The sequence below is a fragment of the Hemicordylus capensis genome, chromosome 2 (assembly GCF_027244095.1).
Source record: "Hemicordylus capensis ecotype Gifberg chromosome 2, rHemCap1.1.pri, whole genome shotgun sequence".
Lineage (NCBI taxonomy): Eukaryota > Metazoa > Chordata > Lepidosauria > Squamata > Cordylidae > Hemicordylus > Hemicordylus capensis.
This window is the reverse complement of record NC_069658.1, coordinates 348,637,007-348,709,095: the sequence shown is the minus strand read 5'-3', so window position 1 is coordinate 348,709,095 and position 72,089 is coordinate 348,637,007. Positions and strand designations below refer to the sequence as shown.

The 72,089-nt window shown below is 44.3% G+C and overlaps 1 protein-coding gene across 8 annotated transcripts; it reads left to right on the top strand.

Annotated features, from left to right (window-relative positions):
* The first annotated feature begins 52,406 nt into the window (after nt 1-52,406).
* Nucleotides 52,407-67,670, top strand: LOC128346190 (F-box/LRR-repeat protein 21-like). 8 transcript variants are annotated; one of them, XM_053299189.1, is made up of 6 exons: nt 52,407-52,686; nt 53,887-53,979; nt 55,912-56,323; nt 58,372-58,494; nt 60,771-60,942; nt 63,746-67,670. In XM_053299189.1, the coding sequence occupies exons 3-6, from the start codon at nt 55,952-55,954 to the stop codon at nt 64,387-64,389; spliced, it is 1,311 nt and encodes a 436-aa protein (XP_053155164.1). In that variant the 5' UTR covers nt 52,407-52,686; nt 53,887-53,979; nt 55,912-55,951; the 3' UTR covers nt 64,390-67,670. The 8 variants fall into 8 exon arrangements, with proteins under 8 accessions (XP_053155164.1, XP_053155165.1, XP_053155163.1 ...); XM_053299190.1 differs by having other exon boundaries at nt 53,887-53,995; XM_053299188.1 differs by having other exon boundaries at nt 52,408-52,686; nt 53,887-54,010.
* Nucleotides 67,671-72,089: the final 4,419 nt, after the last annotated feature.

Sequence of the window (72,089 nt, the reverse complement as noted above, 5' to 3'; positions counted from 1 at the left end):
CTGGCTTCTGCCCTGGACATGTGACTGAAGCTGCCTTGGGCCCTATATACAATAGCATGTCAGCCCTTGTTTTTCAATCTGCTGGATGTTGCTGGTATTGCCTTCCTTATTATTTGACGAAGTGGGTCTCAATTCTACTAAGAAACATAGATCTTCTCAAATAAAAGTGGCTCTGCCTCACTGAGTTTGGATAACAGCTGACTGATGGACAATTTAAAAGAATGATTGATGTCCATCATCTAAATCAGTCCCTCAAATCAGCAATGATCTCAATTAATTACAAATTTACACAACTCACTACAGCTGCAAGTGCTTCAAGTCAAATGTGTTGTGCTCTTTACCCATGAGCACGTGGCCAGAAAACTAGGAAACAGGTATGAAGACTGCCAAAGTTTCATCTGTGTATAGCATATTGCAACAATTGTGTTATGCAAAGAATGCCTTAGGTGAAAATGTTTGGATATGCTGGCAGGTTTCTCTGCCAAGGTTGGGGTAGTTGATCTTTGCTGAAGAAACTGAGAAACTATTACTTTATCAATGCTGAGGAAATATTTATTACAATGTTGTTTGAAATTTTGAATTGTATGGACATATTTTCATCTTTTAAAAAATGATGCAAAAAACTGATTTCAAGACATCATAAATACTCTTTCTAACAATAATGTTAATGTTTAATAGACGTTTCCATTCCCAATTAATATAATTTGTCACTGATTTCTGATTGTGCATATGGATGGGATATATATTATAGATTATAGCAACACTTATGGATGTGTGGGATACAAAAATACCCCACCATGACAAAAACAGATATATTTTCATGATACCTAATGAAGGTTAAAGAACAACCTACATTTTTTGTTAGTAGATCAGCAATTTCACATTTGTGTTCTTTAAAATCTCCTGGGTACTTGTCACCTAAACCTGGTACCTTGTCACCTGGTGACATTATTTTTGTTGATGAGGCTGAACACTCATCACTTCTATGAGACTCAGTTCTTCACACACACTCTCTTTCTTTTTTTAAAAACCAACTGATTCAGGTACAGACAACTAACCTACATCTCCTGAAATAAAGTGTTAATGATACTGCTCACAGAGGAAGTGACAAAAATCCCTGGCTAACTTTTGGGCTAGTGAGGGGAACCAGCAAGCTTAGAGGGAGCAGCGCATCCCAGAATAAATTGGAACAAAGCTTCGGTCTTATTTATTTATCATATTTTTATACCGCCTGATATGTACATCTCTAGGCAGTGACTTGGAAATGACTGACAGAAAGTTGAAGTTCAAAAAAAGAATCAGGTTTATGTTAGGGTTTGGGGAGTACAAAAAGGAAATCTTTATAAGCAAGCAGCACAATAATAACTAGCAAAACAAACCATGCTAATAATATCAATGATACTAAGTTGAAACTTGTGAAGAAGTATTTTGGCTTGAGATCCAAATTAAATCCACTCAAGGCTGACTGGAGAAATAGTCTTAGAAAACAGCTTTGGACTTTAGAGAGAGAGGGGAAGAAAGTATGGTGGGGTGTGTGGACCCTGTTGTTTGACCAATGCTGAGGGACCTCTTTACTCCGGGACAAGTGGGAAGGCAGAAAACAGGAGTGGGGAGCCAGATGCCACTCGAGGCTCAGGGTGCCAGGAAAAGTCCAAAGGAGGTTTGATCTCGGGAGATCAGTATCTCGCTACAGCCAAGTGGCTTGCTTAGTGGTCTTGGGGATTGAAATAGGCCACATCTTGCACTGGGGGCAAGTGCTGACCACTCCTTTCTCCTTAAAAGGGTGACATACATGATAGACAAAAGAGTACAGGTGAAACTCGGAAAATTAGAATATCGTGCAAAAGTCCATTAATTTCAGGAATGCAAATTAAAAGGTGAAACTGATATATGAGACAGACGCATTACATGCAAAGCGAGATAAGTCAAGCCTTAATTTGTTATAATTGTGATGATCATGGCGTACAGCTCATGAAAACCCCAAATCCACAATCTCAGAAAATTAGAATATTACATGGAACCAAGAAGACAAGGATTGAAGAATAGAACAATATCGGACCTCTGAAAAGTATAAGCATGCATATTTATTCAGTACTTGGTTTGGGCCCCTTTTGCAGCAATTACTGCCTCAATGCGGCGTGGCATGGATGCTATCAGCCTGTGGCACTGATGAGGTATTATGGAAGACCAGGATGCTTCATTAGCGGCCTTCAGCAATTCTGCATTGTTTGGTCTCATGTCTCTCATCCTTCTCTTGGCAATGACCCATAGATTCTCTATGGGGTCAGGTCAGGCGAGTTTGCTGGCCAATCAAGCACAGTACACTGTATACTTTTCAGAGGTCCGATATTGTTCTGTTCTTCAGTCCTTGTCTTATTGGTTCCATGTAATATTCTAATTTTCTGGGATTGTGGATTTGGGGTTTTCATGAGCTGTACGCCATGATCATCACAATTATAACAAATTAAGGCTTGACTTATCTCGCTTTGCATGTAATGCGTCTGTCTCATATATCAGTTTCACCTTTTAATTTGCATTCCTGAAATTAATGGACTTTTGCACGATATTCTAATTTTCCGAGTTTCACCTGTACATTGTGAACAGTTGAGGCTTTGCTGGGTGTGTTCTACCAGCACAATGTGGTGAATAGGCTGAGAAATCTGTGCAGGATGGGGCAAAATGGGCACAATATAGCTTATCTCATGTGGTCAAGAAAGACCTTGGGAGTGCCTTGGAATGTTTAAAAAAGAGTGCCACCAGTCATTAACGATTCTTGTTAGGGCCAGTCATTAACGATTCTTGTTAGAGAGAGATGAGCCTGTTACCTCTTATCTATTCCTTCCTGCAAAGGTGATAAGCTTGAGCTAATCCAATGTGTTAACGTGGAGAGGAGTATTTGGCTATTTCTTTAGAAGAATAGTGCTTAATTAACTTTTTTTTTTTGCTTTTAAATTTTTTATTGATTTTTACAATATCTTAACAATCGCGTTACATCCAATTAAACAAATGTTGACTTCCCTCTCACCAATCCGCGCGAATCACTAACTATACAATTCAACCATTGCTATAGTAATTCAAAACATATATCCTATACCTTACAAACTCGATTTTACTCTACTTAACCTGCTAATATTACTAAATTTCAAACCATGTTGAAAAATCAATATTAGAAAAATCGTTCTTTAGGTATAAGAATGGTTTCCAATCTTCTTTAAAACATTCCAAGTTTTGATCTCTTATCAGTACTGTAAGTTTTGCCATCTCAGCATATTCCACAATCTTTATCAACCAATCTTCTTTTGCTGTCAATTCATTATCCTTCCATTTCTGCGCATATACTATTCTGGCCGCCGTGGCTGCATACATAAATAATGTTACATTTCTTGTGGAAAACTCTCCTTGCGTTATTCCCAGCAGGAAGGATTCTGGTCTCTTAGGAAATGTCATTTTAAAAATTTTCTTTAACTCATTATATATCATGTCCCAAAAGCCCTTTGCCTTCCTACAGGACCACCACATATGGAAAAAAGTTCCTTCACAGTGTCCACATTTCCAACATTTGTTTGAAACATTTTTATACATTAGTGCTAATTTTTTAGGTGTCAATTACCACCTGTACATCATTTTATAATAATTTTCTTTTAAAGTATAACATGCAGTGAACTTTAAATCAGTGCTTAATTAACTTATGTCTACTTTGGCTACTTCACCTGTACTGAAATCAGAGAGGTGAGCAGAAGAATAGTCCTCTTTCAGTCATGAATCACACTTGACCTGGAGTTTCCTTTCCCCATGCTATAAGCCAAGTGACATACCCCCATGATTTAGTTTCATGCAAGCAAAGGGTAAGCCCATGAGTTCAGAAAGAGAAAATGGAAACTGCAAGCCTGTAGCTCCAAATCAGGTGTAGGGGAGCTGCAGGGAGCCTCCAAACAGGTCATCTTGGTAACAAAAGATAGATGGGGGGAAATGACAGACAAAAGCTGAGTAAGGGGAAGTGAGATTAGGGTTGTTGGGATTTACTACATGAGCTTTCCCTCTGCTCTTTTCTAGGGTCATGCTTGTCTGCATATGTTTGTTTCTATGTTTGGGTTTTGGGATGGAGACTAAGCTCCTCCCTCCTTCTAGCTTCTTACTTGCTGCCCTGAATTAAAACTGAGAGGCTCTCCCACTCATGGCATAAGATTCTGTTTATTGTTTTCTTAGCCTATTCTTTAGTTAGTAATAAATAACAAGCTCTTGTTTCTCAGTTGAAGTTGCTTCCTGAACAATTACTTATAGAGCACAAATAATTTCTCTGCAACATTGGGTTATGGGCCCAATTGTGAAGCTGTGAGATCATGGGCGTAACGATAGGGGGGGCAGGGGGGGCACGTGCCCCCGGCGCCACTCTGATTGATCACGTGGGGGGCGCCAAAAAGTACCCCCAAGATCCCCTGCCTTTTTCGGGGGAATTTTTTTTTTTTTAAAGAAAAAAACATTTTTTTTTAGTCAGCCCCCCTCCCCCTCCCCCTCCCCCGGTCCCAGCGCCAGCTCCGGCACTGGGCGCCGCGTTTGCCGTCCCGTTTGAAGTGCCTGCCTGCTTTGCAAACTGCAGCGTCGGCAAGGCAGCTCTCTTTGTCTCTCTTCACACTCAAAACTCCAAGAGTCCTCTGATGCCAGTCGCGCATGCGTGTTTGGCCTGGGAGAGCTCGTTGCCTGCACGTGCACACACTTGCCGTGCTGTGCATCAGGCTGGAAAGGAGCGGACCGGGGAGGACGGAGGAAGGAAGGATTCGGCAGCTAGCCAGCGTAGGAGCAGGAGGACAAGCTAGGACGGAGCATTGAGCAAGGAAACAATAGGTGTGTGTGTGTGAATGATATCAGATAATCTCTTTCTCTTTCGAGAAATCTCGTCCTCCCAGCCGCAGTGACTTAAAAGCCCAGCTTTAGGGAGCTCAATAGTCTATTGTGTGGGCTGGGGGAATCCAGCTGTGAGCCTGCCCCTGAGGGCTTAATTCAGTCAAACTGCAATAGTTAGTCCCAGCTTGATCTCTTATTCTGACTTAAAGAAATAGCTTCCTGAGTGAGTCCTTACTTGAGAATTGCATGAAGTGAATTATGCATTCAGCGCGCAGGGAAAGATACGTGGTTTGGTTCCACTGACCCTTCTGGCTCAGCGGGTTTGCTGGGTTGTTGCTGTTTTTGAATAAACTGAAAACCTGCTATGCCCGTCGCCTGTTAAGCCAGAGGGACCGAGTGAGGAGAAATGAGCCCGATGCAAAGCAGCAGCCGCCGCCTCTCTGCAAGAGCTCCAGCTGGCTTCAGGCTCCGCGTTTCCTACGGAGGCGGCTTCTTTGTGTCAAGCAGCTCAGGGTCGCACCTGACCCCCTTTCCCGGCACGTGGAAACAGTCCTCCCCCCCCCCCGCCGGGCGCGCGCGCTCTGCCACCCTCTGCAGCATCACCCCATCTGACTGGCTCTCCGCGCCTTTCTCCCTCCCTTCCTCCCTCTCTTTTTTCTTGTCTGACTTCCTTCCTTCCTCTCTTAGTTTCTCTCTCTCTCTCTCTCTTCCTTCCTTCATATCTCTTTCTTTCCTTCTTTCTTTCTCTATCTCTTCCTCCCTCCCTCTCTTTCTTCCCCCTCTCTTTTTTCTTGTCTGACTTCCTTCCTTTCTTTCTCTTCCTTCCTCTCTCAATTTCTTTCTCTCTCTCTATTCCTTCCTTCCTCTCTCTTTTTTCCTGTTTTTCTTTCTCTATCTCTCCCTCCCTCCCTCCCTCTCTCTCTCTCTGCCCCCTCTCTCTTTTCTTGTCTGACTTGCTTTCTCTCTCTCTCTCTCTCTCTCTCTCTCTCTCTCTCTCTCTCACTATTTTATGCTTTTATGGTTCTGCTGTTCTACTTGGTTGTGGGTTTTTTTCATTGGTTTTCCATGATTTGTCAGTCACCCTGAGAATAGCTATTCTGAAGGTCAGGGCATACATTTTTTAAATACCAGTAAATAAATGACAAATATGTCAATGCTCACTAGGACATTTCAAAGCAGTGTTTTATGTGTTCCGTTTCCTTGTGAGAAAAGTATACTGGAAATGTATTGTGTAGGGCTGCCAAGTGGGGAAAGGACAGCTTTTTCTTTCCCTTGCATGACAAGCTGCACCTGCTGAAATTCCCTCTTCTCTGCATCTCTACAGGAGACCTGCTCTCTTTTCCATTTGGCAGCCCTAGTATTGTGTGTCTGAAATGTCAAAGGAGGGAAAAGACAACTACTACTTTTATCACAACATTGGCTCCCCCAAAGCAACAGCACACCCTTGTTGCTTCTTGCAGGCAGCTTCAAAGGCTCAGTCTCCATTTGTCCTTCTTGTCCTCCTCTGCCCAACTCATTCCTGTAACTGGCACAGACAGATTTTCTCTTGCTAGTCGGGAAAGGGAATGGGGGGGAGGGGGAGGGACGGGCTGTTCTCCTCAGCCACAGTTAGCCTGCTGCTGCCCGGCACCTAAACCTCCACCAATTTAATTAACCAAGTCTAAACCTCCACCAAGTCTAAACCTTCACCAATTTAATTAACTAGACTGAAAATCAGATGAACAGTGAATAAAACTTTTATGGTTCAATTTTATGGAGCAATTAGTGATTATTTAATCATGGTGCTGCCAAACAGTTTGTAAATAAAACTAGTAGCCCTTGAAAAAAATAGCTGGAATTAATTGTAGGTTGGGGCCGGGGGAGAAAGTATATACTTCAACATTTAGAAGATCAAGTGAGTCTTTTTTTATGTTCACTAAAAAAAAATATTGCAAGTGCAAAAAGGGAAATTTGCTTACAATTATGACTTATGATTCCATGTGGTTTCTTCCATGTCACATGGAAGAAACCACATGGAATCATAATTCATAATTGTGAGCAAATTTACTTTGAGTTGCTTGCACAGAAATAGGAACAGCTTAGTAAAAGCTAATCATTCTGGACGAGAAAGCTGAGTTACATACTTGGATGGAGAGAGTGCGTGTCAGATGTTGGGGGGGGGGTGCAATTTCAGTGCTTGCCCCAGGCGCCATTTTCCCTAGTTACGCCTCTGCGTGAGATAACAAAGAGTTTGTAGGCAAGAAAGCTGGACCATATGAATATTTTTGCATCTGTGTGGAGGCATACCACTGCTTCAGTGAACTGCTCAATGAAACATACTGCTGCTCAGTGAACAACTACAGAAAATGGTCCTTCAGAGTGAAGATGTTGCTGAATACACTTGGACAATCTTATGTTCTGGAGGAACAAATACAAACAGAATGGAGAGTAACAATGAGAATGGGATTCTGCAAACAAGACAGTCATGGGACATACATCTCTAACTGTAAGTGATCAGTTAATCTATCATATAGAAGACAAAATACAGCAAGAGAGATGTAGGAAAGACTGAAGGAGGTCACATATGCTTATTTAGGGGAACACTGAGAGAGTTAGAACTGCAAGAAATAAATAAGCCAGAAGCAGCAAAAATTGGATTTTTGCTTAATACCTAAAGAATATGAGAAGACTGTCATTTTTATTTCTATTTTTGCAAATTAAAGAAAATGTGACTTTGAGTTTTGTGCAGGAACATTTGCAAGAGTTTAATTTGAAAAATGCAAACATAAAGGGAGGAAGTTAAAAATCAAGCCTACAAAGTTGCTGATGGCAGGCAATGTTTTATATATTATTATGCTATTTACACACAGTTTGCCAGATGTTATTGATCGGATTTGATACTTTAATTATCGGGCCCTTTCCAAGGGTCTAGGATAACTAAGGAAGAATTAAAGATATCATCATAGTGTTTGTGCTGTCCCGAGTAGTGTGGCCTTCTGTAGTTGATGTATTGTAATTTTATTGATGCCCAAGGTGTTGAGATGGTGTTCAAATTCTAATAGTCCCTCTAATTTTACTCATGAGGAGAGAGACTTAATTCACCAACTATCTAATGATCCAGACATAGTAATTAAATGTGTGGACAAGCGGGGAGTCCTGGTCATTTTAAACACGAATGATTATATTCAGGAAATTGAGAGGCAATTAGCAGATAGGGATATTTATTTATTTATTTATTTAGATTTATATGTAGCCCTACTCCCATAGGACTCAGGTAAATAAATTCTTATTTATGAATTATGCCCTTATTAACAGTGATCCTACTGAAAATGTTATGTGGTTGATTAAAATAGTAGTGGAAGAGGCTTTGACCATGGGGCTTATTTCCACCAAGGAGGCTACTTTCCTGGTTAATCAGTTTCCACGCATCCTGGTTATATATGTATTGCCTAAAATACATAAAGGAATCACTCCGCCCCCAGGTCACCCTATTATTAGTGGTTCTTGGTCTGCCTTAGCTCCCCTTGCCACCTATGTAGATTATCATCTTAAAACTTTTGTATTAAATACATCTACCTACATTAGGGATACCAGTGACTTTATTCAAAAAGTTGAAGGGAAGTTCATTCCTCCTAATTCAGTTCTTAGGACTATGGATGTTAAATCATTATATACCTGTATACCTCTTGAACAGGCTAGAATGGTTATTGAAGATATTCTGGATTCTCGGGTTGCTAAACATCCGCCCACATTTTTTTTCTGCTTAAATGGTTAGATCTCATTTCTGAGAAAAATTATTTTAAATTTTGGCAGCAATTCTATTTACAAATTAGAAGTGTTGCTATGGGCTCGTCAGTAGATCCAGATGTAGCCATTTTATTTATGAATTCTCTTGAAACTAAATTCTATTTGAATCACCAGTTCAACCCATTTTTCTCCCAGATCTATATGTTTTTGAGGTATATAGATGATATTTTTATTTATTTATACCAATCCTGATAACATACAGGAATTTATGCAATGGATGGACAATGTTCATCCTCAGATTCAGTTCACATGTCAATTCAACAGTCGTAATATTCCATTTTTGGACACTAGGGTGTGGGTTAATAATGATGGTCATCTTGTTTTTGGAGTATATACTAAACCTACTGATAGAAGGTCCTATTTACACTATCCTTCCTGGCATCCCAAACAAATGAAAGATAGCATTCCCTATAGTCAGTTATTAAGAATCAAACGTATTGCCACTGACTCCACAGAATTTGAGAGGGAAGCTAAAACCATGTTAGCCCAATTTAAGGACAGAGGTTATCCTCAGGCTGTTCTACACAGAGCTATTACTAGAGCTAGGTACATGGATAAATCTGCTCTACTTACGCCATCTAAAAAACCTACTACGCAGAAATTGATTTGGTCCCTAGAATTTTCAGCCTTAGGCTACCAAATTAAAATTTTAGTTAGACGACACTGGCATTTGTTCAGTGACATTTCGGGCTGTGATAAGTATTGTGGCTTTTCACAATGCTAGAAATTTAGGCAATACTCTGGTAAGAGCTGATATTGATAAAACATCACATCATACAGATGATGTAAAGGGAACGTATCCATGTGGTCATTGTAGGACCTGTAATGTGATTCTGAATGACAAACTAGTTTTCATTCTGACCATTAATAGAACCATGTGCCTGGATTGTTTGGAAATTGCAGTACTAGGAACATGGTTTATATGATTTTGTACCTGTTCTATGATATATATTGGAATGAGTACACGTCCTCTCCGCAGAAGAATTTCTGAGCATATCTCGAGAGTGAGAAATTGCAATATTACTCTGACAATTTTTAAAAAGCATTTGAAAACACACCTCTTCACCCAAGCTTTTTCAGTTCTTTAAAATTTTACGGTTTTAATTTGTAAGTGATTTTTAAATTGTTAAATTGTTTTAAGCTTTTGTATATATTTTACTGTTTTATGCTATTGTTAACCGCCCAGAGACAAACGTTTGGGGCGGTGTACGAATTTGAGAAATAAATAAATAAATATGGAGGCCCCTTTAACTTCTCATTTTATTGATAAACAACCTTCTGAGAATGATTTTAAGGTTTATATTTTATTCAAATACAAACCCAATAGTAGCAGGAGAGATGATGTAAGAAGAATTCTTATGCATAAAGAGCTGAGTTTATCCATAGATTGGTTGGGAAAGGAGGTCTGAATTCGCATTTAGATTTGGCATGTTTCCTTTAATATGGATTTCCCCCCCGATTTTTTTCAGAAATTAGTGATTCTTTGTAATGCTTTGTTCATCTTTCATTTGCTTTTATGAGTTAAGAGATCTTACAGATTGTTGACTGTTTTTGTTATCAACAACAACCTTGTCTCTGTTTCCTTTCTAGAGCTTATATGATGGTCTGGTCTTTGCTCTGATCCCTTGAATGAATAATGTTTATGTCTTATTCATGATCTCCTTATGAGCAAAATGACTTAGTTAATTAAGATTTATTCTATGTAGGAGCCTTATGATGCTTGGTTGCGCAATTGAAGCCTCATGGGTGTTTCATTACACATACATATATATAGCTCTCTTTCAAGCAATATGCTATAGGTAAAGTGTTACCACAAAGAATGATTAAAGAGCTTACAAGGTATGAGAATTGTTTTGTTACCTAAGTTTAAAACACTTATTATATTGTTTAATGTAGAATCTATGATGTTATATTTTTACCTTTTAGACCTTCGTGAAGAAGCTTAAGTGAAAATTACTGGAATCCAGACAGATTTTTAAGGACTAACTAGTTATGGACTAACCATATGATCTGAACTTGTGAATCATCTCCTTGAGCTCAAGGACTAACCAGCCATGGATTTATCACATGATCTGAACTAATGAATCACCTTCCTAAGCTTAATATGTATTTAAAGAAATTTATACCTCATTGTATATAGGAGGATGGACACTTTCGGTGTCATCTATCACAGCATAGTTTTTCATCATGATTTAGAATGATTAGAACACTGCCACGATCTCTATGAATTAATTTTTTGAGAGGTTTGGATCTCACAGGTTCAAGGAGACGAAATTCTTTTGAGGCAAACATTGCCAATTAGTCTATTTAGTGGACATTATTTATATGATTCCCTTTGGAAATATGCATGTTCATTATGAATTGGAATATCTTTCATGTGTAGCATTTATTCTCATACTTATATAAGGATTTTTGAATGGTTAATGACACACTCCTTGGTTTTAAGTACTTGGATATACAGGTGAAACTCGGAAAATTAGAATATCGTGCAAAAGAATGCACGAAGAATCGGACCTCTGAAAAGTATAAGCATGCATATGTATTCAGTATTTGGTTTGGGCCCCTTTTGCAGCAATTACTGCCTCAATGCAGCGTGGCATGGATGCTATCAGCCTGTGGCACTGATGAGGTGTTATGGAAGACCAGGATGCTTCATTAGCGGCCTTCAGCTCTTCTGCATTGTTTGGTCTCATGTCTCTCATCCTTCTCTTGGCAATGACCCATAGATTCTCTATGGGGTCAGGTCAGGCGAGTTTGCTGGCCAATCAAGCACAGTACACTGTATACTTTTCAGAGGTCCGATATTGTTCTATTCTACAATCCTTGTCTTCTTGGTTCCATGTAATATTCTAATTTTCTGGGATTGTGGATTTGGGGTTTTCATGAGCTGTACGCCATGATCATCACAATTATAACAAATCAAGGCTTGACTTATCTCGCTTTGCATGTAATGCGTCTGTCTCATATATCAGTTTCACCTTTTAATTTGCATTCCTGAAATTAATGGACTTTTGCACGATATTCTAATTTTCCGAGTTTCACCTGTATGTACCATAACTGATTATATGTATATTTATAATAATACATAATCTTATATATTTAGTTGATTCTTGTGTATTTACACAGTTTGTGGGTTGTCTGTGTAAAACTGAAAGCAATGGGAATAATGCTGAGAAAGGTTAACCAAACCAAACCAAAATTATAACCCAAATTATGTGCTGCAAAAGAAATAATCTGCAGGGTTGATGCAACCCAGAAACAAAAGAAACAAAATATACTGATTCTCAAGCAGCCAAGTTCTATCCCCCCTCCCCTGACAGAAAGGTTGGGGAAAGGGGGCCCAGCCCTTTCCCCTTGGGGGTATGTGCTGCCTAGGCTTGCTCATAAGCAGAGCCAGTCAGCAGTGCTCCAGTCGGAATGCTCAGAGGCGGCAGTGGAACTGAAGGAGCATGCCAACCCAGGTTCAAGAGAGTGCCAGGTCATGGGGACACACCCCCTTACATCTCATGAGAAGAACCAGAAGAGGGGAGAGAATTGCTGAGCAAAATCTCTAATGATGCCTGATGGCAAAACATCCCCTTCTCCCTTCTCTCTCTCTCATGAGAATGCTAGGCCATTAGGGAACTATATCGAGGCAGTGTTGCTCTATGCAGGAAAGCTGCAGGGACAGGTAACCTGCAACTGCTCTCCCTGTCTTGGCAACTGCTGCCAAGTAGCTTTCAAAGCATGCCCCCTGATGGCCCATCGGCCCATGTGCATCCTTGCTTGTGCCCCGAAAATAGCAGTAGTGCAATAACTGTCAGAAGAAATGGCCAGGGCCACTGGAAATCGGGGCTCCTCTCTCCCAAGATCCCCTGCGCTGGCAGATATGCATATGGCACAACACCAGACATAGTTCAGGGATTTTAAATCCACATTCACATAGCCGGTGTTCCCCCTGGCAGCACATGCAGCCTGGCTCTGACACATGCAGCATCCAAATCTCCTTTCAGTGTATGCAAGACTCCACAGGAAGGGGTGGGGATTGTAGCGATTCTGTTCTATTTTTTACTATGGAGAGTTAGGGGGCCCAAGCAAGTGGGGCCAACTTTGTTGGGTTAACTCAACTCATGAGCGTGCAGTCCGAAGGGAGACCTAGGGACCAGAGCCTCATGATCCTCCTCAGTAGGATAAGAGCGAGCCCATGAGAGGGCGAGTAGGAGTGTAGTTTGGTCTTCATGGACTGCTCTGACAGGATGATCCCTTGCAACATCATCCTAGGTCACAGTGGGACAGACCGCGCCCCCCCCCCAGCATCCTTTGCCCTCCCTCATATACATATTCCCTCCTAGGAAGTCTCCATGTTCCTTTCCCTTTCCAGAGTAACAGGGAGAAAGCGCCTCCACCCCCTGCCCCAATCGTGTTTGGGAGCAGTGAAGCTATTGCTGTCAGAAGTAGTGCTGGTATGGCATGGTATTTAAAGGGCTATAAATGTCCTTTCCCTACTGAGAGTGAGCGGTCCATGCTAAAAATGCACAATAGTGCTCAGCACGTCCCTTTCAAGATTGTGGGCAATCACAGCCACTCCACTGATGTGCTGAGGCTTTGCCCACAGTGTGTGACCTTAATTGCTGTGAACCCAGAGTTAATAACATAGGAAGCTGCCATATTCTGAGTCAGATCATTGTTCTATCTAGCTCAGCACTGTCTTCACAGACTGGCAACGGCTTCCCCAAGGTTGCTGGCAAGGATCTCTCTCAGCCCTGTCTTGGGGAAGCCAGGGAGAGAACTTGGAACCTTCTGCTCTTCACAAAGTGGCTTCATCCCCTGAGGGGAATATCTTACAGTGCTCACATTTCTAGTCTCCCATTCAGGGAGACAGGGTGGACCCTCTTTAGCTAAGGGGACAAGTCATGCTTGCTACCACAAGACCAGCTCTCCTCTAGTCTGGCTCCCCACAGTCTGGTCATGGAGCTAGCTGGGATCTGCCTTGGAGTCCAAGCAGCAGGGAGGGGCTCCTTTCTCCTGGGTTGGCAGGCCACAGTTTGACAAACGTCTGCGGTGAGATTTACTGTTAAAAACTGAAACCGCAGGTTCGCCAACCTCTGGTTTCATGTTACGTCTGAATCCAGCCTATATGTCTGTCTCTGTGTTTGGAGTTGGGGATGGAAACTAAGCTCCTCTCTCCTTCTAGCTTACTTGCAGTACTGAATTCAAACTGAGAGGTTCTCCCTCTCACTGCGTACTGTTAGTCTGTTAATTGTTTTCTTAGCCTATGTTTTAGTTAGTAAAAAATATCCAACTCTTGTTCCTTAGTTAAAGTTGCTTCCTGTACACAAACGTATAGAAGATTTCTCTGAAACAATGGCAAGGTCTTTTGGCTCTGGTACATGATGAAAAGCTCTTGCAGCTTTGCTACAGAGCTTGTTTATAAGGAAATAGACATGTTTGTATTCTCGCTCTCCCACCCCCATCTATCTATCTGAGAGAGAGAGAGAGAGAGAGAGAGAGAGAGATGCATATAGTATCCTGCCAGTATTGAAGCATAACTCATTTACACCAGTGTGGTAGTACCCTCTTGTGGCCTATCAGAACATTGCTGCTCTTTAAACAGTGAATGAAGTTATTTCCTTCAGCAATCTGGTATTTTTCTCAGAGCAAAACAAAAAATGATAGCTGTAGCCATCTTCTTTATATATATTCCGCTAATCCGATGCAGGGCAGCTCTCGTGAGAGTTCGCGAACAGCTGCCAAATAGCGACAGGGACCGGCAGGTGGGGGGAAAGCAACTGCTGACCAGGAGAATGGCTGAGCAGGCAACAGAGAAGGCAGTGCAGCCTCCCTCTCTGGCCCGCCTGCTCAGCCAAATGCACGCTCAGCCCAAACTGGGGCCGAATGTCAAGATCGGCCAAGCAGGCAAAAGAGAGGGTAGCACAGCCTTCCTCTCTGGCCCGCCTGCTTGACCAAAAGCAAGAATGGTACGCACTGGGGCTGAACGAAGTATGCTTACAATCTTGTGCTATATGTATGCTGTATTTTGATTTAACAGCTTATAAAACAACCATAAGTGCCACAAGCCTCCTTTCTCTTTGTTGCACTGTTTATATTTGCTTCTCTTTTTTAAAAAAATTGTTTAACGCAGAACAATTTTTTCAAAATATCCCCAAAAGATCATGGCTGCAGTTCTTTTATGGACTGCAGTCATGACAGGATTTTATAGGGAGGTGGTGGTTGATATCAACACTAGGAATGTGCAAGTCAACTTGATTCGAGCTGGACTGGCCTGCAAACAGGCCTGATTTGGGCATTCCAAGTTCGAACCAGACCAGCCCCCGGTACTAAGATCCAATTTGCAGACTGGTTCGGGTATACTTGTAAAGTGGAATCCAGTGAGGATTCCTCTTTACAAGTAAAGGGGGATTTCCTAACAAGAGGTGGGTGGGGAGCAAAAGTACCTTTAATTTAAAGGTACTTTTAAATGAAGTTAGAGAGAACAGCTTGGGCGGGACACTAACTCTTGTGTTTGCCTCTGCCCCACCTTGCTCCAGGTGTGTCATCTTTGAGGCTGCTACTGCTACAAAGAGCAGGCTGGGCCAAGGGTGTGAGCCAAAGGGCGAAGTACAAGGGCTCTTGTCCTTGTGGCTCTCAGCCGTGGGGTGCGCTGCCTGGGACCTCAGAAGACCTTCCTTTCGTTTTCCCATCAAGAAGCTAGCATGAGAGTTTGACTGCATGAGTCCTGGACCGGGTTTTTATCATTCATTCATTCAATTTCTATACCGCCCTTCCAAAAATGGCTCCGGGCGGTTTACACGGAGAAATAATAAATAAATAAGATGGATCCCTGTTCCCCAAAGGGCTCACAATCTAAAAAGAAACATAAGATAGACACCAGCAACAGTCACTGGAGGGTACTGTGCTGGGGGTGGATAGGGCCAGTTACTCTCCCCCTGCTAAATAAAGAGAATCACCACATTAAAGGTGCCCCTTTGCCAAGTTAGCAGGGGGACCTGTGGACAAACAGAGGACCTGTGGTTGGTCGGTCTGAGGAGATGTGTCTGGGAGAGCAGAAAAGAGGGGATGGTATGGGAGCAGCAATATCACAGGTAGTGGGCAGAGGGAGGTATGGCGGTGGGAGTTGGGCAGGCCGTTACAGGGGGAAATGGTCCAGGCAACTGAGGTCTGTTCCTTTTCCCAGCTCTTCTCCCAACCCTGTGGCCCCAGGGAGCTCTGAAAACATTTCCTCAAGGATTAGGGTGCTGCTGCTGAATGCCAGGTCAGTTAATGCTCTCATCCATGATTTGATTGTGGATGAGCATACTGACCTGGTATGTGTGATGGGGACCTGGTTGGTTGAGCTGGGTGGGGTTGGTCTCTCTCAGCTCTGTCCTCCAGGTTTCCTGATCATGCAGCAGCCCTATCCGGAGGGTCAGGGAAGGGGGTGTTTCAGTCATCTAACAAGAGATCTTTCCCATTTCCAGGTGCCCGGTCAGGCAATCTCAGAATTTTGAGTGTTTGTCCTTGAGGGTGGGCCTCTGAGATAGCCTGGGGATTCTGCTGGTATACTGACCACCCCGCTGCACTTCAGTCTCCCTACCTGAGCTGGTGGGGGTGGTCTTGGAGGTGGCCTTGGGTTCCCCAAAACCTATTGTTTTGGGGGAGTTCAGTGTCCATGCTGAGGCCCCCCAAGTAGGTGCAGCTTAGGATTTCATGGCCTCCATGAGCCTATCTCAGCTGGTATTGGGCCCTACCCTCATGGCAGAACATACTCTGGATCTGGTTTTTGCTCACCAGGGAATAAATTATCTGGAGGTAGGAGAGTTTGAGATAACTCCCTTGTCATGGACAGATCATCATCTGGTGGGGTTTAGTTTGACTGCTCCATCTGCCCTCTGCAGGGGTGGAGGACCGATTAGAATGGTTCACCCCCAGAGGCTTATGGATCCGCTTGGTTTTCAGACAGCCCTCGGGGAGTTTCCAGTGTCCAGAGCTGGTGACTCTGTTGAGGCCCTGGTGAATCACTGGAATGGAAAAACAGCCCGGGCTGTTGACAGTTGCTCCTAAATGTTTTTTCCAGCTTGGTGGAGCCCGTTCTGCTTCTTGGTTTTCCTTGGAGCTTAGGGTGATGAAACAATTTGGGCGACAGCTAGAATGACACTGGAGGAAGAGTCGTGACGAATCTGACCGAACACGTGCTAGAGCCCATTTTAGGAACTACTCCGTGGTGGCAGTGAAGAAATGCTTTTTGTCTACCTCAATTGCATCTACTTAGTGCAGACCAGAAGAGCTGTTTTGCGTATTAAAGACATTGCTCCACACATCCCCAGCCAGTGTGGTGGACCAGGGAGACCCGAGTTCAAATCCCCATTCAGCCATGAAACTAGCTGGGTGACTCTGGGCCAGTCTCTTCTCTCTCATCCTAACCTACTTCACAGGGTTGTTGTGAAAGAGTATGTAGTACACCACTCTGGGCTCCTTGGAGGAAGAGTGGGATATAAATGTCATAATAATAATAATAATAATAATCCCCCAAGGTAATGGGGAAGAATCATCTACAAGCCCGTTGTGATCAGTTTGTGTCACACTGCAGAAAAAGTCACTCGCATCCGTGCTGATTTGGACTCCAAAGTTTTTGGCAGTTCCAGCAGACATGCCTCTGGTACCATATGGTCCTATTGTGTTGGATTATTTTCCGTTGGTGCAGCCTGATGATGTGGACAAGATCCTGGGCAGTGTGCGGGCGACATCGTGCACTCTTGACCCTTGCCCTTCATGGCTAATAAAAGCTGCCAGGGAGGATACAGGCAGATGTTAAACGTGATTATGGTAGACGTGCCTCCAGGAGGCAATGGTAAGACCATTATTTTAAAAACCCGCCCTTGATCCCTCCAACCCCGACAACTATAGACCTGTCTCTAACCTTCTTTTTTGGGGCAAGGTGATAGAGCATGTGGTGGCATCCCAGCTGCAGAGGGTCTTGGATGATACCGATTATCTGGACACTTTTCAATCTGGCTTCCACCCTGGATATGGGACTGAAACTGCCTTGGTCGCTCTAGTGGATGACCTACGCCGGGAAGTGATGGGAGGAGTGCATCCCTGTTGGTTCTACTGGACCTCTCAGCAGTGTTTGATACCATCAACCAAGGTATCCTTCTGGACCGCCTTGAGTATGGGAATCAGAGGTACTGGAGTGGCTCCAGTCCTTTCTCGGGTTCAGCTCAGCTCCATGGCCATTGGCCTGTGGGGTCAATCAGTGTTCAATTTTGTCCTGCATGCTGTTTAACAACTAGATGAAACTGCTGGGAGAAGTCATCCAGGGACTGCCCTTCCAAGAATGGCTCAGGGTGATTTACAGAGAAATAATAAATAAATAAGATGGATCCCTGTCCTGAAAGGGCTCACAATCTAAAAAGAAACATAAGATAGACACCAGTCACAGTCACTGGAGGTACTGTGCTGGATAGGGCCAGTTACTCTCCCCCTGCTAAATAAAAGAGAATCACCATGTTAAAAGGTGCCTCTTTGCCAAGTTAGCAGGGGTTAACTTGGGCTGAACCAGCCCTAAAAAGACTGGAGGGAGTCCAGCAGGGGGAGCAGGCACTGTTGGAGGACACAACCCCCTGTGGCCACCAGACTGGGTGGTAATTTCCCCCCCAAATTTATTTGTTTCTGGATCAAATAAATCTGGATCCCCGCTACAAGCCGGGCCTGAACCAATTTGGCCTCAAGCTGAACAGGGGCCCAGCTTGACATGCACAGAACTGAACTGGGCCCGGTTCGGTTTCGGTCTGGTTTGATTCGAACTGGGCTTCCCAGTTCCATGCACACCCCTAGTAAACCCACCAGCACCCCATCCAGCACAGATAGTTCTCAAAGAATCTGACATTAGCCAAAGCATCCCACAGGGCATACCATCTATTATCATATATTTGAAACAAAAATGCCAATAATCCACCCTCTCCTGCTTTATAGAGAATCCAGCAAGAAAAAGATAGTGACTGAAACCATGAGGAACATTACTCAAAGTTATCCTACTGAAATTAAAACATGTTAAGGAATGCCTAGTGTCCTTTTAATTTCAATGAGACTACTTTGAGTAAGCCATTATCCTATCCGCTATTAACCATTAAGTGGAGGCCTGAAGTTTAAAGTGAAGGAACCTACTCTGTCTATACTCAAAGGCTACATCACTTGTTTACAACTTTTAAAATATACTACTTTCTAAGGAGAAGGAAAAGAAATAGACACTAATGTATCATTAGAACATGCCATGACTTTATTAAAAAAGAGGAAGAGCTAAGGCCAGAAGAGCTCATTTCAGCTTCTCGGAGCTCTACTTTAGCCAGAGAATTGGAATATTGTTTAATACAATTTTTTAATTAAAACAACAAACTGCCAAAGGATATGGTACATTGCCATTGTGCAACCAGACACAAGAAAAAAGTTTGTGCATTATAAAGATACAAATAATTATGTACTTTAACAAACAAGAGATACAAACCATACAAGGATACAAAAAATACAAATCATACATAAACAAAAGTAGAATACAATTTAAATAAGTCATGTAATTGGTGGAGTCACATCGAGTGTGTACTTCCAGAATTTCTCCCAGTTGAATTTTGAGGAGGTACTTTGATCCTTTTGTACATAACCAATTGTTTCCAGAAAAAGCGTACCAACATGTCAACATTTATTTCTTGATTACGTTTTATCTCGATTCTTACACTGAAGCATTGCATGGACTACTTGCAAATTCACCAACCAGATTACAGAAAAGGGTAAATTCCAATATTGCAAATTTATACTCCTAGTCCTATTCAGTTTCTTAGAAGCTTTTTTACGAGGACCTGGAAAAGATGTCCTACCATAAAACCCAGAAGCTAAATCTTCATAGGCTTGGTTTTCCAATTCAAGCCAATCAAAAAGTTGACTCACTCTATGGCACACCTTTCCGGCCAGTATGCAATTTAAAAAAAAAAAGTTGGTGAGTTTCTTTAGGCTCTGTACCCTTTATACAAGATTCTTGTTGGCTAACAATTCTAGGACATACCTGTTGATCAACTAGAAATCATTTTTAAGCTGCATTAATTGGCAATACTTGATATAATCACCACCTCAGTCCCCTTAAATGAAAAGAGACTTTTCTCTTTAAACAAAACAATGGAATCATCTGGTTGAAGCAAATACTGTGAAATATGGGGTTTCTGTTATGCTGTTCTAACGCTGGTGCAAAAATGGCTTCTTCTAAAGTACTAGTATAGATGATTTTCTGCATTTTTTAAATCGAGGAAGGTCTTTAAAGAGCAGGTACAACCTTCAATTTTTTTTCAATATGAAAAAAGCTCTCTCAAATAATCTGGAATACTTTCTTTCAAAGACCTAGTAACATTATGAGTAAAGGCTCCCTTATCCCACCACTCTACCCCATGCTGAGTTCATCCAACTCAAAACAAAGAAGGAAACCTAGATTTTACTTAAAACATTAGTCTGACAAAACACTGACAAAAACCCAACTTCCAAATAAATAAGATACAAGTTCAGTGATAAAATGAGGTTTCAGTGCCGGTAAAGCAAAACCTTCCTTCTCAATTTCTTTAAAAGTCACTACTCAAGCAAATGAAAAAGATGCAGTCCACTATACAAGCTGATGCAGTCCACCATACAAGCTGAAAAACTTGACACTCAGCTCTCTGCAGAAGGTTAAACAGCCTTTTGATACATGAAAATATTCCATTCCGCCCCCCCCCCAAAGGGAGGACTTAGTTGAAAATTCCTCTTCTGAGCTTGTCCAATTTTTATTCCAAATACCATCCTTAACACCAAATTCAATTCCTAAGATATTAGCAGTATCTACCCAGGATAATCCTAGTTGTATAGAGTGAGCATTTTCAAGATCTGAGATAGGTAAACAGAGAAGCTGCTGCTGTCCGTGATAAACTTTAACAAAAAAACTTTTACTCAACTTCATTCAGAGCCAGAAATCTTACAATATTCACGAAAAAGATCCAGTACAACAGAAACCTCTTGCTCATTTGACAAAAACCAAAGAAACTTCATCAGCGCGAACTACAAATTTGATTCTAAATTCAGACACTGCTTCCAAAGAAATATATGTTTGATCTGCATTCCTACCTCTATTCACATCATCCCAAAAGCTCTCATGAGAAGGAATAAGAGAATCTAATAGGTCTTGCAAACAAGTTTCTCATTAAATTATAATCAGAACAGGTTCTAAGGCTAAACATAAAGCAATGGACTTAATTGACATCCTTGATGAATGTATGAATTCAGAGAAATCCAATTGCCTTGCCAACCACTGATTTGTGGTGCCACCGTTGCATTTTTGTAAAGCATCTGAACCCAGCTGATAAAAGGAGATTGAATACTCCAACTTCAACAATGTCCATAAATATCCATTATCTACCTTATCAAAAGCTTTGATTTGATCTAACAAGAAATGGCCCTTCCAACACCCTCTTTGGATGGAAGAGAAAAGTTATCTCAATAAACATGAGTCGGTCATCTTCTGACCTGATATAGCACTCGTCTGTAAGCTATGTACCATTATTGGAGCTTCTCAAACCTCCTCTGCCTTCACACAGGCCAAATTAAAGATTGTTCCTCTTCATCAGTAAGAGTATAACTGAAACCAAGGTCATTCAAATTACAAAATCTATGTCAATAAGATCTAATTTCTACTTTAGAAGCCTTTTTTAAAATACAACTTTGTATAAAACTGAGATATGATAGTTAGCCTCTCCTGTGAATCAACATCCAATGAACTATCTACATCAGATCATAGCCCCATAAGGGGTTAGGACGTTTTACTCACTTTATCTTTTGCTCATTTACCTTTCTGAACTATAGAGCCTTTAAAACAATACATTCTATTTTCTAAATAATCATGTCTTAACTCATTTTGAAAAGCTCTAATCCTTTCTCTACACTGTTGCGTAATTCAACGTCAAAGGATTCACCCTTATTCATCTTATTTGAGATTCGTAAAAGTTGACCAATTGCTTTATGGTAATAGCCAAGAGCTTTTTTGTAAACAAAGCTAGTAAAGGTAGTACAGTGTCTAGCCACTGTCTTTTTCACTCTCTCCTAAACTCCTAAAAAATCTTCCTCACAGTCCAAAAAGAGGGATCTGTTATTTCTGATCTTATTAACATAAGAGTATCTAAATTTGTAACGTAGTTATAGAATGTAACTACCACAATTGTTTTCCCCTTGAGATGTCATCGGAGTGGTTACAAATAAACCCAGCCATGGTATGATCTGATCATGGAGTAAGTGACAAGTTACACCTATAAACATAAAAGTATTGGGGTGCCCTAAGTCTGTCAAGACGGCTAACAGACCTAGAATGGTAATATGTAAATCTAGCTCTGAATTCTAAGTTATATTTTTTGCACTAAACACTGCTCTATAACAAACCGCTGGGGGTGGGGGGGATAAAAATTATGCAGACCTAATGCTTTATCATGTAAGGTTTCCTTTTAAAAATGGAGAAGATCTTTCTTCAATTGATAGAGGTGGACACTGAGATTAGATCAGAAAGCCTCCTTAAAAAGTTCTCTGATCTTCAGGCTGAGCTCTGTTATTAAAGTCACCTACTATAAGAAGGTGTCCGATGTCACATATATCTTTATACTTTGCCCAAAGAGGTTTCCTTTGAAATAATTTGACATAAGCATAGACTGATTATATCTATTAGGAGTGAGTGAATCAGAATTCCCTAAAATAGTGAAATTAACATATATGTCTACGCTGATCAATTTCTAAAATCGGTTCAATTTTTAAAATCAGATCTATTTTAAAACCATATGGCTATATCAGCTTTACTGCTTCCATCTTAAGACCAAACAGACAGACCAAAAAAATTGTTGTGCTGAAAATTGATAGCTTTCATTCTCAAAATGGGTCTCCTGAAGAACATAAATCTGATATTTTAAAGTTGCTAAAAATGTAAGATTCTCTGCCAGTTTTTGCATCTCTCAAACTATTGACATTCCAGATAAGGTTAAATGAATTTGATGTACAACCCACAATAATTGTATATAATATATGATTAAAAACCATATATACAAGAAAAATTATAACCATACTATAAATCAAAATAATATAAAGTTAAATAGGTTAAAACAAAGAAATACACATATAATTAAGACAAGGAAACCTATCAGGACATGAAAGCATAAATTTAAACAGTATATCAGTACAATTAGTTCAGCCCATCAAATCTCAATACATATAATTAACACTCGAAGAAGGAATTAACCTTCCTCAACCAAAATCCCCAATCTCCTTTGAGATTATATTAATTCCTACCCACTCCACACGCTGATCATGTGGAGAGGTAGCCTTACCGTGAGGCTGATGGGTCTCAGGAGGACCCAGTAAAGGAGAAGGGAAAGTAGGGTCCAGATTAGGGTCTAAGGTGGGGAAGATGGAACAATGACAGGCCTATCAGTGCTATCAGTAGACCGAGCATTCTCTAATGGGTATTCATGATCAACCTGTTCATCCCAACTTTTCCCAAGAACATCCCCTTGACCCTCCTTTCCGGAAACAGTATCACCTACCAGAATAACTTCATCAATAATATTTTCTACAGAGACATTCACTTTGTGTTCTTGTTGTAAAGTAACCGAAGTATTCTTAACCACAATTTGGGCACATATACATCCAGTTTTTCCACATCTGGGTCCTTACCCCCTGAGATTTTAATGGATGGATCTTTATCTTGCATCAATTGAAATAGAGCTTTCTTTTCTTCTTCTAAATCTTTAAGAATGTTTTTGTTCTCTCAGAAAAGGTTCCATATTTCACCTCGCTTATCCTCCACTTTCAACTGATCTCCCAGTGCTTGCAATATATTAGGTACAACTGGAATATCTTTGTTTAAAATATTAGATTGACCTTGAAAGATCAGACTGATTTTTATCTTTTCCCAATCTTTTAGACTTCCTCTGCTCTTTAGGCAAATCCCTGTCATATTTTCCAAAAACTGACACAGACTGGGGATTTACATCGGTCTCACTACCATAAACCTCTATTGTATCTCCCAAAACAGTAGATCTGTTTGTCCGAGTCAAACCCACTTCAGTAGAATGCCCATTTTAATTGGATATACCCCCACCCCTCATTTTGTCCTCTGCTCTTAGCTTTCTTTGAAGGTGCTTGTATCCACGTAGATAAGCTCTGGTCTTGTGTCTCCATGGGCACCATTCTATATGAACAGCAACAATAGAGGATGAGGAAGAACCACGTTCCTCCGCAATGCCCCTCCCTGGGGCCTCGTGCTGCAGGGAGGGGAGTTTGTCCCCTGCCTCGCCTAGGCACGAGCCCGAGGCCCCCTGATTGGCTGGGGCCTTATTGGGGCAGGGCTAGGTCGCAGCTACTGCTGCTTCCCGCCCCAAACCTTCAGTCGGAGCCGAGATTTCCTAGGGAACGGAGCTCGCCAGTGCAACTCCATTCTTCTTGGCTCTGTGTGAGCAGGGGGTGCGGCTTTCGGGCTGAGGCAGCAGCGGCAAGGTTGTGGGTGCGGTGGTGTTCTCCCGCCACATTGGTGGCCCAGGCGGCAGCCCGGTCGAGGGCCTAGTCAGCCCAGGGTGTTCTGAGGTGCAGCTTGCGGGCCGAGAGCGGCAGCGCGTTCTCTGGCCGCATTGGTGGCTCGGGCGGTGTCCTGGCATCGAGGGCCCGGTCGGCCTTGTGGTGATCGGCTTTGGGCTAGTGGCGGCAGCCCAGCAGCAGTTCCCTCGGTCCTCGTCGAGGATTCAGGCGATGCCCACGGCGCGGCCTGCCTCTGGTTTGGGGGAGCATTGACCTTTGTTGGGGGCTTTTTGGTGTGGGCCATAGCCCTTGGGGAAATGTTGGGCCTACTCCGAGGGCCCTGGTTGGCATAGGGATCGTAGGCCTGGGCGGTTCCTGGCCTTCCAGTGGGCATAACCTGGTTGGGCCTTCACTTTCTGTAAAGGGTTTCGGGGGCTTTGGGGCTTTGCATTTTCCTATTTTAGCCAGTCCTATTAGTCATGCCCCCTAACAAGGCTCGTGGAAAATCTGGGGGGCACCCAGTTTCCCCCCCCCGCCGGCCTGCTCCCCAACCATCTTCCTCTGATGAAGAAGAAGTGGATATGGCACAGATTAGGGGCCTCATTCAACACATGGAGGCCCTGGAGCGGGCCTGTAAGGCCCCATCAGATAAGGGTGCTGGCCCATCTGGGGTCCCTACGCAGCCTAGGAAACATAGTAGGGGTGCTGCAAAAACTCAGTTATTAAAATCCCTGTCTGATAGGTTGTCATTGTTAGAGGATGCGTCAACGCCTGCTGTTCCTAATGCTACTGATCCCTCTATGCCTTTGGTAACAGGTGATCACACCACACCACTGCCTCCTGAAGGTACTGGCCTGTGGCCCGCTTATCCCTGGCCTATACCTTCTTTTGGGGGATGGGGCGCTGGTCCATTTTGGGCCCCGCCTGCACAGATATAGCCCGGTGGATCTCTTCTGGGCCCATTGGGAACATGGCTCGGCACACAGGGGATGGCGGGACAGGCTTGGGGGGGCTCTCTGATTCCTGGGCATTCCAGTCAGGTAGGTTCTTCTGCAGGTACAGGTTTTTACCCAATGGGGGATGTTCCTTTCCTGCAGCATTCCCCCTATGGGGCTGTTGGGCTTCCTCTGGGCGACCATTTGTTGCCGGCTACTAAGGAGAAGATCTTAAAAGGTGAATACGTAGACATGTTCAGCCTTTTATTTAGGGAGCCTGAGGTGAAGCATAAAGAGGGGGAGTCCTGTAAGGATCATGCTTTTACTAAGCGTAAGCCTGTTGAGAAGATATGGAACAACTGGCTATCTGGGTACACCACTTATATGGGGGATATTTTGTGGGCCCAGCCAGCTAGGGGACTAGCCTTGGTGAAGTATCTGGACATTATTCATCGAGCAGTGTCTGATTTTTTTGGCTCTGCTTGGCTGCGCTATGATGAAAATTTCCGCATGCGTGCAGCATTGGATCCGGCCCTTCCATGGGACCTCCCTCTTCAGGAGTCTTGGCTCCTTATAATGTCCCCTTCTAGGAATGTGGAGGGTGAGCGGTCCGACAGTGGGCACCTCTTGTCCAGGCCATATAGTTCATCTGCGCAGGCCGGCAGTGGCCAGCAGTGGGTTCAACCCCAACTGGTCTGTTGGGAATTTAATAACAGTGGCAGGTGTCCCAGGAACCTGTGCAGGTTCAGGCACGCATGCGGGCTCTGTGGGGCCCAGCACCCCAGTTCTACCTGCCCACGGACAAGGGGGTGGGGCACAAATGCAGGTAATCGGCAAGGGGGTAGAAAAAAGGGGAACCCCCTCCTCCACCTGTGGGAAAAGGGGCCTAGCCCAGTTAAGTTGCAAGTCTTAGTTTCTTGGTTGAGGGATTATCTGGATAAGGGGGCCGCTGTTTTTATAGCGAAGGGGTTCGTTGACGGTTTTAGGATACCTTCCGAATTTGAGCAGGTGGCCTTTTTGGCCCAGAACTTGAGTTCTGTGCTGGGTATGGAAGCGGTGGTTGAGTGCAAGATTGGTAAGGAGGTTGCAGGGCCCTTTTGATCAGCCCCCTTTCCCTAATCTGAGGGTGTCCCCTCTGGGGGTGGTCCCTAAGAAGGGCCCTGGCTCATTCACCACCTCTCTTACCCCAAGGGTGCCTCGGTTAACGATGGCATACCTAATACTCTCAGCTCTGTGCGTTATACCTCTTTTGATGAGGCAATGAGGGTAGTTCGTTCGTGTGGCACTGGAGCTTTATTAGCGAAATGCGACATTGTATCTGCATTTCGGCTCCTGCCAGTGCAGCCAGCTGATTTTTCCAGGGGGGGAAGTTTTATTTTGATAGGGCCCTCCCAATGGGTTGTTTGGTGTCCTGCGCAGCGTTTGAGGCATTTGGTACATTTTTTGAATGGGCTCTTAGGAGGCGGGCCGGCCTGCAGTCCACGGTGCATTTCTTGGATGATTTTCTTTTTATTGGCAGGGTGGGGTCTCTTGAATGTCACCATTTATTGGACTGTTTTACCCAGTTGACCCGGGAGTTGGGGGTTCCCTTGGCTAGGGAGAAGACGGAGGACCCTGCCACCCGCCTGTCCTTTCTGGGAATTGAGCTGGACACCGTGGCCGGCTGCTCCCGTTTACCTCGAGACAAGCTTCTGGCTCTCCGGGATTTACTTGGGGCTATGAGGCGGGCACATAAGGTCATGGTTCGGGAGTTACAAGTTGTTGTTGGGCACCTTAATTTTGCTTGTAGGGTGCTGGTGCCCAGCTGCGCCTTTCTGCGGTGCCTGTGTGATTTAATGTCAGAGCTCTGTTCCCCCCACCACAGGGTGAACATCACTTTAGGTATCCGTGCAGATTTGGTAATGTGGGAAGAATTTTTGAGGAATTTTAATGGGGTTTCCTTTTGGAGGTCAGAGCAGCTCTTGGAAGCTGACCTCCAGATACATTCTGACGCTGCAGGGGGAGTGGGTTTTGGAGTTTATTTCAGGGGTAGTTGGTGCACTGCACGTTGGCCTCAGGACTGGTCAGACAGGGATGTGACACGGGATTTGACTCCCATTGGCCCTGACGTGTCTCCAGGGCGGAGCTTCCAGCAGCGAGCCGGCAGCATGCATGCGCCGGCTCAGTCCTTCTCTCGAACGCGCAGAGAGAGGACGGCTTCTGGCGAGCTCCGAGGCCGGCACAGCATGTGGCCGGGCCGAGTCAGAGCGGCTGTGCTGGGGGCTGTAGCAGCGGCACAGGGCTCCTAGAGTGGCCCACTTCCTTCGGCTCCGTGGGCCTAGGAGCCTCTATCGGCGCTGCAAATCGGGAGCAGAGGGGCTGGGCGGCACGGGGTTTAGGAGGCGCAGGTAGAGGGAAATCGTGGTGTTGTAAAGGCGGGCTCGGCTACCATGGGCCCAAAGAAGGCTCCAGCAAAAAAGGGCGGTAAGGACCCAGTCAAGAAGGGCAGCAAGCCCGTGCGTCCTGCTAGGAGGCCAAACATCCCCGTAGAGTCATCGGATGACGAGGGCGATCTGGAGCTAGGCGCCATCAGGGCGCTTATCACCCGCCTCCAAGCCCTGGAAAAGCACCGTGGTACCCCAGAGGGGGATGAATTGGGTGGAGGGCCTTCCGGGGTGCCCCCACATCCAGTAAGGACATCCAGGGCTGCCAAGAAGGCCAAGCTGATGCAGGGTTTTGTTGACCATTTGGCAGCTCTTGAAGTGGCAGCGGGACCAGCTGCAGCTGAATCGTGAGGGAGCAAGTCACTCCAGGCTGGACCAGGACTGGGCGACGGCGGTGAGGACCCCAGGGATGATGGGAGTGGCGCTGGTGAGTCACCGCAAGGAGCATGGCCTTGAGGCATGCCGTACAATGCCCCCTTTGGGCTGTATGGTTGGTATCCTGGCCCTGTCAACTGGGCGTCACCGCACGCCACCTGTAACCAGGTTTGGCGGGGGGGCTCTGCCTTGGCCCCCCACGGGGCATTACCTCAGGTGGGTTCCACTTGGCACACCGGCAATGGGCCAGTCCCGCTGGGAGACCACCTCCTGCCGGCGGTCAAAGAGCGTATTTGGAGGGGTGAGTGCATGGATATATTCCAGTTGCTTTTCAAGGAACCTGAGCCAATGGACAAAGACGGGGCCCAAGGGAAGGACAGGGAGAAGACAAGAAGGAAGCCCATCGAGCACAATCGGGCAAATTGGGTTTCGGGGTTTACAGTCTATATGGGCGTAGTAATGCAAAAATACCCCAAGAGGGCCCCCGCGCTCATTAAATACTTTGATATTATCCATAGGGCCTTTATGGACTTTGCGGGTAATGCCTGGGAGCGCTACGACCAGGCGTTCCAGGAGCGCGCTTCCAACAACGCAGCTATCTCCTGGGAAAGGCAACACCCCGAGCTATGGCTCCAGATCATGATGCCCGCCAGGCCTTTGGTCAGCGAGCAATCAGACAGCGGCCACCTCATTTCCATGACACCGGCAGTGTCAGCCGCCTTGGCTGCGGGCGCCCAGGGGGTTCAAAGTCCCCTGGTATGCTGGGAATTCAATAAGAATGGAAAATGTGTGCACTCCCCATGCAAATATAGGCATGATTGTGGCTTCTGTGGTGGATTACACGCTGGCCTCCACTGTCAGAGGACTAAGGCCCTCAGGGGAAGGGGGGGCTACCAAGGCTTGGGAGGGGGAAAGGGTCACGCAGCCACCCAAGGGGCTGGTGCGGGAAAAGGGCCCCAGCCCAATTAAAATCCCAGTGCTCCGGAGGCTGCTGCGTGACTACCCTGATAGGGAGCGTGCACGCTATATAGAAGACGGTTTTGTAGAGGGTTTTAGGATACCATGCCAATCCAGACGTACCCATAGTTTTGCCCGCAACCTAAAATCCGTGGAGGGGATGGAACACATAGTGGTTAAGAAAATTGCTCAAGAGGCTGCGCTGGGGAGAGTGCTGGGCCCCTTTGCCAAGCTCCCGCTGCCAACCTTCAGGGTTTCCCCGCTAGGCGTGGTGCCAAAGAAGGTGCCAGGTGAGTACAGGCTTATCCACCACCTGTCATACCCAAGGGGTGGCTCGGTCAACGATGGCATACCGGCCGAGCTCTGCTCGGTTAGGTACACATCCTTTGATGAGGCAGTGGCCATGATTAAGTCCTGCAGGCCTCGGGCCCTAATGGCAAAGTGCAATATCGAGTCCGCCTTCCGCCTGTTGCCCGATGACTTTGATGACAAAGCCCGATGACTTTGATCTATTGGGTTTTTCATTCAGTGGGGGATACTACATCGATAGAGCCCTCCCCATGGGATGCTCCGTCTCCTGCGCGGCATTCGAGGCCTTTAGCACTATGCTGGAGTGGGCATTGCGCCGCGCGGCCCGGCTCAGCTCCTCCGCTCACTACTTGACGACTTTATTTTTTGAGGAACGGCGGCATCTGGCCAATGCTCACACCTACTGCACACGTTTGAGGCTCTCTGCAGCGACTTGGGAGTTCCCCTGGCGAAGGGCAAGACTGAAGGGCTGGCCACGAAGCTAACGTTCTTAGGGATAGAACTAGACACTGTTGGTCAGCTCTCACGCCTCCCTGACAGCAAACTCAGTACCTTGAGGGAGCTGCTTAAGGAGTGTAGCGGGGCCAGGAAGGTAACGTTACGCCAGTTACAGTCCCTGGTGGGCCACCTTAACTTTGCTTGCAGGGTTGTGGCCCTCGGTTGCCCCTTTCTAAGGTGGCTGTGCGACACCACGATGGGGCGTGGCTGGCCCCACTTCCTCATTAGGGTGACAGCCGCCATGAGGGAGGACATGAGGCTCTGGCAGACTTTCGTGGATTCTTTTAACAGGGTATCATTCTGGCGGTCCTCACAGCTGCTCGAAGCTGACTTCTAGGTCCAGTCCGACACTGCTGGAGGCCTCGGACTCGGCCTGTACCTGCAAGGGCGCTGGTGTGCTGAGCGCTGGCCTAGCGGGTGGTACGAAAGGGGAATCACGAGGGACCTCACGTTCCTTGAGCTTTTTCCCATAGTGGTGGCGGCACACATCTGGGCGGAGTCCTTCAGGGACTCGGTGGTGCGGTTCTGGTGTGACAATATGGCCGTTGTCCAGATCGTCAACAACCAAACTTCTAAGTCACAGCATGTATGGGGTTGGTCCGCGCCTTGGTCCTTACCTGTTTGTGCCATAATACCCTCTTCACTGCCCAGCACATTCCTGGGGTGCAGAACGAAGTGGCAGATACCCTGTCTCGCTTCCAGATGCAGCGCTTCCGGAAGCTGGCCCCCGAAGCCGCCAAGCACCACGAGCAGGTGCCCGAATGGTTGTGGGGCCTTGGAGTATAGAAGCATTTAGGGCCATCCAGGTTTCCATAGCACTCAGGACTCGGTTAGCCTACGACAAAAGGGTTAGGGCTTTTCTGCAATTTAAATCGCAGGTAGGACTCGAGCATGCCTGGCCAGCACCGCCAGAGCACCTTATGCATCTGGTGTACCTTCGGGCCAAGGGGCTGGCAGTGAGCACATTAATAATAATAATAATAATAATAATAATAATAATAATAATAATTATTATTATTATTATTAAAACTTTTATACCGCCCTTCCAAAAGGCTCAGGGCGGTTTACATGGTGGACACCTGGCCGCGCTTGCCTTCTTTTCAAAGGCCAGGGGGCTCCCTGACCATTCAGGGGACTTTAGGGTGAGGCGCATGCTGGAAGGCTGGGCAAGGGAGACACCCGCACAGCCGGACCAGCTCAGGCCAGTCACTCCAGAGGCTTTGCTGCAGGCCCTGCGGCAGCTGGGTGGGGTTTGTTCATCCCCCTACAAGAGGTCCTGTTTCAGGCGTTGGCACTGGTGGCCTTCTTCAGAGCCTTTAGGGTGGGCGAGATGTTTCCTAGGGGCAATCGCAGCCCGACAGGCAGGGTGCTTCAATTTAGCGACCTCACCATGCATGCTTCTCACGTGGTGCTCCACCTTCGTTTCTCTAAAATGGACCAAAGGGGTAGGGGCCATAGGGTGACATTGCATGTGGCAGACGATCTAGGTATGTGCCCGGTGCGGGCACTGGCGGCCTACACGGCGGCCAGGGGGGAGGCCGAGGGGTGCCTCTTTGTCCATGCCGACGGGCGCCACCTGATGCAATTCCAGTTCTGGACAGTGATGAGGAGGCCTTTTGTGGCGGTTGGCATGCCCATGCTGAACTTAGCCTCCCATTCTTTCCGCATTGGGGCAGCCTCTGTCACCGCGTGCATGGGCTACACGGGCCCTGCAATTCAGCGGCTGGGCAGGTGGTGGTCTGCGGCCTACTGCAAATACGTGTGATAGACGGGTTGCACCCCCCCCCGCCCCTCTCTCCTTGCTCCTGCTGCTACCCCCTTGGTGTGCTTCGCTCATCTTGCCTCCTCACTGCCCATCACTAGCTTTGCTACACCTCACTCATCATATTTCTTCTCTCGCACAGGGCCGCAGTCGACAGGGCCGCGGGCAGCGAAGGAGCGCGCCAGAGTCCTCATACTGCGCCACTCTTTCATTTTCTGGGCACTAAAGTGGGCGCAGGGTGCCGACCCTGGAACTCAGCTGGGCCTTGGGCGTTGGGCCACGGTAGACTGGCTCGGTCGGCGGGGCATGCAGAGGGCTCAGTTCCTGCCGATGCTGCGCAAGTTCCTCGAAGGGAATCCAGAACCGGATATCCTGCTGCTGCATTTCGGGGGCAATGACCTAGTTAGACAGTCAGGCATTTCCCTCTCCCGGCAGATTGTTCAGGACCTGGCAGTCGTCTTCTCCTGGTGCCCAGGGCTGGTCGTTATTTGGTCTGATATCACCCAGTGGAGGGTATGGAGGGGAGCTGTCAAGCAAAACAGGGTGAACAGGGCCAGACGGGGAGTAAACGCAGCTATTGCGTGCTTCCTGGCCTCCGAAGGGGGCAGCTGCATTCCGCACGAGGATATCAAGTTCTCACTCCCCCTTTTGTACAGAGGCGACGGGGTACACTTGTCCCCTATGGGCATGAGGTTTTTCGTGGATGACCGGCGGCTGGGATTGGCGACAGTACTAGTAGGCTCATGGGGCGTGCGGGGCGTCAAGCTAGGCTGATGCCCGCCATGGCGGGCACAGTGTGGCAGTGAACTCCAAAAAAGCGGTGCGGCACCTTAGGTAAGCTTTTGGCTGTAAGGAGGAGGGGCGGATCCTTTGAGGCTTGACAGATCAGGGATGCTGTCTTGCTCCTGCCTCTCTGCAAACGACATCCTTCCGTATGGCTTGGCAGCGTCGGATGGGTGGCATTAATTGCAGAGGCCTGACCTTAGGTCAGTGACGAAGGGCGCCCCCCTTCGCAAAAGGCGGGCCGCCTGGAGCCAAGGTGTCTGTGCCATGGGCTTTTAGGTCAGGGCAGCCCCATGATGGGCCGACCCATTAGTGACCACACTGTTGCTCATTGAGCGCCAATCCCAGCTGACGTGCCCCACGGGCACTATTGTAATTGTACCCCCTAATAAAAGTGGTCAACTCCACCAAATGCAATATGTGTCCGTGTCTCCTTGGGTCTGGGTGCAATGATCCCTTTCAGCTGGTTCTCCTAATCAACCCCTTAAAGGAACAGTAATTTAAAATCACATCACCACATTTCTCCATTGTGGAGTTAACACCATTTTACAGTACGTAATCCTTAGTCCATACTAGTAAACATCTTGCATGAACTGACTGCCTTTCAGCTCCCCTTTCCTCTTGATCCTGCTCATTTTCCCTTTGAATTCTTTGAACCTCTTCTCTGGATTGAAAGTCAACCACTGAATTGGAATTATCAGGTGCTGTTTGTAAAATACCACCCTCCTCTTTACTCACAGGAGCCAAATGGGAAGCATTCCACACTTTCCCATCCAACAACTGATAGGTATACTTTCCTTTCCACGACTTTATGAGGAGATGTAAATCTACTCTTCCCTTTTCCTCTAATTCCTGGTTTCTTGACCCATACATATGAACCACATTTAAATTCTCGTGCCTTAGCCCCTCTGAGACTGATCTGTATACACTCTGGACTCTTCTTGTTTCTTTTCCACCCTTCTCCTCATATCATGCTCTGATTAAATTTCTGTCCTTGATTTTACTACCCCAGCCACATTCAATTTAGTCCGCATCTCTCTCCCATGCAACAATTCTACAGGTGATTTCTGTGTTATTGCATGCCGTGTAGCTCTATATACAGTACCTGCAAGAATTCAGTAGTAAAGGCTTTCCATTCTTTCCTTTCTAGTCTTGCTGTTTGTAAACTACTTTCTAAGGCACTATCAAACCTTTCAGTTTCCCCATTTGCTTGGGGGTAATATACAGGTGTTCTCCTATGTATGATATTACGTTCTGCTACAAATGTTTCAAATTCCCAAGAGATCAACTGAGTCTCATTATCGCAGACTATCTCTTCAGGATTTCCTTCCCTACTAAAAACACTGGTAAAGCTTTTTACAACTATGGCAGAACACTACTTCAGGCCATCTCTCTCTCTCTCTCTCTCTCTCTCTCTAATTCGCTTACAGACGACCGAGTTGAGGACTATGTCTGGAGCCATGCAGATGCCTGAAGCCATTGCCTTGAAGCCATTGCTCTGCTCCTATATAGGGCAGGCTGGCCCAAGGACTTGGGGGAAGGAAGAAGGCAACAACTTGGGTGGGGCACTGACTGTGCTGTTTTTGCCTCTGCCCCACCTTTCCTCCAGGTGTGTTGGATCCCCCTGGGCTGCTGTTGCTGGGGCTCTGCTCCTATCTAGGGCAGGCTGGCCCAAGGGCGTGAGCCTCTTGGTGTGAGTCGAAGGATGAGAGCACAAGGGCTCTTGTCCTTGTGGCTCTCAGCTGTGGGGCGAGCTGCCCAGGGCCTGGAAGACCTCCCTTCCTCTACCAAGAAGTCAGCAAGAGACTGCAAAAGTCTGGATTTGGTTTTTTTATCAAGCCAAGCAGCTGTAGTTGGTTAGGCCTAGGAGATGTGTCTGGGAGGGCAGAAAAGTGGAGATGGAGTGGGGGGCAGCAATATCACAGGTAGCGGGCAGAGGGAGGTATGGTGGTGGGATTTCGACAGGCCGTTACAGGGGAAAACGGTCCAGGCAATTGAGGCCTGTCCTTTTTCCAGCTCTTCTCCCAACCCTCTGACCCCAGGGAGCTCTGAGAACACTCCCTCGAGGATTAGGGTGCTGCTGCTGAATGCCAGGTCAGTCAATGCTAAAACCTCTCTCATCCATGATGTGATTGTGGATGAGCATGCTAACCTGGTATGTGTGATGGAGACTTGGTTGGATGAGCTCGGCAGGGTTGGTCTCTCTCAGCAATGTCCTCCAGGTTTCAAAATTGTGCAACAGCCCCACCTCGAGGGTCGGGGAGGGGGCGTTGCACTCATCTGTCGAGAGATCCTCCCCATTTCCAGGTTCCCGGTCAGGCATTCTCAGAATTTTGAGTGTTTGTCCTTGAGGGTGGGCCTCCAAGATAGGCTGGAGATTCTGCTGGTGTGCCGACCACCCCGCTGCACTTCAGTCTCCCTACCTGAGCTGGCAGGGATGGTCTCGGAGGTGGCCTTGGGTTCCCCCAAGCTCATTGTTTTGGGGGATTTCAATGTCCACACTGAGGCCCCCCTATTGGGTGCGACTCAGGATTTCATGGCCTCCATGGGCCTGTCTCAGTTGGTATTGGGCCCTACCCATGTAACAGGACATACTCTGGATCTGGTTTTTGCCGACCGGGAAATAAATGATCTGGAGGTGGAGGAATTTGAGATGACTCCCTTGTCATGGACAGATCATCATCTAGTGGGGTTTAGTTTGACTGCTCCGTCTGCCCTCTGCAGGGGTGGTGGACCGATTAGGATGGTCCACCCCCAGAGGCTTATGGATCCGCTTGGATTCCAGACGGCCCTCAGGGAATTTCCAGTGTCCAGAGCTGGTGACCCTGTCAAGGCCCTGGTTGATCTCTGGAATGGAGAGACAGCCTGGGCTGTTGACACGGTTGCTGCTAAATGCCCTCTCTGGTTTGGTGGAACCCTTTCTGCTCCTTGGTTTTCCTCATAGCATAGGGTGATGAAGCAACTCGAGCAACGGCTGGAACAACGCTGGAGGAAGAGTCGTGACGAATCCGACCGAACACGGGCTAGAGCCCATTTTAGGGACTACTCCGTGGCGGTGGGGGTGGCGAAGAAATGTTTTTTCTCTGCCTCCATTGCATGTGCTTAGTGCAGACAAACAGAGCTGTTTCGTGTGGTAAAAACATTGCTCCACACATTCCCCCCCCCCCAGGTAATGGGGGAGGAATCATCTACAGCTCACTGTGATCTGTTTGCCTGCCACTTTGCAGATAAAGTTACTCGTATCCGTGCTGACCAGGACTCCAGAGCTCTGGTCCCGTTGTGTTGGATTCTTTTCAGTTGGTGTGGCCTGAGGATGTGGACAAGATCCTGTGCAGTGTGCAGGCGACATCGTGCGCTCTTGACCCTTGCCCTTCATGGCTAATAAAAGCTGCCAGAGAGGGTACAGGCAGATGCTTGGAGGTGATCATTAATACTTCATTAAAGGAGGGCAGGATGCCATCGTGCCTCAAGGAGGTGGTGGTAAGACCACTATTAAAAATGCCCTCCCTTGATCCCTCCAACCCAGGCGCGTAACAATGATAGGGCAAGGGGAGACAGTTGTCTGGGGGCCCCACTGCCTGGAGGGGCACCCCAGAGGCACCTCATGTGACTCCCCATTGCCCCCTGCCCAGCCCCAGGGCCCCTCAGCCACTTGCCCTCTTCGCGTCTCTCCTGCTTGTTCTCCTGGCCCGCAATCGAAGCAGCAGCCCAGCTGCAAAGAGCTCCTTTTCTCCCGCCTCTCAGCTGATCAGCGGGTGGGCGGGGCTTCCAGGGAGGCCTCCGTGTAGGCCGCAGTGAAGCCTGAACTCGAGTAGGGCCCAAGCAAGCCAGGAAGGAGGAGGCAGCCAGAGTGTTCTCTGCAGCAGAAGACCCCTTGCTGCCCTGCTTAACCCAGACCAGCATTTGCCAGGTAGAGTGTGAACTCCTTTTTGTGGTTACCTTTCCCGCCCCCCCCCCCCCACATATATAGGGATCTGCTTGCCATAGGGCTTGGATATGGGGGGGGAGGAGGGACCGAGAAGTCTCTGAATATTTATTTTGAAACAGCTTGGAAAATTTGCTGACTTTAAAAAAACTATCTAAAAAGTCCTATAAGTGGCTTGTTTCATGGCAGAAAATTGCAAAAACTTCTGGAACAGTATTTTATTAATTTTATTTATTTATTTATTCATTTATAAATGCACTTATGTTCAAGTTGTTTTGCAACCCAGAAGGTCTGAGTGAGAACTGTGAAGCATGTGTGGTGCTTTTATTTTATTTTTCTTGTGTGTGAACTGCTCCCCAATAACTTGCAGGGACTTCAGGGTAAATCTGGCCAACATGTGAATGCAGCACCTCCATTCCAGAGGAGATGTGTCTTAAAGGGCTTTAAAAGCCTCCTGTGAAAAACCTCCTGCAATCAAACTTGACTGAATTTGTTCAGAATTCTGAGAAAACAAACATAGGCTCACCCTGCATGGTTGAAAGTCTCCTTTGCTAATCTGCAGCGAGGGGCCCATTTTAATAATTCATCTTTCTAGTGTGTTCTAGGCATTAAAAGTAATACAAATGTATGGTACTCAATGTATATCACTATATATTGTGACGTGTGTGTGTGTATTCAGTGAAATGTATTTGCAGGCAGCATACTTATTTTGGAATATCAGACTTAAATCCTTGGGGGCCTGGGGTGTGCGGTGGCCCTGGACTTGGGGGGGGGGGCCATTTTAAAATCTTGTCTCTGGGCCCACTCCAACCTTGCTACGCCCCTGCTCCAACCTGGACAACTATAGACCTGTGTCTAACCTTCCCTTTTGGGCAAGGTGATGGAGCGTGTGGTGGCGTCCCAGCTGCAGAGAGTCTTGGATGATATGGGTTATCTTGACCCTTTTCAACCTGGCTTCCTCCTCAGATATGGGACTGAGACTGCCTTGGTCTCTCTAGTGGATGACCTACGCCGGGAACTAGACAGGCGGAGTGAATCCCTGTTGGTTCTCCTGGACCTCTTGGCGGCATTCGATACCATCATCCAGGGTATCCTTCTGGGCTGCCTCTCGAGTATGAGAAACGGAGGTACTGCGCTGCAGTGGTTCCGGTCCTTTCTTGGGGGGAGGGTCCAGAAGGTGGTGCTGGGGGACTACTGCTCTGCCCCGTGGCCATTGGCCTGTGGGGTCCCGCAGGGTTCGGTCTTGTCCCCCATGCTGTTTAACATCTACATGAAGCCGCTGGGAGAGGTCATCCGGGGACTTGGACTGAGTTGTCAGCAATATGCGGATGACACTCAGCTCTATCTCTCCTTGTCACCTGATCCTAGGGAGGCAGTGGATGTCCTGAATCAGGGGCTAGAGGCCGTGATGGGTTGGATGTGGGCTAATAAACTGAAATTGAATCCGGACAAGACGGAGGTACTGTTGGTCAGTAGGAGAGCCAATGGGGATGAGGAGATTTTACCGGTTCTGGATGGGGTTGCACTCCCCTTGAAGGAGCAAGTACGCAGCCTGGGGGTACTACTGGACCCAGCTCTGCTTTTGGAAGCTCAGGTGGAGGCGGTGGCCAGGGGTGCCTTGGCACGGCTTCGGCTAGTGCGCCAGCTCCGTCCCTTTCTCGAGAAGACAGATCTGGCCACGGTTACCCATGCCTTAGTCACGTCACGGCTGGATTACTGTAATGTACTCTTTGTGGGGCTGCCCTTGAAGAATATCCAGAAACTGCAGCTAGTGCAAGACGCGGCAGCTAGGGTTTTATCTGGAGCTGCCCGATAGGAGCACATCACACCCATTCTGAAAGAGTTGCACTGGCTGCCAGTTCATTTCCGGGTCCAATTCAATGTGCTGGTTTTGACCTTTAAAGCCCTTAACGGTTTGGGCCCGGGGTACCTGAGGGACGGCCTGTTCCCAAGGGTTGCTGCCCGCTTGATAAGGACATCTGAAGGGGCTCTGCTCCGGGTGCCGACAATGAGAGAGGCCCGGCTGTCGTGCACTCGGGACAGGGCCTTCTCTGTTGCTGCCCCCAGACTTTGGAATGCTCTCCCAGTGGCCATTCGCTCCTCAGACTCCATCACAGCTTTTAGAAAGCTTGTTAAATCTTGGCTTTTTATCCAGGCTTTTACATAATTGTTTTTATTGCTGCTTCTATGTGTTTTTACCCATGTATAGTGTTAATGCTTGTATTTTATAGATTTTAAATTTGGTTTGTTTTTATATTTTTAGCTTAATATTTTTATTGTCATTTTATTGTATGTTGCTTAACTTTTGTAAACCGCCTTGTGATTGTTTTTAATGAAAGGCAGTATATAAAGGCAACAATAAATAATAAAATAATAAAAGGGAGCGGCAGCAAGGGAGGCAGGCAGGCAGGCGGAATTGGCAGACTCAGGAGACAGAAGAAGAAAGGAGGAAAGGCAGTGGGGAAAGGAGATACCATTGCCTGTGGAGGGAGTGGCAGCGAGGGAGGTGGGAATCGGCAGACTCAGGGGAACTGAAAAGGAAAGGATAAGGAAAGGAAAGGTACAAAAGGAAAGGCAGGAGCAATTGACCAGACGGAATGGAGTCGGAGAACCAAATGAAGCCCAAAATTGCTGGGAGGTAAGGGGCTGTTAAAAACTGTTGGGACTGTGAGGAAGTGCTGCTGAGCTTCCCGCCCCAAAAGAAAAAACCCAGTGTCATTGTTCCGCCCACCCAAAAAAAACACCAGCCAGTCTTCCACACCCCACTCCACCAAAAAAACAAAAAACCCTCAGCTCCCAGTCACCCCTACAAACAAACAAACAAACAAACAAACAAACCACAAAGGGAAAGTGCGGGCCAGCTGCTGGCAGCCCCACCCCCAAAAAACCCCCAGACAGTCTTCCTGACCCCCCCATGCCAAAAAAGGTGGGGGGAACCAAAGCTCCCAGTCATCCCACCAAAAAGGGGGACAGTGTGGGCCAGCATTGCCTACAACGCTGGGAACTGTGAGTACAAACAGCTGCCTTTAAGGAATAAAAACTACACATGGGGACTAAACTAAACTGAGAGAGCGCGTGAGAGCGCTGCGTGGGGGGCAGAGCGCGTGAGAGCGCTGCGTGGGGGGCAGAGCGCGCACGAGCGCTGCGCGGGGGCAGAGCGTGCGAGCGCTGCGTGGGGGCAGAGCGTGCGAGATTTGATTCTTTCATTCAAAATGCATATTCTGTCTTTGAAATGTAAGGGTTGTAACAATGTCAATTACTGTCTTCTCCTGACCATGGGTTAATGTGATGTATCACTAAACTGCTTCCTTGCCTTTGATTCATAGATGGTGTGAAAATTTTTACCTATCTGTATAAATGCTTTGTTCAGCCACCCTTTGGGCTCCATTTTTGACTGGAATGTGTTTTCAAAGAGCAGTGCTTTCTTTAACTCTGCAGAGGTAAATAAAAGCTTATAATTTTGATCTCCTCTTGGTGTGATTAATTGGCATCTTGCACCAGGTAAAATAACCCATTGCAGTTATCAGAGCAACCAAAAAACACATCTGCTCCCTTTGGAGATAGGGTAGCCAGAGCACATGCCCTGGAAAGGTGGGGGGAGGGCTGCTGCTCAAGCCCTGTGTGTCCTGAGTGAAGGAAGGAGAAAAAGAAGACGATATAAGGGCTCCTATAGGTTTCCATCCCTGAAATGAGTTGGGATTTCAAGAACTGGGTGGGTTTTCTAATTCTATAAGGGTAATAAAGCAGAGTACGAGTCACTATAGATGGTTAAAAGGTGCAATTCAGAGGGTTAAGGCCTACTATTTCAGTCAGATTGGCTTAAGGCCTACCACTATTTTGCTGATAACACCATCCTGAAGGAAATTAAATCAAGCAGGAGAACTGAGGTTTATGGGAAATTTCTGGGAAGAGCATCTGTGATTTTGGACATGATTGTTAAAGCATTTGATATGTGTCTGTGGGGGGGGGTGTTAAGAAAAAGAAGAAAATGAATACAGATTTAAAGTGAACACAAATTACCTGCTTCTTGTTGTGTCCTTATTCACGGCTGAATAATCATAAGGTGGGATCATACTGTCACTATTACTAAATCCACTAATTTAAGGCGGGAGATTGTAACTTTATCTTAGCTGAAGGTTTTACAAAGTTTTTGTGTTCAACATCAGGAAGTTCTACCTTGTGGTTTGGATAAGCTCTTCCCCATAGTGTCTGATCAGATCTTCCTTTTTAGAACTCCTGGAAATTCAGTAATCCAAAAATCTTCAGTTTAAGATAAGAATTAAGATGTTTTACATTTTCACTCGTGCTCTAAAAAGAATAGAAAGGTGCCCATCATAACTTCCACACCACATAAGCTGTAAAGACTTTGTACAGTCTGGTATATGATGATGGCTTTAGAAATGAGGCTCCATGCATCCACACTTTGCCTTGGTCTTTCAGTTGGACATTGGGCTGCAGAGGGATATATCCAGACTAACATTTAACAGGTGCAGTTTCCCTAATAACTTCCTAGAGATGCCTCTGACGAATTTCTGCCTAATGCATCTCTGATCAAGACAAAGGTGGAAAGTAAATGTCCAAGTTCACTGACTGATAGGTAAATCCACAAGTAGACCAGATAATTTCTAGGCATAACATTACCCAGATGGATCAGTGGATGATACCTCGGGTGGTTGGTTGCTGGTCTCTGATCCCCAGTATCAAGCCATAATATAAATACAGGTTGAGTATCCCTAATCCGGACATCCAAAATCTGGAATGCTCCAAAATCCGGAAACCACCACAGCGTGCATCCGCAGCACCAACTTGTTGCAGCTGAGCACCTCGTAACAAAACAAAAAAACAAAATACATCAGCTCATTCACTCACTTTGGTGCTAGAGATGAAGGCGAGCGGAGGAGAACAAGCCCGGCAGCTGGAGCAGCAGCTGCTGCCACCGCTGAAGTGTAAATAGAGGACAGGAAGGGAAAGGAGAGGAGGGGGATGAGGGAGGATGGGATGATAGGGGAAAGCCCCCTCCTCCATTCCCTGCTCAGTTTGGCGCCTGCTCTTTTGGTGTCTGTTTTGGCACTCTGTTGGTGCCTTCTCTGTTTTGTAAAGGTACAGTACAGTGTATTGTCAAAAATGTTGAAAGGCCTGCAGATACCCCTATGGGTAACTGTGATAAGAAAAAGAGGAAGCATTTATGTTTATCTATAGCACAGAAAGTAAAGCTGTCAGAGAAACTGGACAGCGGTGTAAGTGTGAAGTCTTACAGAGGAGTATGGTGTTGGAAAGAACTCCATATATGACCTGAACAAACAGAAGGGTAAACTGTTGAAGTTCTATGCTGAGAATGATGAACAGACGTTAATGAAAAATAGAAAGACACTGCATAGAGCTAAAAATGAAGATCTCAATGGTGTATTGAAAGAGTGCATCCGTCAGCGTCGCAGTGAACACATGCCACTTAATGGTATGCTGATCATGAAACAATCAAAGATATATCACAATGAGCTGAAAATTGAATGGAGCTGTGAATATTCAACAGGCTGGTTTCAGAAATTTAAGAAAAGACATGGCATTAAATTTTTAAAGATTTGTGGTGATAAAGCATATGCTGATCACAAAGCAGTGGAGAAATTTATTGATGAGTTTGCCAAGGTCATTGCTGATGAAAATCTGACACCAGAATAAGTCTATAATGCTGATGAAACAGTACTGTTTGGGCGTTATTGCCCCAGAAGGACACTGACCATAGCTGATCAGACAGCCCCTGCAGGAATTAAGGATGACAAGGACAGAATAACTATGCTGGGATATGCTAATACAGCAGGCACACATAAGTGTAAACTTGCTGTGATAGGCAAAAGCTTGCGCCCTCGTTGTTTTAAAGGAGTGAATTTCTTACTAGTCCATTATTATGCTAACAAAAAGGCATGGATCACCAGGGACATCTTTTCTGATTGGTTTCACAAACATTTTGTACCAGCGGCTTGTGCTCACTGCAGGGAAGCTGGACTGGATGACGACTGCAAGATTTTATTCCTTGACAACTGTTCCACTTATCCTCCAGCTGAAATTCATATCAAAAATAATGTTTATGCCATGTACTTTCCCCCAAATGTGACTTCATTAATTCAGCCATGTGACCAGGGTATCCTTAGAGCAATGAACAGTAAATATAAATACATTTTCTTGAACAGCATGCTAGCAGCAGTGAACAGAGGCGGGGGTGTGGTAGGTTTTCAAAAGGAGTTTAGCATGAAGGATGCCATATATGCGGTTGCCAACACTTAGAACTCAGTGACTAAAGACACAGTTGTGTATGCCTGGCACAACCTCTGACCTGCGACTATGTTCAGTGATGATGATGAACAATGATTCTGTATGTTAATTGATAAAGAAATGATGTCTGACCTCCTTACATATGCAAAAAATATACCTTCAGGGTCCATCAGTAAGCTAGAAGAAGTGGATATCGAAGAAGTTTTTAACATCGATAATGAGGCTCCAGTTGTTTATTCATTCACCAATGATGAAATAGCCGAAATGGTTCTGAATCAAAGTGATTGTGATAATAGTGAAGTTGTTAACACTGCAGAAGATGTTGTTAACACTGCAGAAAAAGTGCCTATAGATGACATGGTGGAAATGTGTGATGGGCTTATTGAGGGACTAGAGCAGTGTGCATTCATAAGAGAACAAGAAATCATGTCAGTTCATAAAATCAAAGAGAGACTTCTAAGAAAAAAACCATTGTTAATGAGGCAGATGACACTGGGGAAAACATTCAAAAAAGCCATCCAGCAGAATGCCTCCTCATCCCTAGAGGATCCACTTCCTGGTCCCTCAATTGCTTCTGATGTTCCTTCTCACGATGATGTCAACAATGATGTACCCTCTCCCTCAGGTTTCTCAGGCCATATGTAGTTCTGGTATTTGGTGTTGCATTTATCTTCTTTTTAAAGCAGAGATCAAGCTTTTTTTTAGTAAGTACAAAACATTCACATGAAATCTGAATTTCATCTCCACCTAAAATGCCATGTTTGAGTCTAACATGACCAGCAACATTATTGCATTGAAAATTTTCTCACAATTAGTTTTCATTACATTTACAGCTACCTGTAGTTATTGTAAATTCAATACTTATTTGCTTTTATATTTTAAATAAAACCTATATATATTTGCAAATATTCCAAAATCTGGAAAAATACGAAACACTTCTGGTCCCAAGCAGTTTGGATAAGGGATACTCAACCTGTACATGAACTCTTATGTTGTATGACAAAGATGCTCTTTCTTTTACAAAGATTTGCATAAGAAGGCCATAAATTCAGTAATTAGTGATTATATTATAGCATTACAAATTACTTTTAAACTGGGTTATTAGAGCCGGGGTTTTTTTCCAAAAGGCCCCTTCTCATCAATTTATTTTTTAAAAAAACAAAAAACTGGCTCCCTGGTAGGCATTCCTCCTGTTTTCTCACCTCCTGATACTTATCGAGCCCAGGGTACACTTAGAAGGAGCTCAGAGACACTATAGTAAAATCTCAGGCACTGAATACTGCTGGGCATGTTCACTGCAGCATCCAGGGATGACAATAACCATGAAAACAATATTCCACGAAGATTCTTAGCAGAACTGGGTGTTACTTTAAGAAAATGCCTCCTTTGTCATGAGCCTTGCTGCCTACTGAGGTAATCAGGAGAGGTCCATTTGCAGTTGCCACTGGCTCATCTTCATGCAGTTGCCACTGGTGGTGACTTGGAACCGGGCCTTCTCTATAGCCATCCTAGGACTTTGGAATATGTTCCCTGTCAAAATAAGAGCTTCCCCATCTCTGGCTGCTTTCAAGGAAGCTCTTAGGACACATCTGTTTTACAGGCTTTTAGTTAGTTGTTTTTAATATTGTTTTAATTGTTCATTTTTATTTATGGAAACTGCCTGGAGATGTTTTATATAACAAATACTATGGGTGAGTTCGCCTCATTGCCAAGAAGTCGGTAAGCCAGGGTTCCTGACAAGCATGTCTCCCAGTAGGTGTGTTGTCTGAAATCCCCAACTGCCAGTTCCCACACTCTCTTGACTTCTTCTACCCAACTTCAAATCCTGCTTGCAAAAGTTGGATGGAAGTCGGGAGAATTGTTGCAGGGACCAGTGATTGGAAGCTTCAGGCAAAGTGCTCACCGGGAACCTCTGATTTCCAGCTTACCAACTTCCTAGCGAGTGTGTGAATCTTCCCTGTGCATGCTTGCAACAGCATCCAGGGCCACAGTTCTAAGCAACCAGTTACTGTTGTAAGAGCCTTTTATCTGTGACTGCATCATTTTTGAAGTCAAAACTGCTGAGTCATTAGCTGTACTGCTGAAAAAAAAATTGAAGACATAAATGCCAACTACTGTGTTATGATTGTCTTTACGCACAGCCAGTATCCTGGAGCTACTCTTACATAGCATACTTGCCCAATGGACTTCAAAAGAATGTGCATGTGTCTGATGCTATTAAAATACCATATTAACATATCACATCACGCACATCTAGGTGCAGTGTTTATCTAGTATAGATGGTGATAATAATAAAGTACTAATGTTCCAGGTAATTAAAATGAAATTGCCCTTATATCAACTACACTGATTCAAACCAAGCTCATGACACAATAAGACTTTGTTCTGTTTGACTGACTGATTAAGTGCCGTCAAGTCAGTGTCGACTCCTAGCAACCACATAGATATATTTTTTCCAGGATGATCTGTTTCCAATTTGGCCTTTAAGGTCTCTCAGTGGTGCATTCATTGCTGTTGTATTCAAGTCCATCCACCTTGCTGCTGGTCATCCTATTCTTCTCTTTCCTTCAACTTTCCCCACAACAAATGTCTGTTAAATCTTAATTGCAGCACTGTGGGAGCAGCAGTTCCACAATATTTATATTTATAAATATATAAATTTCAACACTTTCAGCACAGGTTATCAAAGTGACATACATATAAAACAAAACTATACTAACAACAAAGCAGAAATAAAACATGACAAATACAAAACTATTAAATCCAGCACAGGGGTGTAGCAAGGCTGTAGTGGGCCCAGAGACAAGATTTTAAAATGGGCCCCCCTCTCACTGAAGCTCAGCTCATGAAGTAGAGAAATCTTAAATGAGGCTGAATAGTGGTAACAAAAAGCATAGTCAAATTGTGGCACATATAACCTATGTGCCACAATAGAACATCCTAAATTCTTTTTTTAAAGGTTTTGTAAATTGTAGGCGATGCAAGTCATTTAATGGTACTAGAGAAAGACATGCTGTTCTGCTAGCTCCAGGTTTTGACACTCACATCAATTTTGGAAGATGAATACAACTGAAGGAAGCCCGGGCGGGTGCGTGGCTGGGGGAGTCAGTCATGTGACTTGCCTCTGGGGGCCTCCCCAAGGCAGTGGGCCCCCAGACAACTGTCTCCCCTTGCCCTATTATAGTTACGCCCCTGATCCAGCATAAAACAACTTAATAGGCAGCTGAAGAAATTAAAATGTTCACTATCCAACATCCTAAGAAAGCATACATGCAGCAAAGAAAGCATGTGTACATGTGCTGCATTCCATCCAGACGAAAGCAGGAGGGCATTCATGGGGGAAGGGGGAATTCAGTTTCCCCTTCATTTTGAAGCACTCAGTGCCACCTGAAAGTACAGTATGTCCCGAGGGTCACGTAGCCCTCAGGAATTATTTTTTGGGGGCAGCCATAGACTGCCTCAGAGGGAAAGGGAGATCAGCTAAAATCAACCCTGAGAGAGCATCTATGCTGTTTTAGTCTGGAACACAGCACATGCATTGCATGCACACTTTCTTTGCTGCACGAGTGCTTTGTTAGTAGGTCAGCATATGTCTAAAGACAAGAAGGGAGAGAGAGCCTGTCAGATCTCCCTGGGAAGACAATTCTGCATACAACAGTATACATTTGTGAAGATTTGTGGTAAATATGGGACTTAGGACACCAAATACTTCTTGGCACCATCACTTGACATAACTGGAAATCTAGGGTTTTCAATAGTTTCAGGGGAATATTTGACCATTTTAGTTTCTCTTGTCACTGAGCACTGCAAAGGAAGTTACCCATTAAATATCTCTGTGCTCTTTGAAGTTTAAAAACTTATCTTATATAATTTTAGAATTGGAAAGGACCTTGGAGGTCATGCACCAGCATAGGCAATCATACTGACTGTACTATCACCTTATCGTTCTAGTTTTAAACAAGGGCAAGGATTGATGGCATGACTGAATAAATGTATGATTTATAACATTTATATCATTGTTGACCCACTTTTGAAAAATCTGATAAAAATAAACAACTCCCACCACCACCTCTATATCAAGACTAGAAATTATAAATACAGATTGCCTTTGAATATATGGGTTGTGGGGTTTTTTTTAAATTGACAAATGCTTTTTCTAAAAATAAAGAAAAGAACAGATTGCCAAAACAACAACAACACACACAACACCCTTATGCTCCAGTAAAGCAGGCTGCATCTCACCCAGCCCGAAAATTGCTGGTGACTAATAGAACTGCTGTCCAACCTTCAAGAATCCTGACATACTAACCTACTTTGAAGGTATTAATACTGCTGTCACTTCTGTCTCCTTGGTAATTCTAACCTATTAGACTTGCAGTAGCTAATCATGATAATCATTTCAATTTTAAAGAATGAGAATGGCTTCCTAAATTTCTTGGAAAAAGAAAGAAACTTGCTCCTCTAAGCAGATAGTGATGATGTCATGGAATTTTTGCTTAGGCTGTTCCTTAACTCAACTTGTCTCAGACCCCAATCCAACTGTATGAATTGCATCAGCCAGAACTGGGCACATGTAGCCTTGCAAAATAAGCTATAATTCACCAATCAGCTGTTTGATGGGAATAAGGAGCCAAAGTAGACTCCTTCTGAATTGTAAATAATATAGTGAACTAGCTTTAAGTACCCGGCATTGCTCGGGCTTATGATGCGAGTTGCACCATAAATATGACTCTTTGTTATTTGTGGATATACCTGCTGTATATCTGTCTGTCTGTGTGAGGTGGTTGTCAGGGTTTCCGGGTACCCTATGTTATTCATAGGGTCATAGGAAGTCACTTTGCAAAGTTTGGTCCCAGTAGCACAAAGGGTGTGAGAATGTATAGGGAACAGACAAACCAACATTCAATTTTATATATATACTAGTATTTTTAAGCCCGTTATGATAACGGGCACTAGTTTTTGTTTTTGTTTTTCCTTTCTGTGTGTCTGCATTTCTTGCATTTCCTTCCTCTTCTTGCTATTTCTTTCCCTCTGTCTTATTCCTTTCATGTTTCAAAACGGCCCATGTAAATGCCCCCATGGCCGCCGCTGCCGACCGGCCGCCCGCCCTCCCAACTGGTTTTTGATCCAATTCCCCCACACACACACGTTTAAGGGCCAAATTGGCCCATGCACTTGCTGCCGCTGCTGCCGACCGACCAACCGCCCTCCCAGCTGCCGAGACCTCCACAGCCTCAGCCCACATCCTTCGCTCGATCACATTTGCGATTTAGAGAAGGAGAGAGGAGCTCGCATGCAGAGCTCCTCTCTCCTTAAAGCCTCTTCCCAAACTGGCGCTTTGGGCGCAAAGGACAAAGTTATATTGTGAAGGGTCTACAGGCCTTGGCATAAAGCCAATACAAATGGTGGCATGTCCTTCTAAATAAGCCAGGGAAATGCATTAAGATTCTGCACAATAGTCTTCAGGAAACATCAGGTTCCACAACAGGTCACATGGATGCACAGAGTACCACCACAGATATATTGCCTCACTGCTTACAGCCCTCCACCTTCAGTTGTCCTATAAACACACTGGTTAATGTCTTGATTAACAAAGCGTGTGTGTAAGGAAGGAGGCTCTGTGGAGTCGCACCGGGAGCCTGTGAGCAGCTCTCCTAGACTTTCATGCTTGTGCTCCAGAACTGCTCTGTGTTAACATCTGGGTAAACAGGATGGTATCTGTGCAAAGAAGGGAAAAGCAACAGTGTGTGCAGGTAGCTGTCAAGCTGCCCCACCCATTTTATCCTCACAACAATCCTTTGGGGTGGGCTAGGCTGAGAAATAGTGAGTGGCCAAGATCACCTCAGTGATCTGACTGAGAGGGGGCTTCATGACTGGATGAGGTCTCCCAGTCCTCATCCAACATCCTAATCGCTACACCACATTGGCTTATGGGGCAGTTGAAAGGCTCTAAGAGGGAAGAGGGATGTTCCTGGCTTTTCTTGAACTGAGAATTACAGGATGGGGACATCAAGGTCAGCCTGAAGAGTAGGCCAGGAGAGCCAGTTACTTATCACCTCAGCCCTCCTCCTGGCTTGCTGCATCCAGCAAGTTCTCTCTCCAGGAGAACTCTGGATCTCATGCCCTCATCATTGGCTGTCTTGGCTTTAAATGCCCCGGTGCAGCACTGACAGGACTTAAAAGCCTACTCCAAGCCCCACCCCCATTCTGGTCTCACTTCCAGCTTCCTATCACTCCCAACATGGCTGCCCACTGCAGCTCTCCCTGCTTCGCCTGCTCAATCCCACTGGGATCCATTTCAGCCCCGCTCCCTTCAGGGGAAAACAGAAGCCCCAAAGGAACGATGCTGTGCTCTCTGCTGGACTTTTCTGGGCCACACAGGCAACCAGGTAAGGCAGCATCTCGGCAGCAGTTAGAATCTTTTTTATTTTCTGATTTTTAGGAAGATTACAAATCTGTTTGATTTGAATATAAACTAGAAGCTTTCTTACCGAGTAACAGTTTGGGCTTAATGGAATCCTTCTAAGTCACTCCTGTAAAACATACCCCCCCCCATTGCTGTCAGTGCTTCAAGAATAGCAAAGAGAGAGGAAAGGGGGGAGCAGATTAATTGGGGTAAAGTGAATTGTTCTCCTCCCCATATGACTTGACCATATGATTGCTTCACCATAAATACAACTTGCTACTCATTTGACTATGCCATAGCTATAGGACTGCAACCTTTGTCATGACTACTTTCAATTATTTCAGGGGTCTACTCTAAGCATTACTCATTGCTGATGCATGCTGGATAATTGAGAAAGCCAAAGAACACCAGAAAGAAGTAAATATGTGCTTTATTGACTACAGAAAAGCCTTCGATTGCATCAACCATGGCAAGTTGTGGCATATCCTTAGGAAAATGGGCATCCCGGAACATCTCATTGTTCTCATGAGAAACCTATACACAGGGCAGGAAGCCACAGTCCAGATGGAACATGGTGAAACAGACTGGTTCTAAATCGGCAAAGGAGTAAGACAAGGCTGTATACTGTCTCCTTCTTTATTCAATTTATATGCTGAACATATACTGAAAGAAGCGGGATTGGAAGAAGATGAGCGTGGTTTTAAAGTTGGAGGAAGAAACCTCAATAATCTGCACTGTGCTGATGACACCACTCTGATAGCTGAGAATGTGGATGATCTGCAAGCTCTAGTAATGGAAGTGAAGGAGCACAGTGAAAAAATGGGACTATGTCTAAATGTCAAGAAGACTAAACTAATGACAATGGGTACAGCAACCAGCCTCAGAACTGACAATGAAGACATTGAAGTGGTGGATAGCTTCTGCCTTTTAGGACCATCAACAGTCAAGGATCCAGCAGTCAAGAAATAGGCCACAGACTAGCACTTGGTAGGGTTGCACTTGGAAAGGATATTTAGATGCTGTGGCGTGTCTACACCTACAAAGATTAGAAACATTTGGACAACGATTTTCCCCGTGACACTCTATGGATGCAAAAGCTGGACTTTGAAGAAGCAAGATAGAAAAAGCACTGACGCTTTTGAACGCTGGTGCTGGAGAAGACTTTTGAGGATACCATGGACAGCCAGGAAAACAAACCAATGGATCATAGAACAAATCAATCCAGAATTTTCACTTGAGGCACAAATGACCAGGTTCAAACTATCATACTTTGGACACATTATGCAAAGACCCAGTTCCCTTGAGAAGTCCATAATGCTGGGGAAAGTTGAAGGGAAGAGAAGAGGACAACCAGCAGCAAGGTGGATGGACTTGATTATGACAGTAACAAATGCACCACTGAGAGACCTTAAAGGCCAAGTTGAAGACAGAGCATCCTGGAGAGAATCTATCTATGTGGTCGCTAAGAGTCAACACCGACTTGACAGCTCTTAATCAATCAATCAATCAATCACTTTAAGCAGGATTACAATTGGATACATCCTGTTGTGTTTTGATTTTTATTGACATACTTTGCAATTATTCCACACCCACAGAAAAAAGGCTGCAGATATCCATGGAGGGTGGTGAGAATGGAGATACATAGCAAAAAGAAATAGGATTGTGTTGTTTTGGAATTATTGATCTGATTGTTTAAAAAGCTGGAAATACTCCAGTTTTTTCAGGCCGAGACCAAGCACATTGGTATGCTAGATAGGTTTCCCATAGTCCAATGGCTAGTTTTTTGTTTTGTTTTGTTTTGTTTAAAGATATAATACAAGTCTAACATCAAGTAGTCCCTAGAACAGCTATTTTGCATTGCTGGGATGATTCACAGCCCCAAAAGGCACAACTTGAGAGATTTAATCTTTGGAAAACTTGTATTGTTTAAAGTAAATTGAAACAAGTTAGTATAAGCAGACATCTCAAAATTGTTTCCTGTTTTTAGGCACTGTGTTTTGTATTTTAAGTTGTAGTTTAAAATACTACTAGCTGAACCCGCACAGAGCATCTGTGCGGTAGTTTACTTCCTTATTGGGTTTAGTTGGGAGAATTTGTTTGGCTGGTACTCCCACAGTGCTCTCGCTCACTGGCGCTGTCTCGCCCCCCCCTCGCTCCCCCCCGCGCGCCTCTCTCGCTCGCGCTGGCTCCCCCCCGCGCGCCTCTCTCGCTCTCGCTGGCTCCCCCCCGCGCGCCTCTCTCGCTCGCGCTGGCTCCCCCCCGCGCGCCTCTCTCGCTCGCGCTGGCTCCCCCCCGCGCGCCTCTCTCGCTCGCGCTGGCTCCCCCCCGCGCGCCTCTCTCGCTCGCGCTGGCTCCCCCCCGCGCGCCTCTCTCGCTCGCGCTGGCTCCCCCCCGCGCGCCTCTCTCGCTCGCGCTGGCTCCCCCCCCCGCGCGCCTCTCTCGCTGGCTCCCCCCCCGCACGCCTCTCTCGCTCGCACTGGCTCCCCCCCTCTCGCTCGCGCTGGCTCCCCCCCGCGCGCCCCTCTCGCTCGCGCTGGCTCCCCCCCGCGCGCCCCTCTCGCTCGCGCTGGCTCCCCCCCGCGCGCCCCTCTCGCTCGCGCTGGCTCCCCCCCCGCGCGCCCCTCTCGCTCGCGCTGGCTCCCCCCCCGCGCGCCTCTCTCGCTCGCGCTGGCTCCCCCCCGCGCGCCTCTCTCGCTCGCGCTGGCTCCCCCCCCGCGCGCCTCTCTCGCTCGCGCTGGCTCCCCCCCCGCGCGCCTCTCTCGCTGGCTCCCCCCCCGCACGCCTCTCTCGCTCGCGCTGGCTCCCCCACCCCACTCTTTCTGTGGTCAGCTTCCCCCTGTCTGTCAGTTTTCTTCTCCTTTCCTTTCCCTTTCTGTTTCCGAGTCTGCCGATTCCCATCTCCCTCGCTGCTGCTCCCTCTCCAGGCCATGGTTCCTCCTTTTCCCTCTCCCTTTCCTCCTTTCTTCTTCTGTCTCCTGAGTCTGCCGATTCCGCCTGCCTGCCTGCCGCTCCCTTCCCAAGGCAATCATGGCTTCAGGCATCCACATGGCTCTGGACACCTCCGGACTTAGTCCTCAACTCTGTCGTCAGTAACTGAATTATATATATATAGAAGACAGAGGGTTCCGCTTTTTGTTCGCAGATCACCATACTTCTAGCCAGTAGATCATGAGGCGAGAGTGGGGGTCCTCCACTCTGTGCTTTCCAACAGCTTTTGCAGGGTGGGGGGCAAAGAGGTTTCACATTCACAAACCATTTTCCCTTTGTGACAAACTGTTTTCATGGTGTGCAGAAAGAAGTTCCAGACAGAGAGAGACCCGGCACCCCATTCTGGATGAATTGCTTTTTGTTGTGTGTTTTTTGCCAAAGATTTCTGTAGAGTTCCAGATTCGAACCCTCACGTTCCCTGAATAATTGCGTTTGTATCAAAGCAGCGTAAAAGGATCCCTGGCTCAAGTCGCAGACGGCACACCACCCTACCCTCTCTTTTTTTAAAAAAACAACACATCCCTGCTAGCCACACCCAGAGCGCGCCCGACTATTTTTATAAATAGCACGAAGACACGTGGGTCGTTGAATCGCATCCTCGCGCGACATCCGGGCTTTGATTCGGTTGTTTTCCTTCCTCTTTGCTCCGCCTCTTTTGCGTCATCACAGGGGCACGCGGACAGGAGATGCCGGAACTGCGCTGCTTCTGAAGGGAGTGTTGTGGGGAGGGGGCGGAAGGTGTACGCAAGAAGCGGCCAGGAAGAAGCCCCGGTGAGACCCCTCTCAGACCTTCTCAAGTCGCTTCACGGCAGCGCGGGGGGGAAAAGAGAGACGGGAACGCCGTTGTTAGTGGCTGGGGAGGAGCGAAGCGAAAAGAAGAGTCCCGGTGGCTGGTGAGTCCCTTTGGCAGCCCTCCCGGTCGGTTTACGGCGGCGCGGGAAGGAGGCGAACTGGGGACTGGGCTCCCCTTGCTGGGGTGGGGGGAAGCGTCACCGAGTGGCGGCCTGGAAGGTTGTGGCGCCGTATTCCGCCCCTCGCTGCGCGGTCGTTGTCTCTTGCCTAGCCTTAATTCTGGGTCGCCTATGGCGACCAGTGAAGGCCAAGGTAATAAATAAAAGTTGGCTAACTAGTTTTCTAGTTACCAGGTGTAGCCTAGGCTGACGTCTAAATACTTTCTTTAACCTGGCCACTATGCAACTTGAAAATAATAGCATGCTGTTGGAAAGAAGACTGATATTCTGAGCTGCGGATATGAGCTGTGGTGACACATGAAGACAGCCACACTTACCTGTCTTTCCCAAATCTTGATAGTCGCAGGGCATACCTAAACACTGGTAGCTTTCATCCAGCAAAGTATACTCCTAAATTTGACCTTACTCTATATACTGAAGAGTAATGTTTTACACTACCCAGAGCCTCTGGATGGGGCGATTTAGAAATGAAATTAATTAATTAATTAAATGAGTGAAAGTGTGCAGCTAGAGGACAACTTAAATTAGATCTTGATAGTATTAAATACACTTATAAACATCGTTGATATGTTTTCTAAAAACTTTTAAAATATTTTAATGTAAATAGTATTTATTAAGCACTAGTATTAGGTGAATATTTCTATCCTGTGTCAAATCCTAAGTAGACTTCTGCCATGTCTACTTCTGTGCTTAATTTTTTGAAGAAGCTTATCGTTTTAGTTCTTGTAGGAAAGCCCCCCCCCTCCATCTTTTCAGTAATGATGGGAAAGACTGTAAAGAGTGTCATCTTGCACATAAAAGGATTTGGTGTTTGTAAACTGGGTCTTGCACAAGCAAGATAATCTTGAATTACTAAATTACTTGGTACCCAAAGAAGGCTCTTAACATGAACATTGTTCTTGTGGTGTGGGGGGGTGAGTGTGGTGTTTGTGTGGGATACTGGAGCTTAGATGGCTTAAACTTGATCAATGATGGAGCTGAGCAATATTTAGCTACAGGTGAAGAGATTTTGTAATCTAGGTGAAGATGTTGATAGTTGCATCCAGATAACTTTTGAAATGAAGAGCAAGCTGTACTAAAATATGACACTTCACATCACTGAGAATACTGGACTTTCTACAGGCAAGATGGACAGGGTTCTGAAGACCTGTGTTCTAAGAAGCAGTTACCTTCAGTGAAGAAGAATTCCAGAGGAGAAAAGACAATATTTCCGAAGTAATATCCCTCTGCAGTTAGTATCATTGTTGTAAGTAGTGGTATGAATTGCAAGGGCTTAGTTTTTGTGCATTAATATGTATGCAGTGTTGCAAACTTTGCTGGTCTTCATGTGTTCGATGATTCATACACTCGCTCGCTGTAACTATATTTTTAAAAAGTGATGTGCCAAGTCTTAAATAATTCATTCAGGTCAGATTGTGTAGTGTCTCATGCAGTCTCAAACAAGAGTTTAATGTATATAGGATTACACAATTTATTTGTATGTTAAAGATGCTTCCTTCATACAGTTCCAAAGTATGAAATGCAAGAATTTTGAAAAGGCTATAAGAAATTGCTTCTTCAATTTTGCCTCTAGAAATTTTAACGCTTTTTCAATTGCACCTTTTAATTTAGTTAGTATGTAATGCATTGCCCTTCTCACTTGTAATCCAAACATTTGAAGGGAGAGAGGAGCAGGATTATTCATGCTTTATCATTTCAGTATGAAGACTGAAAAGCCTACAGCTGTACACAGGAGGGCTTTCTTCCATGCAATTGAAAACCCTGCTTTTAGGATTCTTAATCACGTGGCGAAAGGTTTTCTATACGGTTGTATGAGCAGAGGCTTTTTCAGAGTTTATACTGAACATGTGGCAGTCAAATTCATGTGTTCCTGTTCCACTTCCCCCCCTGCCCCAGCACTTGGATGGTGTCTGAAAACGACTAAAGCAGCAATTGGAAATTGGGTGTAATCAATCTTTCTAAAACTGATGGGGCTTCTTGAAAAGGATTTGTAGTAACTGCTTGTGGCTTGTCATGTTGTTATCAAAGGTTCTTGTTGTTGTTGAAGGTTCATAATGTCAGATGTTTTTACATTAATAATGTTAGATTATATTTTTAGTTCTTTGTTTCAACACAAAATTGATTAAATCCATATCCTACTGAAACTAGTAGCAATTATTATTAGTTTGTTCCTTAGAGGTTGCTGCTTGTATGCAGTCGTAGTTTATATAAACTCAGTCACACATTTTCTTGGATATTTATTCATGGTGGGTTTGGGTTCTTAATCTGCCAGATCACTAATCATAGACTGACAGGATCAATGACATCTAAACATTTGCTTGACAAAACAGTGAAATAACTGTTGGAAGCACAATGGGGCTTGAATGCATGAAGGCACATCCATCAGTGGCCCAGCAGTGTGTTCTCTAAGTTATCTCCTAGTCTTAAACAGAGGTTAGTGCTGCTGCCAGAGCAGCAACTGGAGATGCCAAGAATCAAACTTTGAGCCTTGTACATGCAAAACATGTGAAGGATCCTCCTTCACTTTTGGTTGAATAAAATTAAAAGTAATTATCAAGAAATGTTGGCTCAGTTCACCAGCCAGGCAAAATATTTTACTTGTTGGATGATTCCTTGACCTACATACATACATATATAAAAACATATATATACATATTTTTATACCGCCCAAAACTTACGTTGATTCATTACTCATCAGGACTTTTTTCATTCATTGAGCATCATTTTTCACTTGTCACACACTAGTAGACTAGTGGATTGCCTGAGCCTTGACAATATACCTTTTGGGCAGAAGGCTATACATTTCCTTCCACCCTTGACAACATCTTGGTCTTAACAGTCCAAACCTTGGTGTACAACAATCAGTGAGAGGTTGCTTGCAGAACAGCTACTTAGATTGTGGTATATGTTAAGCAGCATAGCTGTTCCTTTTGGGAGAATGTGTGTGTAGTTTGTCTATATTGACATCTAACATTTCTACAACCTCTGTAAATGAATAACATATCAAGTCTTGTGTGTATAGTATACTCTACATAAAAATATTTTAGTTGTTTGCAGAGCAAATAAACATTTTGTAGTTGCCAGGTCTGCTCTGGAATTGTTTCATCTAACCTGTTGTATTCTCTTACTGTGCTTGAAAACTTGCAGACAGCTTTGCATCCCAGCCTGAAATCATCTTGCTCCCAAAATGAAGAGGATCAGGCAGTCTGTTAAAGCTGAAAATCCAGTTCTTCAAACACTACAGGAAGCCAAAAAACAGAAAACTGGATTCTACAGCTCAGTGTTTGACACATCTCAATTTTATACTTTAATGGACTGGGGAAGCCTTCCACACCATGTAGTCTTGCATATATTTCAGTTCCTGCCTCTTGTGGATCGTGCTCGTGCATCTTCAGTTTGCCGAAGATGGAATGAAGTGTTTCATATCCCTGATCTTTGGAGAAAATTTGAATTTGAGCTTAATCAACCTGCTACTTCATACTTGAAGTCGACTCACCCAGATCTTATCCAACAGATTATTAAGAGACATGCAGATCACTTGCAGTATGTCAGTTTCAAGGTAAAAAATTGTGATTTTGTTTCATGTGAATCTTTTTACTAGCTGTAAATATCTATATACTTATACAAGAGCTGGAAATGTGATGATCCTTTTGGATGGATAACTGGAGTGGCTATGAGTGATTGGAAGGTACCAGCAGACTTTGGGACACCTGCAGATCTCATTTTAAAAATCTGAAGAGAAAATAACTGAAGGGGGCCAGAGACCCCCTATATTGCCCCCATATAAGTAAATGGGACAGAATGTTAGTGAGCTCAGAGTACAATTAATGGGCAAGTGGGTGAATGGAGATGATGGAGTAGGGGTGGGAGGAGGGCTTGAACAAAAGAGCAGAATATTTCTCACCTTGAAGAACACTCCCCCAAGACAGTTAAACAACTTGTGCTTCTGAGAGGGAAAATGGTCCAAAACTCTCTAGCTTTCTCACTAGCCATTGCACACTTTGTGTTACTTAGGAGGGAGGAGATTGGCACATTTGAGCTCTTGGTGTTGGAGGTGACCCCCGCATAACATAATGACAACTATATGTGTAAACTGTTGAGTACACATTGCACACTGAATCTGTTAATCTGAACTATATGCATGCATGCACATGCACACATGCTCGTACAATAAACTTACATTCACCTTTAGATATGACCTATTCTTTTGCCCCTTTACAACCTTACAATCTCAGCAAAAATGGATGAAAACATTAGACTTGCTCCTCACCAGCTATTAACTCTTGAAACTTTAGGACTGTATGAAAAGTTGCTGGGAAAAGTAGTCCCCTCCACACAAAACTCAGCAGAAAAAATAAAATGTGCATAGTAAGACACAAGTTAGGACAGAGACTCTTGTTCATTTACCATGCTTACCGATTCACTCCTTGGTCTCCATCACGGTTTTTAGAAAGCATGTGAAATCATGACTTTTAACCCAGGCTTTTATGTGATTGTCTCTACTGCTGCTTCTTTGTATGTATTTATGGTTATCTTATGCTTGTGTATTAAATCTTTAGTCAGATCTATGTTTTTATATTTTAGCTTAATATTTTAATGGTGTGATCTTTATAGTCTTAATTTTTGTGTGAACTGCCTTGGGATTATGTTAATGAAAGGCAATATACAAATTTAGCAATAAATAAATAAACTACAGACTCGGGTAACACGTCCACATTGGGGATATACAGCAACATTTTGTTGCAGGACCATATTTGTACATATTCTAGAATATGCTTTCATAAAAACTGTTTTTCCCTAGAATACAAACATCATTAGGGTGGTAATATGTCCAAGCCCTAGATTCAGTCTTCTGTTCTCTTAAAAGGGTTGATTTGAATCACTCTTCAAATGCATCTTTTACATTTTCAAAAATTCCAGTGTATATATATTAACCACTGCTAGAATAATTTAACACTGAAGTCTCTTTAAAGATATATATGATAAGTTGCTGTTTAGTCTAAATTTTGGTAATTTTAGTCTGTTTGCCCCTTAAAACAACATACTGTAGTTTGGGGTTGTTTTTTTAGAGTATACTGGCTGTGATAATGAGGAAAAGTAGACACAGCCTGCCTGTCCCATTAACCTGTTCCTTTTTACACAACTACCCTGTGATCATTTTTACCCACTAACAATAGGTTTGGAGTGAAAAATGGTTGTTTGCAGTTCTTTTCTAATTCGTCGCTGTAGAATTTCAAGCCATGCTAGTGCACATGAAATTGTACATGAAATCCCACCTACATCATGTGGACTTAATTGCTCAGATACATTGGGGCAAGATAGACTGTCTTTCTTACACTCACTGAGAGGCATTATTAGAATCTTTAATGATGCTATAGCCCAGAATTTGGTGGTTGTGCATATCTGCCCAAATTGCTTTCTTTTTTTGCTTTTTGCTTTTTTATAACTGCTTTCTAATAAAGACTATATAGTATAGAACTACAATGAAGCAGAGAGAGAACTGCTGGGTATATTGTATGGGTGCTAGCTAGAGCCTCCAGCTTTCATAATGAGTATAATTAAACAGGCTGATAACTTGCAGTAAAATATTGCATGTTTATCCTTCAGGTTGACAGTAGTACAGAGTCTGCCGAAGCAGCATGTGACATCCTTTCTCAACTGGTAAACTGTTCTATCAAGACACTTGGCTTAATTTCAACAGCAAAGCCAAGTTTCATGAACGTTTCCAAGGTAATATTTGAATTTCTTGTTATATATGGATCTTGTGCATCACCTAAAAGTCTGTCCATTAAGCTTCTGATCTTCATAGAACTTCATAGTTTCAGTGTATTTGGAATAATGTAAGGTTTCTAATTGCAATGTATATAGTGTGTGTGGTACAATGTGCTATTGGAACTCTAGTAGTGCCCAGTTTTTGTCTGGCATATTAAGTGAATAAAATAGGAATGCATTTCAAGTTTTATTTAAAATAGTTGACTGATAAAAGCCTAATCTGTGGGCTGTTTGTGACTGGCAGTACTCTAATGCTCAGCCAGTGAGCTGGAGCAGGATCAGTTTCATAGTGATCTGTCTGTGCAGTGGTTTTGGAGAATGTTTCAGATTTTCTTTGAAAAGGCACTTGAATCTACATGCTTTCATGAAAAACAGTGATACTGAAATCACTGGCTTATAGCAGACCTTGATATTCATGGGGTCCGTGGTTGTAAGACCCAAGTTCAAATCCCCATTCAGCCATGATACTAGCTGGGTGACTCTGGGCCAGTCACTTCTCTCTCAGCCTAACCTACTTCACAGGGTTGTTGTGAGGAGAAACTCAAGTATGTAGTACACCGCTCTGGGCTCCTTGGAGGAAGAGTGGGATATAAATGTAAAAAATAAAAATAAAAAATAAAAATATGGAAACCATGAATATTGAGGCTTTGTTTCAATGGAGAATTGAGGGTTAAGTTCCCGGTCACCAGGAAAATGGGGGAAAATACTGCTTTTCAGCCAGATTTGGGGGAGAAACGTGGGGGAAGCTCCTTTGCTGCTCCCCCTTGTGTAGCGCTGTGCTCCCTGGAATGCCCCCAAATCAGCTGAAAATTGCCAGGTTTTTGTTTAAATGGGAGCCATTTTGTGGCTGCTAGAAGCAAAATAGCAGCCAGAAATGATCTCCACGGTCATTTCTGGCCATCTCCAACCCGTGTATACACAAGGTCAACATGCCCCCCTATGCGTATACGCCGAGGTCGAATGTCTTTTACCTGACTGTGGACACACGAATCTGTGCATAATGAATCCACCGATAGCTAGGTTTCCCTGTATTGGCATTCACTACTTATTATCTCTTGCAGAACCATTAAACATTACATTTTGTGGTCCATAACATGGATGGCCCCAGTGTAGGGAACACAGTGACTGCAATGGTTTAAATTTTGAGTTCAAGTGAAATACTCTGAAAGGCCACCTGTAGCCCATAGGCAAGAGAAGAGTGAAATGAAAGGGAAATATTGATTTTGTGGATTGCTGTGTTAGAGGTTGTGACTGAGTTACTTCTTAAAATATTTTGGTGGCCTTTGTTTTAAGTACAATTGCATACCAGATAACATACAAAGTTTATGGTTTTGTGATTGAAGCCCAACTGAAATGGCCTGTTAATGGTGTGCCTACTGCAGAAAACTTGTTTGGTGATGGCACTAGGGACAAATGTTGGTTCAGTTCACCAGCCAGACAAAATATTTTATTCATCAGCTGTTCCAGTTGTAGGGGAGTAACAGCAGGATAGAGGGCATGCCCTCAGCTCCTGCCTGTAGGCTTCCAGTGGCATCTGGTGGGCCATTGTGTGAAACAGGATGCTGGACTAGATGGGCCTTGGGCCTGATCCAGCAGGGCTGTTCTTATGTTCCTCTAGCGATGTTTGTACATTACTTGTCAGGATTTTTTTTCCCAGTTGTCAGGCATTTTTCACTCATGGACAAGTAGACTAGTGGATTTCCTGAGCCATGGGGGATACCATATGACTGCAACAATACTTACGGGTTTTTTGTGGGTCTGTTGTACCATGTGTGAAGCAACCATGCCAGCACCTGGTCCCAACAGATCAATCTGGAAATGGGATTTAAACACTCTCATCCATATGTGGAGCTTTTACATGGATGTGGCATTTTTCTGCCACATCCATGTAGTTGCACCACTAATACCTGGCCTTCACTTGCACTTCATCTTGATCTGAGATGTTGCTTAGCTGAATACCTAGGTATTCTGTTTGTGCTATTGCATGGTTTCAAGTATCCATTTAATAGTAACTTATTGTGCCACTATTTGCTTATACTCTAAGTATATGCTCTAAAATAGGCTGTCTTTCTCAAACATAAATGTATAAAAGTTCATGCTTAGTTTGTCCTGAGATAAATGTTCTGTGCTGCTTTAGGCATGGATCATTATGGATAAGTTAGATTATATATTAAACTAATCGTGCAATGGATATATATCTGCCTGCTGAATGTTTTCCTTGTTTGCCCAAATAGGCTCACTTTGTATCAGCACTGACAGTAGTATTTGTCAATTCAAAGTCATTATCTTCCATAAAGATTGAAGACACACCAGTGGATGATCCATCCTTGAAGGTTCTTGTTGCTAACAATAGTGATACTTTAAAATTGCTTAAAATGAGCAGCTGTCCTCACGTGTCCCCTGCTGGTAAGTAGTAAAGTGAAAGTGTAAAATAAGTCATAGTTGAACTGCTTCTATTAACATTTTTTCACTTAAATTGTACTCACTTTAGAACTATCTTTGCAAATGGATTGGAATACTTTTACAGTTCTGTGAAATGCTTCTGTTAGGGTAGACAGGGATTTTTAAAAAGGAAGATGCAAGGTTGTGTTATAGCAGAATATTAGTCTGTTTCTTGTGTGGCCTGGAATGCTCTTAGGGGTCTGGTTTTGTTTGTCTTAAATTGCAAATTAAGACAAGTGTTTGGCTATGTAAAAACATCCTTCAAGAAGCCCAAAGCTACTGTAGGCTGCTGCATTGGTACAGCTACTGGTGGGCTCGTGCTTCAGCATGTTGGCTCTTTCAAGGGCATTGTGTTCCCTGTCGCAGTGTACTTACATTTGTGTGGCATGTGGGTGTGGGGATGCAGCAGCAGTACTCCATAGATGGTATCTCAGTAGTCATTTACTTGAAGAACTGCATCACAGCCCTGAATGCCATTTAGCTTCAGTGATGTTTCTGGCAAAAACAGGATGGATCAGACCCAGTTACTAAGAATTAGGTGGTACTTGAGCTGCTGTGGTGCAAACTACACCACACAACTGACATCTTCTGTAGGCCCAGACTTTATTGGGAATTGGAAATATTTCCTTATTTTAAAAAAATCCTGTCTTGTTAAATTTCTTTTGGGTTACACTTCAGTCACTTGATTTTTTGCAAACATGCTAGGAATTGAAACACAATTGTTTTTGTCAATGTACTGAAACAAAGTTGTTCACGCAAAGGATCATTCCTACCTTCCCCCACACGACTGCCACTTCCTAGCCATGTTGCTCATGTGAGCCCACATGATCACTGCTGCAGTGAGACAGTCAGAGGCCATGGAAGTGAAGCCCGGCCTCCAGGAATCCCACAATGCACCACAGGAACAGCACAGTGCATTGTGGAAACTCCTGAGGCCAGATTGCTCCTTCTCTAACCACGGTCAGCCCAGTTGCTCATATGATTGAGTGGTAAGGTAGGACAGAATGCATATGCCAGGCCCCTCGGCTTTGGAACGCCCTCCCTGAAGAGCTTCACCATGCTCCCTCCCTCAGTGTTTAAAAAAACCCCACCTTAAAACACACCTTTTAAAGGAGGCTTTTTAATATCATTATTATTTTGTTATATCTGGTGGGTTCTTTAGCTTTTATAATTTTCAGTTTTAATTTGAACCGAATAATTGTTTTTAATCTGACTTTAAAATAATAATAATAATTTTATTACTTCTATCAGTCTCTTATTGTTGTAAGCCGCCCCAAGCAGTATTGCACTTGAGGGGCGGGGTATAAATATTTAAAATAAATAAAAATATGCCCACCTTCCTTACTTTTAGCCCAGGTTTTAACAAAACCAAAAAAAAAAAAAACCAGCCAGGCTACCCTGAGAACTGATCCCGGGGATTCTCATGAACAGGTCCACCCAGGTAGGGCTGCACTAGCCCAGGTAGACTTAGTTGTGTGAATGACCTCACTGGGTAGCATCCTGAGAAGCACTCAGTATTCCCTATCCTCCTGTAGCCTACTGAATCCCCTTGAACAGCCATTCCTGAGAGTCAGTGGACCCCCTGAAACAGTGTGGGATGTTGCTACAGGGGGAGCGGAGAATTTCTGGAACCCAGGCAAAGGCACTAACTGTGCCCAGGAATTTTCCCCCATTCCTGCCACCACCTGCACCCAATCCTGTTCTTCCAATGATTCCATGATGTTCAGGAACAGCTTTTGTGGGGGATGAGGGTGCTTGGGCAAGGGTTGCTGGGAGAATGGCTAGAGCTGCTTTTCAGGATACTGTCTGTCTTTTTTTATATGGTTAGGGCTTTGAGGCGGTAAAAATAGAACCTGTGCAAATGTCTGTCTAAAAATGTGCTAACTATTTTGCATAAAAGCATCAGAATTACAAGTAAGATGTATTTTAAAATTAAAGGCTTGGAACTTAATTTTTCCTGTGAATGGAACAGAATATTCCTTCACACACATACCCCACACACTCCCAAAACTATTCATAAGAGAAGGGCTATGGCTCCAGAACAAGATGGTATGTAGTGTAGGGGGCTCGAGCAAAAGTAGGGATTGTTGGATATCACTGTTCCTTGCACAAGCAGAAATGATTCTTGCTCATGCAAGAACACTTTAGGATCCAAACCAAGTTATCCTTCTAAATAAGCATTTAAATCATCTTCTGTAACTAGTGCCCAGTTCAGACACTATGCTGTACAAGTGTACAGATCTTTGTACATTTGTACACGTTTGTGTGAATGACTGTACTTGTTTGTTTTTAAAGTGAACCTGTACACTCATACATGAATTTGTGTGAATGACTGTACCTGTGTTCATTTTAAAAGTGAACCTGAGTACAGGTCCTGCAAATGCATGGTACAGATAGTGTACTTCTGTACCTGCATTCAGCACAATATATGAATGACTGTACCTGTGTACATGGTACGGATGTAGAACATAACTTGTGAATGGGCCTTGGATCATCCCAAAAAAGGTTTTCATAACCTATCTTAAACATCACTTTAGAATGATGACTAAAATGTCAGCTAAACAATATACAGTACTTCCTAGCTTGTATAAGTAGGTGATGCATTCTGTTCATAACGGATAATACAAGGCAAGCTACACTCTAGGTTCATTGCAGTCTAGGTGCCTAAGTACTTGATGTTGGTATCTTTTCAGCATTAATGAGAAAAACTTTAAATATACATTATATCCTCATTTGTATTGACTTGCTGCTTTTTCACTATTCCTAGGAATTCTCTGTGTTGCTGACCAGTGTCATGGCCTTAGGGAGCTTGCTCTTAATTACTACCTATTAAGTGATGAACTGCTGTTGGCTCTTTCAAGTGAGAAACATGTTAATCTTGAACATCTCCGTATAGATGTTGTGAGTGAGAATCCTGGACAGATTGAATTTCACACTATCAAAAAACAAAGCTGGGACGCACTAATTAAACACTCCCCCAAAGTCAATATTGTGATGTACTTCTTCCTATATGAAGAAGAATTTGATGCATTCTTCAGGGAGGAAACTCCGGTAACACATCTTTATTTTGGCCGTGCAGTAAGCAAATCAATGCTTGGCCGTATTGGAATGAACTGCCCAAGGCTCATTGAATTGGTGGTCTGTGCTAATGGCCTTCAACCTTTAGATGATGAACTCATTCGCATTGCTGAACGCTGTAAGAATCTAACTGCCATGGGACTTGGTGAATGTGAAGTTACCTGCCGAGGCTTCATTGAGTTCGTAAAGATGTGTGGAGGCAGGCTTACCCAGCTATCTATTATGGAAGAAGTGCTTATTCCAGACAACGACTACAATCTGGATCAGATTCATTCTGAAGTTTCAAAACACCTTGGAAGAATGTGGTTCCCTGATATGATGCCAACGTGGTAAAACAGTCCATAGGACAACAGACCAAAATGGTCAGAACTGGCTGTGCAGGATGTTGCTTTCTATGCAAATAAGGAATCGTACATATATACAACACTGAATTATTTTCCTCTTTAATTGCATAGTGGCAGTGCTGTGCCACATTTTTAAAAAATGGAATGGTGTATACTGAACAGTGTACAAACTGAAAGTATGTTTATTAGGTAATAAGTGCTTAGTTTATTCTCCAGTTAATAGGAGCATTTTTAACTGATTTGTGTTTAATTGTTAAGCACTTGGTTTAGTACAAGGTACTACAGTACTAGTATTTCTGGTGTGGCTAAACAGTTTGGCCTTCTTGGTAAACTTTGACTAATGGGTGTCTGGAACTTGCTGTTTGTCCAGTTCTTTATTAATAATAACTTTTAAAAGCAGTGATCATGTACAAACTTGTAAGCAGCTTATAGTGTGACATATATGTATTAGTATTTTGGCAAGTTAGGCTACAACAGGAGAACTTTGTAAATGCATTATTTATCACTGACATGCTCTAGCAAGTTCTTAAGGTATTCTGTGGAAACTTGTACATAAAACATAATGTCTATTATATAAACTAGAGTTTATGGTAATTCCATTTATGGGTGGACAGTGGTGCTGCAGTTATCAGCTGTAGTGAACATAGTCAGGACAATCGATGAACTAAGCCCATCATCCACCTATGGATGATAGAGCAAATGTTATGTTGCGCCAGCTACTGTCGGTAACTTGAGCTGTAAGCAGAGCTTGCAGCATAAAAACAGCAGGCTTTCTTTCTTCAAGCTTTTTCCAGTCCGACCTTTGTTACTTTGGTAACCACTGCTGCTATTCTGCACCCACCTTCCACAACCCCGCCCTTCCAAAATCTCTGTAGAGCATTCCTGTTTATGTACAAGGCTTGGGTATATACATAAAAATCAGAAGTGCGGGAGGATGTAACATTCTGCTCCATCTGATGTTGTACTTCTTATTAGATGTCATGTCTCTCCAGGGTTTCTGAGTCTTCTGATAAGAGACTGACCTCACTAAATGCATAAGAGTCTGTAGAGGCTGCTTTCTTTTTGGTAAAATTGCCTCTAGTTATTCCCTCTAACAAATCTGTGTTTTCCAAGTGTTTAAGCAGCAAATTATATCTGCTGGAAAACAGCAATTCTCTCTCCAGCTAGTGCAACAAACAGTCTTTCTAATAGTGGTTCATAATTTGGTTGTGTAACTGTTGCAGGCAGATAATGACTGTGGTCTCATTTCTCAGTTCAAATTTTGAAATTGGCTTTTAAAGGTGTGGGAGCTTGATTTTAGTTTTAAAAAGCAAGTGCTTCCTTGCAGTATCATTCTTTTCCCTTTTACCTCTCAGCACAGGAGTATGCATCTCCCGCAACTGTGTTCTTTAAAAAGTCTGATATACTTTGGCCTCTCAGCACAGCTGTTATACTCTATATATTTGTAGAAGTATGGTTGCAGGGCCAGAGCTACCATGAGTGCAGTGCAGCCCACTGCGCCTGCCAGCTCCATGGCAGAAACCCTTTTTTAGAAAGTGGAGTAATAGAAGAAAGCCCTCTTCTAGCAGGAAGTTTAACAAGTTGTCTACATATGCTATAAAGCTATTTCAGTTTCTGCCTGCTCTTGGGCAAGTACCGACTGAAATGAGTTGTGTGAGGCCAGTTTATAAATTCAGTAAAACCAGGCAATAAAGTCATCTTGGATTATACCTCTTGAGGCTGGAGCTGGTAATTTGTATGTTTTAATGCTGCTCCATGAAAAGTACTTCTGCATGTTGAAAACTAGCATGTCTAGGGAAAGGGTTTAGTCTGTGTTCGCCACTGGGCATGCTGTTTTTCTATGTGGAGGTAATTGGCTTTCAGGGTAGAGCTCAAACTCTTCTCCCCCTGCCCTCCCCAGTAGTGTTCCTTGATTTCAGTGAATATATGAGTAAGTCCAGAAATTCAAACGGACATGGCTCCAGAATGCAGTATATCAATCTTTCCTCTCCATCTTTTGCTGTGGATCTGTTTAAGAAATAAGCAGATGGCAAACCTTATATTGTTGGTCTTATTCAAGAATGTGTGGTGTTTGGGAAGGGCAGTGCTTTTGACGAACTGTTATTTTTGGCCTGCAGATGAGCTTCCTGATAGAGCAGGTACATTCTTCCAGCTAAACCTATGCTACATGTCCCCAGAAAGCAGTATTGTATGTGGCAGGTTGATCCTATAAATTGGAGCATGGGTCATGTTCTAGATCAGAGATAGCAAGACATATATGTTTGCTTATTTGGGACTTAAGCTCCATTCAATTTGGTGAGACATAGTCAGACTAAACATACATGGAATATGACCTACATGACTAGGAGTCAGGCTGACAGCTGGGATTCTAGCCTGCTGGCTTAGTTTTATGAATATTCTCTACACTTCGCTTTAAGCATAAAACTCAACTGTGAACCTCTAGCATTGATGGGAACCAGTTCTCATTTACATTGAGCAGAATTCTAGCTGGATGTTCCATCGGTGAGCAAGCAAGGATCAACAGCTTAAATGGGAGTTTGAAAGTATTAAATGATCCATTAACACACACAAATGATCCACTAGCAAAAAAGAGAGGGAGAAGGCAAGCCTATTCTTCATTTAGGGCAGGATTTTAGTACAGATCTTGTTTCAGGGTTTTGTTTGTGATCAGTTCATATGCACATGTGTAGTTCAGTTTTAGATCTTAGAAAAACAAATTGGAGATGGCAAAAATCCTACAATAAATGAGCCAATTCTCTTAGTTTAGAATAAGCTATGCAGTCTAAAGAACAGTACTGATCTCATTGCTGCAAATTGCAGGGATGTTTTTAAAACTTTAAAAATTGATTTAGTGAGGTATAGTTTGAAAACCAGCTGAAGCTTGGGAAATAGGACTTTCCGTAGTAGGAGGCACAGCTTTGTCCAGAGTCTTGATGCTGGTGAGTAAATCACATATAACAGCAACTGTCTCTATTTGGTTGCCACAGTGAAGGCAAGGACTTGTTCTTAAATAAAACAACAAACACGCACATACTTTAGCAGTTCTCCAAAATTCTTATTGAAGCCATCTGTATATAATTATTTGAATTGGAAAGTTAAAACAGATCAAACTTTGGGGATGTTTAAAACAAAACCCAACCAGAACTATCGCTGTGATAATCCCTACTTTTCTACTGCCCAGTTGTGTTTTGACAGAAGCATAATATTGTGAATAAGATTTACTTCAAAACTTGATGTACAGTATAAAAATAAAGAACATGGAGATGAGAATTATTCTAGTCTGGCTTATTAATTGAAATGCATATTAAAGAATCTGCTTTCTATGCATGTTGACCACATACAGAGTGCCGAGAAACTACATTTTGAAATGTAATTGATTTTAAACCTTGGGAAAGAATGGATAATTTTTAAATATCTGTCTTAAGTCATCTTAGGAAGCTTTAGATTTGCTACATAAAAACTGCTTTTCTAACGAGTAGACATTTTTAGCTTTCTTTTCAGCAGGCTTATGAGATCACCCTGCATATTGTGTGTGTCTGTGTCAGTCCATCAGTCTAAACAACTTCACAGTGCCTGGACCAATATGAACCAAATTGGATACAGTTGTATGGACACATCAAGGGCATAGTTTGTGAAGATGTCATCCACCCTGATTCAAGATGGTGGATGCATAAACATTTGAGGTGCAATTGGGCTAACTTGTGAACTGCCTAACCGATTTAAACCAAATTTGGTACAGTTGTAATGAGTGATACACAGGGACATCTGAATGGCATGGTTTGTGATACTATTTCACACAATGCATAATCAACTTGTGGAATTCTCTGCCACAAGATGTGGTGACAGCCAAGAACCTGGATGGCTTTAAGAGGGGTGAATAACTTCATGGAGGAGAGGTCTATCATCTGCTACTAGTTGGAGGGCTATAGGCCAGCCTCAAAGGCAGAATGCCTCTGAGTACCAGTTGCAGGGGAGTAACAGCAGAAGAGAGGGCATGCCCTCTGCTCCTGCCTGTAGGCTTCCAGTGACATCTGGTGGGCCACTGTATGAAACAGGATGCTGGACTAGGTGAGCCTTGGGCCTGATCCAGCAAGGCTGTTCTTATGTTCATATGTCATCCACCACAATTCAAGATGGCGGACACATAAACAGTTGAGGTGCAATTGGGTCAACTTGTCAACTGTCCAATTTGAACCAAATTTACTACAGGTGTAGGGACACAGAGATGACTCAAGGGTGAAGTTTGTTTTTTAAGTAGATTTTTTAAATTAAGGAATGAATAAAGGAAAGCTACATAAAAAATTTCCAAAATACAAGAGATATCTAACATTATAAATTATTATCAACATTTGAAAAAGGAGAAAAACAGCAACCTCTTCCCTCACTTATCACCACACATAATTTGGTAACTAAATAAAGAAGCAACCTTACATTTCATAAGTACAGATAAAAGTGAGAGAGAGCCTTTTCTATTTAAAAAAAAAGCCTAGTTAACAAGAGAAAGGTAAAAGTAAGACCTGTATATTTATATTTAAAAGAGCTTTAAAAATAATAAAATGTAAGTATACATAAACAAAAACAATATTCTTATAAGAAATATAAAGAATATCAAACACTGGTTTAGCTATAAAACCTTATCTTCACTGTTTACCTTATGTACCAAAAACATCATAAATCAAATCCAGACATTGGGAACAAATGGTGACCTTGTTGAATGTTGTAGTAAGGGTGAAGTTTGTAATGCTGTCCTCCATCCTGAGGAGAGGAGAGCTGGTCTTGTGGTAGCATGCATAACTTGTCCTTAGCTACGCAGGGTCCGCTCTGGTTGCATATGAAAGGGAAATTAGAAGTGTGAGCACTGTAAGATAGTCCCCTAGGGATTAGGGATGTGCGAACCGGTTGAAGTGCGAACCGGTTCGAATTTGAATCAGACCAGCCATCAGGTTCGAGCTGCAGGATCAAATTTGAACCAAATGGGGTGGTTTGATTCGAACCAGTTCAAACTGGTACAAACCTCCAAAAGTGGGTGGGGTGGTAGCTGGCATGCATGGGTATCTACCACCCAAACCCCAAAGCAATCGGACATTCGCATGATTTTTTATGAATTTTTGAAATTTATTTTTATTTTTTTCTCATAGGGTATAATGGGACTCGAACCCGCCCATTATTCCCTATTGTGGAGCACCCATGGGTGCCAACAACCACCCAAACCCCAAAGCAATCAGACACTCCTACGATTTTTTTATGAATATTTGAAATATTTTTAATTTTTCTCATAGGGTATAATGGGACCCAAACCAGCCCATTATCCCCTATTGTGGAGCACCTAGGGGCACAAAAGTGGGGTGGGTGGTAGGCACTCAGGGGTGCCTACCACCCAAAAAACCCCAAGGCAATTGGACACTCCTCCGATTATTGGGGAATTTTAAAGTTATTTTTGAATTCCTCATAGCGAATGAGGATTACAGCAAATTTATAGCTTCACGTCGGGGGGAAAGGGGTGTCATAGAGCACAGTGTGGTGGGTGGTAGTTCCCAAGGTGGTCAAGGAAGCTATCAGAATTTTTTGAAAGGAATTGGGCAAAAGGCTGATTTTTAAGGGATTTTTGAAGTTTACACAACTTTAAGGTTTTTCTCCATAAAGAAGCATGGAGGTGTCAGCAAATGTATAGCTTCATGTTGGAGGCAAAGGGGTGGCCTAGAGCAGCGTGTGGTGGGTAGTAGTGCCCAAGGGGGGCAAGGAAGCTATCAGAATTATTTGAAAGGAACTGGGCAAAGGGCTGGTTTTTAAGTGATTTTTGAAGTTTATGTGTCTTTAAGACTAGCAGATGAGAGTGGATTCATGGTTTGTCATTGAAAATCTAATATTCTACCAAAGAATCTACACTCAGAACACCTCAGAAAGAACAAAACCCAGTACCCCATGGGATAGCAACCAATGGGGGTGGTTGGGACCCTCTGTGCACTAGGCCACCACTAACTCTGGGCCACCCCAGCTCCCCACAAGTGGCTTTAAGGTTTTTCTCCACAGGGAAGAATGGAGGTTTCAGCAGCCCCATAACTGCATTTGGGGGGTGCTTGGGTGGCCCAGAGTGAGGGTGCCAACTGGGTTTTGTTGTTTCTGAGGTTTTCTGAGAGTAGATTCTTTGGAAGCATATAAGATTTTCAATGACAAACCATGAATCCACTCTCATTGCTAACCTTAAAGCTGCGAAAACTTCAAAAATCACTTAAATATCAGCCTTTTGCCCAATTCCTTTCAAATAATTCTGATAGCTTCCTTGACCACCTTGGGAACTACCACACTCCACTCGTATGAGTGTCTGATTGCTTTGGGGTTTGGGTGGCAGGTACCCCTGGGTGCCAGCTACCACCCTACCCATTTTTTGATATCTGAACTGGTTCAAAATGGTTCGAATTTGAACCTAACCCGGGGAAGATTCGAGCAGAACCACTCCCTCCTGGTTCGAGCCTGGTTCGAATTCGAACCAGGCAAACCGGTTTTGTGCACATCCCTACTAGGGATAGAGCTGCTCTGGGAAGAGCAGAAGGTTTCAACTTCCCTCCCTGGCTTCTCCAAAATAGGGCTGAGAGAGATTCCTACCTGCTGCCTTGGAGAAGCTGCTGCCAGTTTGTGAAGACAATACTGAGCTAGATAGACAAATGGTCTGACTTAGTATATGGCAGCTTCCTATGTTCCTGATTCAAGATGGTGGACATGTGAATGTTTGAGGTGCAAGTGGGAACTGATTTAGACCAAATTTGGTACAGTTGTAGGGACACCTCAAACACATAGTTTGTGGTGATGTCATCCTCCCCCAGGTAAATGTATACCCAGGTAAGTGTATATTAGATTACATCCATATTATATGTATGACTGTAACTACCTCTTTCATACATAATTCCTTAGAAGCAACAGTGTAGTGTGTAGTGTTTCCTCTGCCCTACCCTAAACAAACAAGGGTGTGGGGGAGAACTCTTGTCTGTCACCAGGCTTTGCTGGAATTAATTAGTTACAAAGCATTTAAAATGACAGTTCTGAATGTTTAAATGAGTGGACAGCTATTAATGCAGCCTTTTCAATTCTCTTATCAATTTAAAAGGATGTCTGGTCAATGTTTGAGCCCAAGGAAGGAAGCTTTTTTCTTGTGAGAGAACAAAACACTTGGTAGTGAATTTGGGCAAATATGATGCACACAACTCTATCCGTAACTAGTACTGGAAAATCCCTGGAATTGTTATGTTAGGCATGAAGAATGCACTGCTAAAAGCAGGAATAAGAGGGAGAATTGTGTTTGCTGCTGTTGGTTTCCATAGCAGGAAGGAGTAAATGGAACTAGGCAACCAATCTGTCTGTTAATTAGGTCTGTGTTTTCTTTTAAAACAGAAGCTGCGTTTCCCCCTAGATAGGTAGGAGCAAAGCAAAATGTTCCCAATTTTTAACAGAAATTCCTTTGGTTAAAATACCTTGCTGGTGCATTGTAGAAAGTCAAGCAGCATACTTGAGCTTCAGCTAAAACTCTGCCATCCCATTTCTGTGAACCAGCTATGAACTTGGCCTGCTGGTTAATCTAATCTAACCAGTCTTGCCAGCTCAAGAGAGAATTTGTGTCACCACCTGGGCAAATGTTGGGTTTAAATGTTTTAACTGAAAGCAATATAATGCATACATATTCCAACCACAGGAGAT

Coding starts and splice junctions, on each gene's coding strand:
- LOC128346190 (XM_053299189.1), top strand. CDS start 55,952: ATGAAGAGGATCAGGCAGTCTGTTAAAGCTGAAAATCCAGTTCTTCAA. Junction 56,324..58,371: donor TGCAGTATGTCAGTTTCAAG/GTAAAAAATTGT, acceptor TTTATCCTTCAG/GTTGACAGTAGTACAGAGTC. Junction 60,943..63,745: donor TCCTCACGTGTCCCCTGCTG/GTAAGTAGTAAA, acceptor CACTATTCCTAG/GAATTCTCTGTGTTGCTGAC.